This window comes from Quercus robur, chromosome 5, assembly GCF_932294415.1.
Source record: "Quercus robur chromosome 5, dhQueRobu3.1, whole genome shotgun sequence".
Classification (NCBI taxonomy): domain Eukaryota; kingdom Viridiplantae; phylum Streptophyta; class Magnoliopsida; order Fagales; family Fagaceae; genus Quercus; species Quercus robur.
The window spans coordinates 53,365,426-53,437,514 of NC_065538.1; the positions used below are offsets into that span (position 1 = coordinate 53,365,426).

The 72,089-nt window shown below is 34.1% G+C and overlaps 1 protein-coding gene, 5 long non-coding RNA genes and 1 pseudogene across 14 annotated transcripts; 1 reads left to right on the top strand and 6 right to left on the bottom strand.

Annotated features, from left to right (window-relative positions):
* Positions 1 to 550: 550 nt before the first annotated feature.
* LOC126728359 (probable LRR receptor-like serine/threonine-protein kinase At1g07650) lies at positions 551 to 9,879 on the bottom strand (annotated as a pseudogene).
* Positions 9,880 to 11,753: 1,874 nt separating this feature from the next.
* LOC126726335 (uncharacterized) lies at positions 11,754 to 14,024 on the top strand. The gene is made up of 3 exons (XR_007655817.1): positions 11,754 to 12,380; positions 12,907 to 13,015; positions 13,782 to 14,024. It is a non-coding gene; the product is annotated as an uncharacterized LOC126726335 (long non-coding RNA).
* Positions 14,025 to 19,595: 5,571 nt separating this feature from the next.
* On the bottom strand, positions 19,596 to 22,067 carry LOC126726336 (uncharacterized). The gene is made up of 2 exons (XR_007655818.1): positions 21,659 to 22,067; positions 19,596 to 19,926 (listed from the first exon to the last, which is right to left on the bottom strand). It is a non-coding gene; the product is annotated as an uncharacterized LOC126726336 (long non-coding RNA).
* Positions 22,068 to 24,968: 2,901 nt separating this feature from the next.
* LOC126726333 (uncharacterized) lies at positions 24,969 to 25,866 on the bottom strand. Its single transcript, XR_007655813.1, has 2 exons — positions 25,658 to 25,866; positions 24,969 to 25,263 (listed from the first exon to the last, which is right to left on the bottom strand). It is a non-coding gene; the product is annotated as an uncharacterized LOC126726333 (long non-coding RNA).
* Positions 25,867 to 26,962: 1,096 nt separating this feature from the next.
* Positions 26,963 to 33,398, bottom strand: LOC126726331 (uncharacterized). Of its 8 annotated transcripts, none has more exons than XR_007655809.1 (9): positions 33,035 to 33,398; positions 32,478 to 32,611; positions 32,355 to 32,397; positions 31,724 to 31,832; positions 30,871 to 30,951; positions 29,388 to 29,734; positions 27,774 to 27,997; positions 27,478 to 27,631; positions 26,963 to 27,347 (listed from the first exon to the last, which is right to left on the bottom strand). It is a non-coding gene; the product is annotated as an uncharacterized LOC126726331 (long non-coding RNA). The 8 variants fall into 8 exon arrangements; XR_007655804.1 differs by having other exon boundaries at positions 29,388 to 29,446; positions 29,523 to 29,734; positions 32,387 to 32,611; XR_007655805.1 differs by lacking the exon at positions 32,355 to 32,397.
* Positions 33,399 to 35,462: 2,064 nt separating this feature from the next.
* LOC126726330 (uncharacterized) lies at positions 35,463 to 40,012 on the bottom strand. Its single transcript, XM_050431563.1, has 4 exons — positions 39,270 to 40,012; positions 36,254 to 36,384; positions 36,041 to 36,178; positions 35,463 to 35,780 (listed from the first exon to the last, which is right to left on the bottom strand). Exons 1-4 carry the CDS (start codon positions 39,518 to 39,520, stop codon positions 35,767 to 35,769), a joined length of 534 nt encoding a protein of 177 aa, XP_050287520.1. The 5' UTR covers positions 39,521 to 40,012; the 3' UTR covers positions 35,463 to 35,766.
* Positions 40,013 to 42,586: 2,574 nt separating this feature from the next.
* Positions 42,587 to 53,227, bottom strand: LOC126726334 (uncharacterized). 2 transcript variants are annotated; one of them, XR_007655814.1, is made up of 7 exons: positions 53,178 to 53,227; positions 50,720 to 51,512; positions 49,698 to 50,620; positions 49,171 to 49,606; positions 48,907 to 49,079; positions 47,680 to 47,921; positions 42,587 to 43,863 (listed from the first exon to the last, which is right to left on the bottom strand). It is a non-coding gene; the product is annotated as an uncharacterized LOC126726334 (long non-coding RNA). The 2 variants fall into 2 exon arrangements; XR_007655815.1 differs by lacking the exons at positions 50,720 to 51,512; positions 53,178 to 53,227 and having other exon boundaries at positions 49,698 to 49,769; positions 50,525 to 50,704.
* Positions 53,228 to 72,089: the final 18,862 nt, after the last annotated feature.

Consider the following 72,089-nt stretch of genomic DNA (forward strand, 5'->3'; position numbering starts at 1 on the left):
CTCCCCGCCCCCATCCCCACCCTCCGGTTTATCGTAACATTTTTTTTATTGGTTAGACATCCTAATATTACCATCCAAGCCCCTCTTCTCCCTGTACCCCCACAAGAACTTGTGTGCATGGGAGGTACCAATCTACCTAAGAGGCAATTGGTGTTTATTGTAAAAAATTGAATATTAAAAAAGAAATGTAACAGATACTAAATGAATATTTGTAATTACATATTGGGTTCATTTTAATTCTTTTATTTGGTTTTAATTCCAAGTAGGCAAATCAACAATTTCCAAAGGCCTTACAGGTTTTTGTCATCTTTATGATCCAAGGAAATGAAACTATGAAAGATATCACGAATCTGAACAATTATGACACTATCCATTTCTTTACCTACATGAAATCAGAAGATATTTAAACCATAAATCTAGTAACTCATTAAAGGGAGGGAAGTAACAAAATAGGAAGAAGTTGTCATGATGGAATTAAAATCACACTTCTCATTCTTTTAAATTTTTTAATCATTAACCATAGCTGGAGATAAGTAGCATTCTCTTCATATTACTGAGAGTTGAGATTAATCGAATAGAAATCATGGGCAAATGTAGAAGAAGAGCCAATCCATGTTGCATTTGATGACTTAAGGAGGCTCTGACTATCGCTTGAGCTAGCTCGTAGGGTCTGACATTGGCCTCTAAAGGATTCAAACCTCACATCATTAGCATAAATACTTGCTTCCATGGTCAATTCTTGAACAACTATTCGTCCTTCAAGCATGCTCACTACGGTAGTCATGGGAGGCCTAAGTGTTGGTAATGGATTTATGCATAATAAAGCTACTTTAATAATTATAGTTGCCTCTTCTTTACTGAACTCAAACCCCAATTCTGGATCCACCAACTCCATAAAATTCCCTTTTTGATGTAAAACCATGGCCGGAAGTGAAAAAATAAGAGTTTTAGAAGTGAATGAGAACCAAAAAGAAGAAAAAAAATAATAATTCCCTTTAGTATATTAATGATGTTTCTCAAGTGAGCACTAAGCATACAGTAGGCTACCAATTTAAATGATGAAAAAAAATTAATAAAATAACAAATTTTTTTTTTTAAATTGAAATATTGATAATGCAATTCATTAACAACATTTTCTGCAGTTTCATCTTTTTCACATATTTACCAAAAGTAATTCTTTTCCAGTGGTGAAAATCATTTTAACAAGACATTAAGATATTATCCGCATATCACTTTAATTTCAATGAAGACATATTAGTTATGCAACTTGAACGTTTAACATGCAAGCAAAAATATACTACTTATTTGGCCAAACTCTTGCCTCCCATAGTCAAACAATTTTCAATTGAAATATGTTTTCATGAGGCTTGAGCCTAGGATGACATAAAGTAGGTTGACCTAGTCAAATGGAGAGTTCCAAAAGAAGCAAACTTTACCTAGGTTCTATAATGTGCTTTAGCCACAGGTTTCAAAAGAACATGAGAAGGATGTAACTTACCCAATCTAGAAGACACACAGTTCTCGTTAGGTCTATATTTCATGTTGTTCTTCCCAGTAATAATTTACAATGCAACAACTCCAAAACTGTAAACATATGCTTTATAGGTTTAAATCTCCCATAATGCATATTCTGGTGCCATATAGCCTCTGCAAAACATATGTTAAGTTAAGCTATGATAATTGGTTCGCTAGTATGATCCTATGAACTTCTAAATCAACAAGTGCAATATTTGTCAAGTTTCCAAGCACAAGTTTATCCAATTTATGGTTATGCATGCAATCATGCAATTAACAAAGCCACCGTAATTGAGTTTAACTTCATTGTACTACAAATTATGACAAGACAGTAAAAGCAACAATAACAAATAAATTAAAATAAAAAAATTATGTTTTCTAAACTTGGTAAAGTAGATCAAAGTGCTTGAGTTACATGGACCAGGAGCCATGCAATTGAGAAAACAACAAAGATTTTATATTTGAGTATGCAATAGAAAGGTTGTATCTGGTGCACAAAGTTCCCACTTTTGTGAGGTTTGGGAGAGATGGTTGATAGGGAGCCTTACTCCCCATTTTGGAAAATGATTTCCAGAAAAGAGTATACAATAAATAGTCTAATTTAGAAAAAAAAAAAAATCAAGACTTTTCCTAATCATTTATTATGTTGATATAGGTCGTTTTTTGATAATTGGGAAGATTCCCCAAAAAAAATGTACTTTGTTAAGATTTGAGCTTACTCAAGGAATGTTGTAACTGGGCTAGCATGTTTAAAAAAAAAAAAAGGAATGTTGTAAAATTGTTTTTCTTGCATATGGAGGCAGAGCAGGAGCGACGTTTAGGGGGTAACTTTATATATTTTCTTCATGCTTCATTGCAACCTGAAAATTTTCTCTTCTACAAGAAACTTGACACGAATTTGTATTGCATGAGTAATGTGGTATAAAAAATATTCAACACTATAAATTAAAGGGTGTCACTTTGTCTTATAGATAAAAAAGCATGAACCCTATCTAATCAATGTGAAACCATGCTGCAAAGAGTTTCTATGAGCATGGTTATGTATCACATGTGGATACCAAGCATATACAAATTAAAGTGTCAAATGTACTCTGGCCAATACTTATCTCGTAGTACTTTACATACTTTTCTATGTGCGAAGACTTCATTGAAAAAATTACTATCATATTCTATGCAGCAACGCAGCACTAGAGACCATAAGATCAATATCTATTCACATGTTCATAATCAAGATCTATAGAGGTGATGAAATAGAAAAGAATAGGAAAAAAAAACACAAAAGATAATAAATAAATAGAAAAATAAAGGAAGGTATCTCACATGGTTCCAACAATTTTGGTGCTGATGTGGGTATTCTTCCCTTCATAAAGCTTGGCCAAACCAAAGTCAAAGATCTTAGGGTTAAGGTCACCATCAAGTAATATATTAGTAGATTTGATGTCTCTATGAACAATTTTGAGTGTTGATTCCTCATGTAAGAAAGTTAGACCTCTTGCTATGCCAGCACATATTTTCTACCTTGTAGGCCAGTCCAATTTTAATCGGCCACTTGTAGGACCTGAAATTGATGTTTAGAACCCAATCAATAAAATTCATCAAAAGCATTTCTCCACATTCTTCTATTATGAACATAAAATGCATTGTAGGTATAAAACATTAGCTTACCAAACAAGGCACGTGCAAGGCTATTGTTTTCCATATACTCATACACCAACAATAATTGTTCTCTTTCAATACAACATCCAAACAATTTAACAAGATTCGGATGTTGTAAACTAGATACCATGCCTATTTCAGTCACAAATTCACAACTTCCTTGCTTTGATTTTGAAGAAAGTTGCTTAACTGCAATTGTAGCACCATCTAATAGAATACCTTGCATTGAGAATTGAGAAATATATATTTGCAGGTATGTATTTCATAATATATGTCTCCAAATCTCAAGGATCTAGAGGAGAACAAAAGGCAAAAGATGAAACACACACACACACACACATTCTATAATAGATAAATAGCTGTCAAATACCTTGTAAATTGATCCAAAACCACCTTACCCGATCTTATTTGCAGCATTGAAGTTATTAGTGGTAGGTTTTATTTTTCTATATGTAAAAAAACCAGTTTGCAGCTCTAATCCTCTTAACTCTATCAAAGGCATCAGGCTAGACATCAAGCTACATCTTACAGTATAACAAGACAAATTTTTGACCAGATAGATGCATGCCTCTTGAGTAGTTAGGTATCTTCTTAAAGAATGAGAAGACAAGCAAAAGCCTTTAGAAGGCATGATGCAGTTGATCACACAGAAGCTTTAAGAGAGAGAGAGAGAGAGAGAGAGAGAGAGAGAGAGAGAGAGAGAGAGAGAGAGAGAGAGAGAGGGTGTTCAAATATATGAAATGGAACTCAAACCCAAGTTGTCACAACATCTTTTCTTTTGTTTCTTTTCATATTTCTTCACAAAAAGTTTATTAGGAATGAAAAAAATAAATAAATAGCCAAGATATTTTGTAGATAATTAGACATTCACTCAACTAGAGTTAGCTCAAGCCATCCATTTTATGCAGATTTTACAAAATAGCAACGATATGAGTTTTTTGCATGGTTACATAAGCTCAATTATCACCATTATTAGAACTAAATCACTCCAATCATCATGCATCATCCCAAGATAAGTCATAGGCTCATGATCCAGCAATCATTCAGTTACTTTGCATGGTGTACTTTAGCATGCTGATCCATCTATGGAAGTAGATAGAAAAATAAAATAAAATATTGAATTGCAACAATTTATGAGCCCTTGGAAAATTTTTCTTCACATTGTTCCAACTTCCCACCATAGTTGGAGAAAATGAATATTGTCCTTTATAATTTATATATCAAGATTTCACAATTGATTACCTTTTTCCCTTGATATCCTCCCTCCCATACAGCCCTTCCACCAAAGAATGCCAAAAATCATAAAAATGAGGAGTAGCACCGAACCTACAGCTCCAACCACAATCTTGCCATCAACAGGGGGACTAAAATCTACAGAAAAAGAAAAATAGCTAAAAACAGTGATTAAAATTCTGCATTTTGAAATATATGTAGCAAAATACATAAAATAAAAGGCAAGATTGCAATATATGGTTCCAAGACAAACTAGTGGGGAATGGTTGTGAAAAGAAGATGATAAAATCTTTGGATGTCTTCCATCTAAATGCACTATAAGCTTGTTTTTAGTCTTTCTTTTTCAATTTTAACTATAGATAAATATGTGGCTCTGCTTCCACCAAATTGCTATGATTACATTGTATGTCAATCAAATCCAAGCATGAAAGAAGCTGGACAACAAAAGATTATAAAACCCCAATACATTTACCAGATTCCGCAGAGATAGCTGACACAAGCGGACCATAGATCCCTCTGTTTGGGGTAGCTGTTGTCCCTTTCCTAGCCCAATGAAACCGAATCATCAGAACTTTATTTGTAACAACAGCTGCAAAATTCTTAATGACTGCTTTATCAATCCCTTCTGCTTCATTTTCAATATTAAAATCTTTCAATGCTAGTTTTTCCTGTAGCAAATTAATTCAATTAAATCCTCTACTATAACCTATAGAGAAAAAAATAATGTGACGAATTACCTAGATATACACATCAAATATCTGCCTCCCAACACTGTAAGAAGATATAGTGCTTCTGAATACTATCTCTGCAAAGTGAAGTTTCACGGTATAATTTCCATTCGCTAGGCAGCGGGCATAATACATGATTGAAAGAGGAGATAGTCGTGCACTTGTGTATAGTTGGGAATTTTCCATTGTAAGTATGGATACATTATTTGCTAAATAGTCATTTGGGGTAATTTTAATATCCCAAAAATGACCAGTGTTACTGAATCCCCAATTAGGTTTCATATGAAAATATTTAGTCAGACCAGCTGTGTCTTCATCCCCATCATATTTTATGTGTCCAACGGTGGTTTCTTTCCCGCCACAATTTATATGCAATGAATACCAATTTACATAGAAGCAACACCACATTAATGACAATCAAATACAGGCAAACACAATAGAACAAAAATAAAATTGCCATTGTCTTGTGAATTCATTTATGTAGCTGTCTTGGGCAAGATGAATTATCTAACCAAGTTCTTTTTTTCATTTAAAAATAAAGTACCAAAAGAGAAGGCCCCAACAAGATAACTGGAGCATATACCTCATAATTTGATTTATATACATATATATATATATATATATATATAAATAATTACCTTGTGAACATGGAGATTTACCCAAGCACTCAAGAAGTTCTCTTAATTAGTGCAGTAGATAAATTGTGTCAGTTATCCAAAATCAAAGTGATAAAGGAAAAAAATAAAATAAAACTTTCTCCTTAAAATTTCGTAAGTTTGAAGCTTACAAGTTGTCTCTACCAGAAGAACTTTTGAACAAATTTCTGACGCATTAGAAAAAAAAAAAAAACACTTAGTTTTGGAAAACTGGAAAGGTTATAAAGATAGCAAGTGTATAACACTCAAGAAGGCAGATACTTACAGATCATCTCGACAAAGTGATGCAGGAGCAGAACTCTCTGAAAAATTATTGTAAGAAATATCTATTTTGCTGTAAGTAAAACATAATTATTATAGCTCAACATAAATATGAACAAGTACAAGATGTAATTTTTAAGAGCATTTTGATCAATTTTTTTTATACTAGAAACAATTTATTATGGACAGAGAATTGTTAAAAGAAATCATTACAAAATTCTAGAAACAACAACATTGAAAACATGGCCTTTTTACAATTTAATTAATTTACTGTCATTCAATGCCATCGTTCAAGTCTTTCTTCGCTAGTGGTATAATTGAATGCATGAAACATGCAGTCTGAATCAGCATTCTAAGCTATCTTCCATATTGCATTATTCCTAAAACAACACAACTGGTTTGTCAATTTTAATCCAGCGTAAATTCAAGCTCTTTCCTCCGAGCTTCTCTGGCCAGCTCAAAATCAGTGTCCAAAGTAATGTATATAACATCATGTTAAAACAATTTTAAAAACTATGTTCTCCACACTACGCAAAATTCATCAAGAATTAAGGAGGAAAACCCATACTAGGTACTACCCTTGATCCACTCTGGAACACTCCCAGTGAGCAAGTTGCTTGTCAAAAACCTATTTAGCAAACGAGACAATATCATTAGTTAAGTACCTAAAGCATAAAGAGAGAGAGAGAGAGATATATATATATATATATATATATATATATATTTGGATGAATCAAAATAAGAATTTATATTAGTAAAAACAAAGAATTGTACAATGCGAACACAATAGGCTTAAGGTCAATCTTGTACAATAAGGGCATTCTTCCTTAAAGAGAGATCTTGTTTTCTACCTTCCTATCTTATCAACTTTATATGGGTTCTTACCCTAAAATATAGCTGAATGTTCCTCTTATAATTTGAGGAATATGGCTAAGTACAAAGACAAATGTTAAGTCATCATTTCTTTATTTTGGACCTTTCCATAGCTGTGATATGGAAAATTGACTAGAGGATAGAGATTGCACCAATGTGGCACTGAGACCTGTGGGTAGGTGACTTTGCCACTGCTTGGGAAACAAGTCCTGGACATTAAAAGGGACATTAGGAGTACTGTGAATGATACACGTGTCTCTAAGGTAGTCTAACATGCATTCAACCAATAAGGGGTGTCCCCATAGTTGTTGACCTTAGAAAGTCACTATCTCCTTTTTTGTGAGTACTTGAGTATCATATAAGGTGCATATCTTACTTCCTTCTCAAAGTAGTCATACATTTGGCACGGACCAAGAACAGGATCTTTTAGCCAATGCTTCCTCTTACTTTGCTCACAGTCATTCCAAGTGTAGGGTCCAAATCCAACCACATATGCATTCTCCCATGCCTTAGTGGTGTAATGTTTATTTAGGAAGAGGGAAAAAAAATAAAAATTATATAATATATATTTTTTAATTTAAAAATATATTAAATATAGGTGGGTCGGGTTAGGTTAGGCAGGTTTGTAAATCTTATGACCCAAACCTAACCTGACTCACTGTTAAAAAAAAAAAAAAAAATCATGACCCAACCCAACCCACCATCTCCTACAAATTGACCTATCCCAGTGGGTTGAATCAGGTTAGGTTGGTTTTGGTGGGTTGGAGGGTTCGCTACACACGCCTACCCTTAGTACCTAAAAAATGACCAAAATGACCTCGAAAACCTTAGAAAGGACCGAAATTCCTTCAAAATCTAAAAAATGACCAAAACTCCTTCAATTCCCTCTAACATTTAAAAAAAAAAAATACCATTACAACCTACAAAATGATCAAAATACCATTAGAACATATAAAATGACTATAATGCCCCTGAAATCTAAAAATGACTCTCTCCCTCATTTCTTGTAAATTCACCTCCTCTGACCAACAATTCTTTCCTTTCCCTCTTTTCAGTTTTCACCTCTCTCTCTCTCTGTGATTTTTTTTTTTTCATATTTTATTGTGTTTGTTTTGTAATAAAATATTTAGTTAAAAGTAAAATATTTATAGTCAATCAAATCAATCTAGGCACCACCAGCAAGCTTCAAACACTTGATGGCTTGCACTTTTCATGTGATTTATCCTTCTAAATACTTGAAAATATTTTATAATAAAATTTTTTATATGTAAAATATTTTACATTTGAAAATATTTTATATCCAAAGAAAGAATAAAATTTTATATTGAAATTCCCGCGAAGAAAACGTAGGCTGTATTTCAAAATTTTCGCAAGCCATCAATCCCACAAACCCACGCAACTCTAAGAATCCCACAAGCCCACGGAGCTCTAAAGTGTTGTCTGTTCCACAGTTTTCTCAGTTCGATAGCAACATATCTTTTTCCCTTTGATGTTAATGATAAAAGATACAGTTTCCTCTATCTCTCTCTGCATCTCTCTTTGTTCGCGAAATCTGCCGTCTATCACCTCTAAATTTCGGTACATCCCTTTTTTTCATTCCTTTTTCCATCTAGTTTTTATTTTTTATTATATATATTTAAAATTTTCGTTTGGTCCCTTTATTGCTTGATTGGTTTTAATTTTTGGTTCCCTTTTGGTTTCGCAAGTTTGCTAGGAACACAACCCAGCAGGTTTTAATTCTTCTATTACTCCTTTTGGTCACTAGTAGGTGAGAAAACTATGATGATTGTATATACTTAAACCATGAAACTTCTTTCCTTCTTTTTTTTTTTTTTTTGGGTAAAAAGACGATTTCATAAAACTCAACAAATTACATCTAGATCAGTACATAATCTGTTAAAGAAAACACCAGCAGAATCATCCTCCAAGGTTTTAGCTAAGTCCACAGGTGGACTTGAAAACAAAATGTATTCTTGCTCTTGGTTAGCTCCTAGTCTAGCCATCAAATCAGCGTAACGGTTAGCTTAGCGGTAGCAATGCTTCAACTGAACTTGCCTGCAGTCGTCCAAAATGGGAGATATAATCTGATTTACATAAGCAGAATTCTTCATGATATCCACAATCACGTTGGCATCTATCTTAACAATGATATTAAATATTCTACACCGCAAAAGACCATCCCTCAGTCCCCACAATTCAGCAGCAAAAATATTAGTTGCTCCTATATGCCTAGTGAAACCAGCAACCCAATTCCCATGCTCATCCCTCACTACCCCTCCACAGCCCGCCTTCTCCATACACCCAATAATCGAGCCATCAGTGTTCAATTTTTTCCATCCTATGGGCGGCTTCTCCCACTTGATTCTCTTGCTAACTCTTCGGCCTGGGTTGTGTGGAGATGAGACACAAAACATAAACTCTTCTGCTTGATTGGAAATCTCCCTATACAAGTTCGGATTTGGGCTCTTCCTATTGAAAACAAAAGAATTCCTGCTCTTCCAAATGCACCACACAGCAAAGTTAAACAAGATTTTCCAAGGTGGCTTCCCTTGAATAAGACTACATCTCACTTTCCCATTGTTATGCAGCCACATATGCAGATTACTCCTCCAAAATTCACTATTATTTCCCTTCACACCCAGCTGACTCCATATTTGGTTTACCCTAGGACAATCTCTAAGGGCATGTAATATGGTTTCCGGCTCTCTTTGGCACACAGGACACCCTTCATCCTCCACAAAACCTCTTCTAACAAGGCAAGTTTTAACCCCTATGCTATTATGAAGGCATCTCCAAAGGAAAGTCTTAATTCTAGGGAGAGTATCTAACTTCCATATCCAACCAGCATCTATACTTCCCACATCCTCCACATCAACCACCTCCCTAGCAAAGGAATAGGCACTCTTGAGGTCAAAACAACCCCTAGCATTACCTCTGCAACCTAACCTGTAAACCATGAAACTTCTATGATTATCTATGTTGCAATGTTGGTTGATTATGTAAGGCAAATTTAGACAGTAGTCAATTTTTTTCCTAAATTATAAATAAGTAAGTTTGTTCATTTGTAAAAACATAGTGTTGATCTATTGTTTATTTATTTATTTTGGGTCAGATGTGAGTGAAGATAAAGAATTTTAATTTATACATGGGCTTGTTATGAGTATCACTTGTAGTACATTCTTGGATGTTAGTAGCTGGTCATAATTTTTATTCTATTTTGAGTCTACCCTGCACTAGATTATTTTTCATGAAAATGATTGATGTGAATTCAATTAAATTTCAAAATGAGAGTAATAAGTTGGAACTTAATGGACCTCATCAATCATGTACAACATGTGATGATAAATCCTTACCTTTTTTCCTGCTTTTTTTTTTCTAAGAAAAAAAATTGTTAGTGACAGTGAAAAAAGAGTCAGGAGATTCTTGAGCACATCAAAACAATATACTTCTTTATTCTCAATTACTAAGGAAATTTGACTTTCAAGAAGTTGGAAATTTATTTGGCCTGGGGGTCCATTTGCTTTTCACGTATTCAAGGATTCTATGTATAAGTTATAACGACCCAAGGAAAAGCGCTAGCCACATCTGCGCTATACCTCAAAATGACTAGCCACAAAAGGAGATGGACTTGTTGTTGTCAGACACAACAGGTCAATTTCCTTTGACTTAGACTTCAAGAATTACCCTTATCAGCTTGTGATCACTGCTTCATGTATTATAGTATATATACAACAAAGCTTTAATCTCAACTACTTTGGGTTGGCTAACTCAATCCATATATGCTATTCTGAATGCTTACTCCATATTTTCCTCAAAACCTTGGCAGTGATGGCTTCTTGCACGGCCTCTACCTATGTCCTTTTGGCTCTCCTCTTGTTTTCCTTCATTTCCTTTTTCCATTTTCATGACCTCTCTTTTTTACATTAAAAGCTTTCTTTTTGCTATTTGCATTTAAAACTTGATTGACCTTTTCTGGAATTTGTTTATTTATGTATTTATTTTCTGTATAATAGCCTAAGCTAGTGACAGTTTCGATCCAATTTTTATTTTCTTTTAATAATTGAATCTCATACATGACATAACAAGAGTAGGTCTGCTTATTTTGTGCATAGACTATCAACACAGCACAAGTATTTATTCTGCCTGTTTTGCTTTGTGCTGTAAACTTATTCATTTACCTTGAAGCTTTTGTTCCACTAGTTTTCTAGCACCTTCTTCTAATCTTTTTTTTTTCTTGAACTAATAACATGTGATACTTATTCTAATGTTACCTTAGGTTACTGCTTTTACATTAAGAAGCTTACAATTTCAAGGAGATAACATGGTTTTGAATTGATACTCAGATGACTGTGACATGGACAAGTGGATATGGGATCAATGAAGCAGGAGCTTTTGTTGAGTGGGGTCCAAAAGGAGGCGACCAAGTGCATTCTCCAGCTGGGACACTGACTTTCGATCGTAACAGTATGTGTGGTGTGTAAAATTCTTACGTTTGAATTTTTTTTATTAAAAACTATCCGGGAATGTTGCCGCTTTAAACATCAGGACTCACCAGCATGCATAAAGGAAAAAAAAAATATATATATATATATATATATATTATCCCTAGAATTGGGACAGATTATGTTCAGAAGGTTGACACATTTGCAAAAGAATTGTATGATGGTTCATTTTTCTTTTCAATATTGTTGAAATATCACCCAAAACCTGTTCTTGAGTTCTCTCCCATTGGTCCATAACTCATCTTATTGCTATATATGAGCAGATGCACCGGCAAGGACATTGGTACCAGTACAATCTCCCCATATATATGTGGCCTACAATAGACTTAATTTCTAGATGTGCAAGAAACTGGTGTAAACAATATTATTTTCATTTTCCAGGTACTCCACCGATTATGGCATGTTCCACTTCTGCATAGCTGACACTGAACATGACTGGAGGGAAGGAACCGAGCAGTACAAGTTTATTGAGCATTGCTTGGCATCAGTCGATAGGCAAAAGCAACCATGGCTAATTTTTCTTGCACATCGAGTACTTGGTTATTCATCTAGTATCAGTTATGCAGTTGAAGGATCATTCGAGGAAAAAATGGGGAGGGAGAGCCTGCAAAACTATCAAAATTGGTGATTTTCTTGGAACTGAAGAAGAAGTACTTGTGGTGAGGACTTTTGCCTCAGAATACAGCAGTCTTAGAAAGGATGGTTATATCTTGGTCTAAAGAATCTCAGTGCAAGGTCAAAAGAAAAAGGCAGTTAATGATCATCTACTAACACTTCCGAAAGGGTCACTGAATGATCACTGGGTATCAGTGACTTCTGGAAGTGAGGGGTATTGTCTTAAACATATGCGTAGAAATCAGTATGAAGAAAGTCTATTCAGATGTGAAGATGATAGGTAAAAGACTTGATAGAAGCCTTCATTAGTTGGAATTTGACACCAGAAGAGCTGCAAAAAAGTAAGTTTTCAGTCTAAAACTTTTGAGCATGCTTTTTCCATCATGATTTCTTAATCCAAAACTTCATAAAGTTCATATAATCTCTGTTATCGTCGTAACCTTTTTATTTTGTTGTATAGGGAGTGGGTAAGCGTTTTTTGGTAATAACCGATTTATCTTGTAATCAGCTTCTGTTGCTGGATAAGGAAACCAACTTTCATTGGAATCAACTTTGGTATCTGAATCTCTAGCATTTATTAACAACCACAAAAGAAAATGAATTGGGTAGATGTTTGTAAGTGCTTTGTTTGTGTACAACATTAAATTAATGGATTAGTTAAATGTCAAATCCATAGAAACGTTCCTTATACCTTGTGTACAAGTTATTCACTTTCTGAGTTTGATGGGGTAACTTAGACCATTTCGCATTTTTCTCAGTGATATGGTGAATGACTGACCTGGCTCTGGCTACTCCCGTGGCATGTAGTCTTGTGAGCCAGGAGTGATTGTCAGTGTTACTTATCTTTGTGATATTATGAAATTCCAGCTGTTGCAAAGGCGGTAGGTGGTGTCAGCAAACTGGAGAAGGTTTTAGGCATTTCGCATGCTGGGACTCTGTTTTATACCCTGTCCACTTGGGGACTTGCTCTAGCAGGGTGAGTTTAATTTTTTTTAAGTATACAGTAAGGATGCTTTGGTGAATGTTATTTTTGATCCTATTCCAACATGCAGATATGGTATTACACTTCATATATGCTGTAGTTACATAATTTAAAATATTTTACAACAGATGCATCTTATGCATCACATTCATGGAAGATCAAAACACAAGACTAGTATTGGCAAGCAAAAAAAAAATATATGCTAAAATCATCTGTCCTTCCCTCTTCCCCAATAACCTCACCAACCCAACTTCCTAAGTACCTATAGGTATGCAATCAGTTTCTTGCAAGACCTTTTCGTATAGCTGTACAATCCATCAACCAATTGAGCAAGAGATCACTTTCATCTTTTGTTACATGTTTGAATGCATTACAATGTGTAGACAGTAATTATGATTTTTATGGCATCTTTACATTTAATCATTTAAATTTTAATGAATAGACCCTTTTAAAGCCAATGAGCTATAGCTCAACTGGCACTTCATCCTCCTATACTGGGTGCGTGTATAACTTGGGAACTTGCATGATCTGAACTCCAAGTTGTGGTTAGGAGGCAAAGTTTATTATTAGTACCGCAGGTTAAATATCTGTATTTATAGGAATGGTGTTTGATAAGTTGCCAGGTTTTGTGTATGTGTCCTACTAACAATAGCTTTCAGCTGTGTTCTAATAGAATTCTTAACCTTTGACTCAGCAAAAAGGACTTGAGTATGTGTTGTCTTTGTGACATCTCTTCATTGACAAGGGATTTGTGTTGCAGGTTATATAGGACTCGTGATGTGTTCAAACTTGCTGCACTGGGCATTCACACAACCAGCAAAGTGGTTATGAGGGCTCTCTAAATATGGCTATTCCATAGCTGTGAACCATATGATTGCAATTGGACATATTAATGCTGGCCTCTTTGCGTGTGTACAGAAAAATCAACTTTATGATTCAACACTTCCTGTCAACTGTGGTTATTTTGTTTGTACATAATTGTGAATAGCATTTGCCTTTGAAACCGGTGTACTCCTTCGATGACTTGCTGTTTCAATTGATCTCTAGCCCAACACCACCCCCCCCCCCCCCCCTCCCCACAAAAAAACAAATGCCATCAAGGTATTGGCATCCATAAAGATTCATTATGTCTGTTATTTATTTCTTTCTAGCAACACATTGCAACGTGCCAAGAGTTATTCTAACTAGTCGCGGACCCGTGCGTTGTGCGTGATAATTTTTTTTATGATAATGATATATATATTGCAGGATTCATGGTGATTGGAGGTTTTGGTCTTTGAATTAATTTTGTATTATTAAAGATTAGTATTCGGAATAGAATGAGGAAATTTTATTGTTGATTTTATTTTTGAAACATAATTTCTACCATACTCGGTTGGCTAATTTGCATATTTCCAAGTCAATTGAGAGCACATTTTGCATGTTACATGTAATTCTTCGTTTTAAGGGTAAGGGCATTCACGATCCCAATGACCCACTCCATTTTTCTTGCATGCTTGGTTATTTGGGATGCAAAATGTGTTTGTTCCAAAAGTTGTATGTTGAAGGATTTGTTGATAGTTTTGCAACAATAGTTTTCCATCTGGTTGGTTTAGAATTGATAACAGTAATTGTATTCCCTCATCATTTGATTCGCATAACAGTGCAATTGCCAATCCGTATTTTGCATTTGTGTCTCCTTCTATGTTGGCTTGAAAAAAGATTTCTTTTTCTGCTTTAGTTTGATCTTATACAAAATATTTGTGAGCTCCAACCCAAAATAGTGCTTGCTTGTTTCCAACCCTAAAGCATTGATGAATGAGTTTTCCTTCCTCCTTTCGAAGGAATAAAGAATTTCGGAGCGTCTAGTTAGATTGATGTCATGAAGAACCTTTTTTTTTTTTTGGTTAGCCAATTGAATAGCTTGCAGCTGTTTTCTGAAAACATAAACACATTAAGAAACTGATGTGCTTAAAAAAAAAATCAACTGGTGACAACATTTCAATTATCATATACTAAGGATGACACATGAACATTGTTGTCATCACAATTGCAATATTGGATCTATGAAGTCAATTTTTTTTTAAAAAATATATATATAACAATGACTCTAAAACTGTGCATGACTTCATTGTATAAAGTTAATAAAAAGAGAAAATATAAGACTACAATATTTTGTGCCACAATTTTGTTGTAGATTGTGATTAGTAGAGAAAAAGTGGAAAGTTGATGTTGCCTTAAAATTTTGGCTATTGTCTTTCCACATTGGATAATATTTTGACCAATAATTCTGTAGGTAATTCATGTTACATGCTCATTTTTGTGATTGTGTAAAGAGTATTTTTGATATTTTTGGTTTGTATTTTTGAAGTTGTTTAGGATTGTAATTTATAGTATTTTTCTAGCTTTATGATGAGTGAACTGTTTTAATTATTTTATTCATAATTTTCGTCGTTTGGATATAAATATGTAAATTAAAGCATAAGAATACGTAAATGCAAAGTTAAACATAAATTTATAACCATCCATGATAAATATATATAGACAATTTTTGTTTTTTTTGATTGTTGCATAAATTATTATTTAATTGTCTAGTTATAAATATCTAAATTAAGTAGATGAACTTTTTCAAAAAAAAAAAAAAGAATTTAATAGATGAATATGTAAAATCCTATCACACGTTATTCTTACAACCAAAGAAGGTGCCATTTCACTCATTTGTTTACTGCATGACTGATGATCTTGGTATGTGGCATAAGAGATCCTTCCTTCCCCTTTTAATTTATATTTGAGATGGTAGCAATATATATATATATATATATATATATATAAGTGCCTAATGTTTTGTCTAATAATAAAGAGTCCTCATAGGAACACAAAAAGTCTCAATAATTTCACAACATTATTAAATTACTTTATTACCTCATTTTTTAGACCAACTTCTTTTTTTAATCTCCCTCTGTTTTTGCTTTTTACAATTGATCACATGGTTCTAAAGAGTTTGGATTTTTTTTATTATTATTAAATTTCCCCATTTTTTCAACTTTGTTTGGGTTCTATATTCTTTTGTATGAATGCCAAGATTGAAGAACTGATTGATCTAAGCAGTAATTAATAATAAAAATATACTTGGTACATATGATAGCTATGTCAAAAACAAACAAACCCCATTTCCAAAAATCAAGAACCCATTAATCTCAATAGTAACAAAAACCAAAACTTAGAAAATAATTATAATACCTATGACAAAAACAATCAAATCCCATTTCCAGAAACCAATATTTTGATCAAAGAATCATAGATCAACCATTTCAACCAGCTAACATATAAATGAGAGATCCAAATCCACATCTCAGTCTTTCTAATTAATATATACATATAAAAGGCAAAAAAAAAAAAAAAAAAAAAAACCATCATAGCAAAGTCTAATACATACCAAAAGCAAAGCCTCTTTGGAACATAGGGATCCTAATGTATGAGGCAGCCCTTGAAGCTATGTTTGAATGAATAATAAATTGGTAGAAACCAAAAGATAATATAAAAATATAAAAATATTTTAACATAGCCTTTTCATTTTATTTATAATTGAGAGTTTGACATACTTGAAGAAACAATCCAGCTTTTGAACTTGCAATTTAATAGATAGTTCGTACTCAATTTGTAAAAAATATGAACAACCTACACAACCAAAAGATAATATAAAAAATATTATAGTAAGTTCACACAAGTAACATGAAGAGCATTTTTCTAAAACTATTTGGAGATTCTTGCCTTTATGCAGTTCCATTAATAATGAAAACATCATAGGGTAAGACCCAACCCAAATACTTAATCCAACCTCGTTTTTTAGACCAACCTCTTTTTTTTTTTTTTTTTTTTTTTTTTTATCTCCCTCTATTTTTACTCTTTCACTGTGTTAAAAGCTTCCATTGCCTATTTTAGCACTGTCCTGAATTCTCACCTACATGCTATATATGCCTTCTTTTTTGTTTTTCTTTTTTGATTTTTTATTTTTTACAGTTCATAATTTATGAACCCAACAAAGACAACTGAAGGACCCTTATTCCCCTTAACTTTTATTCTCTCCTAAGCTATCCATTTCATTGATCAATGACATATATTCAACCTCATAGAAATTCAAGCTCTGATTGGTGTCTTTGAAACAATTCCAGTAGTAGCAACATCTCTTCATCGAATGTTTTGGCTTAATTATCATTTTTCAGTCAAATTATAGAAAGCACTTTGATTACACCCACCTAAAAATCAATTTCTAACTAATATTTAGAGATACTTGACTATATATACCAGCTTTTGAACTTGCAATTTAATAGATAATCCATATTAAATTGGTAGCAAATATGAACAACCTATACAACCAAAAGATAATATAAAAAAATCTTAGCATAGCATGTTCATTTTATTTATGATTGAGAGTTGGACACATTTGAAGAAACAATCCAGCTCTATTTACAATGGGATTTCCCAGCAAAGCAGCTCATTCAACAATGTCCTATTTCTTTTGGTTACATAAATTGTTCAGGCAACAATGGAATTTCCCAAAAGGCATATGATACATGGTGTGTGTTTGGTTTCCACTTAAAGCTGCGTTGCGTTTGGGTTGCTGCGTTTTGCTCTTTTTTTTTTTTTTTTTTTTTTTTACGCGTTTTGAGTATTGCGGTTACTGTTCAATGAACAGTAACCGCAAAAGTTGACTTTCTGCCGTGAACAGTGCACATATGCACTGTTCACGGACCCACAAATTTCATTTTTTATCAATTTTTTCATTAAAAATGGGTCCCACAGTACTATTAACATATTTAAAAATTATTTTGCTACAGTGTTTTCAGTTTTCAGTTTTCAGTTTCAGCAAAATAAGTTTTATCCAAACACACCCATGGTTGATGCACTTCGGTTATTTATTGTGAGCTACAAAAGAGAATTTGTAAAATCACATCCCAAAAGGCATATGCAATACTATGGAAGGACTCTAATGTTGCTCCTACATCATAGCTTATGGCAAGATACACTGGTTTGAATGAAAGTTTACAGGTATAAATGCAGTATTGGGAAATTTTCTTCAGACAATCTTGAAAATTTTGAGCAATTGTGCTATGTATTTCATTTAACTTTACATCAATTTGGGGTAATCTTATAGATCTACTAACTATCTCAAATTTGATGGCCTATGATATTATTTTGTTGAGTTTCACATATATGGAAAATGATGCAAACGTTTTGACTCCAGATATTTATAGCCATTTAAGCATATATTTTTGTGAATACATCTCTAAAGTGGACTCAGTTAAAGTCAAGTTTAAGGTAAGTACTCGATTTCCTTCAAAGGCAATATACTAATATAGGGAAAGTAACCTATCATAGAAACCACACTCTCACAGTTCTCCAAAATCCAAATATGATCAGAAACTTGATGTATTAAACCATGCTTTGTAACAAAACCTGTATTTAGAAAGTTGTTCAATGCATATAATAAAAAAAACATCCAATAGGAAAAAAAGAAACCTGAACATTTCAAGCAAAGAGTAACATGGCAATCAGTACATATTTCATCAAAATACATGCTTAAATATAGCTCAATTGACACTTCTTTCTCCTATAATAATTAGTTGAAATGTGAGGTCAAGAGTTTTAAACCTGCTAGGTACGTCTGTAACTTACCAATAAAACAAAATGGACTAGGTGAAATGTATTGGTTGTAAATTGTAATATGTGATTCCCGTATTTATTGGGATGCCTTGTGAGGATATTTTGTGTTCTTAATGTTTCTTAGATTTGTTTCAATGAATTACCTGCCTGAAAAAGAAAAATGAATAAGTAAAAAAATATGCAGATAGTAGAAGTGTTTAGGATGGGGCCATGAAGGTATCAATTCTGCATATAGTAGGATCACTACATATTAAGAGGCATATTTTCTACTTACCAGATTCTATAGTCATATTGATTGTCCATGGTTTAAAGTTGTCCTCTTGGTGGAGGAGATTTAATCCAAGACATTGGAATACCTTTCAGAAGATCCAGCAATTAACAATTATGCAAATCCCTAATTTCTATGGAGTTGCTTATATGAGAATTCTTTGTATTTTTTGCATTACAAATATGAAATTTGCTCCCACACCTACACAATAACATGTTCCATATGACTATGGCTTTGCAATTACATAACCTATACATCAGGCTGAACAATAACATCCATATTAGATTAAGTTCCTTAGCTGGAAAGCAAAATATATTTCCCACTCACATAGATATTTTGTAACATATTGTAAATTTGAAGAATCTTATATTTTTTTTCTTTATTGAAATTTCAACATAGATAGAAAAAGAAAAATATATGAGCAGATGGTGGCCAAAAAATAAAAAGAAGAGCTAAGAGGATTTCAGAAATATCTTCAGTAACATCATAGCCTATGATTCATAGGAAAGAGAAATAGGATTCAGATTCTTTTCTTTTAAATTAATTATTATAGTGGAGTACAAAAGGACGAATTTGAAGGGTTCAAACAGTCAGTTGTTTAAGGTGGCACATAAATATTGGAGAACCATCCAAATTAGTGGAAAAAATTCACAAGGGATCTCATAAAAAAGAAAACACAAACTCTTTACTAATTTAATGGCCACCATTTCATACAGCCATGAGCTATACAATTAAAGCACACAGCATCCCTCGTGTCTTTCATTAAGAGAACATTCTCTTCGATATTCCTTCCCATGACAAGTGTGGTTTGGTGCTGACCAATCAATATACTTAAGCCAAGGCTTAAATCCTATTGGCCCAGACTGTAGTAATGCATTTATAGATTATGTTACAACATAGATAGGTCTACAATCACCCATTTTAGATGGCTTGGGAACCTTAGTAATTCATGAGAAGATGGTGGCGTTTACCTCCTTAATAATTAGTACCTGACCTGAAAAACAATTGAATGGCACTTGTAACATCTTGCACAATACTCTACGCCTATTTAAAAAGGGGACTGAGAAACCATATGGAGTTATACCAGACGGTTTTATCTCCATCCATGCAAATGTCAAACCTTTTAAAAGGTCTAACTCACAAGGAAAATGTAAAAACAGGTCTAGTCCAATTCACACATGGCCAAAATCAAGTTAGAATCCTAAAGACTCTTCGCCTCAAATTGGATTATTTGAATCCTGGGGTAAGTTTTCTCTTTAAATAATAGAATCAATAGAAAGAAAGAATTTATAAAATTTTAAACCTTTTTTTACATCGATAGTTGGGGTTGGGGCATTTGAATTCTAAAATTAAAATTTTCTCCTTGACCCCAATTAAATTTGTAATCAATTTCTTAATCCAATTTATTTATTTTGGGTATCACAAGATAAGGCATTGTTTGATAGTTAACCTGGTGCATTGGTGTAAAATTCATTTTCAATGAAGTCCTCACTCTTTTCTTAAGCCACCGCTTGGTTAGTCAGAAACTTTTTCTGGAACCTTTTTAGTGAAGAAAAAGTAAGTACTTCACCATTCTTGAAATAAGATGTCAAGGGAGTTCTATAATATATATTGAAAAGAAATCCTACAAAGTAAAGGTGGAGGAAGCGGGATTGGTCTTTATGATGAGGATTATTGAAAGAAGTGATGATTTTCTACGATCAGTTTGTTCTGGGAAAAGGTACAAGAGGGTTATTAGCATCTATGGAGGATTTAGCCAAAGCAGAACCATCACAGTTTTTCTTAAGGAAGATTGATGTGCAGTAAGATAGCAAGTGAGACATGAAATGGATCATATCTGAGATGCAATATTGTCAGGCTATGAAATTGCAGTACTGTCAGGCTATGAAACAATCTTTCTTTCATGGGACAACTATCAAAGATGATTAGATGATGGTGATTTGAAACTCCAAATTTTGATTACCAAGTGTGAACAACTTTTGACATGATACTTGTACTAAATGCCAAAAGTTTCAACAAAAATAATAAAACACAACAATTAAGATAATGTAATCCTCTCATCCAGGTTCATCTCACCATGTAGAAGAAAGTTGAGTTGAATTGACATTCATAATAGGGGGAACCATGTTTTACTTTGTTGGAGGAATCATTCAGAGTGTGGTAAAGAAAAAGAGAGAGACAGAGAAGAATCCAAAAAAATGTATTTCTGAAATTAGCATATGCAGGTTTCTACTCTATCTGTATTGAAGAATCCACAAAAAAAAGTATCTCAAGTACTGAAGAATATTAAAATAGATATATACAACATGATTCTTTTAGGGGTCACAACTCACACAAGGGAAAGCTACTAAAATATTGACATTCCAAGTCGCTTGGTATTATAATATGACTGCACATTCTCTCGCATGATTAAAAATCCTGGATGTGACTCAAGAGGTTTCAAAAAAACCCGCACCAATTGTTTGGCCAATTCTAGTAAAAGATGACAGATTTAATATATATATAGATTCAATATAGCTAGAAAATCATAATGAACAAACCCAAAAGAAGCAGTGCTCCAATTAAATATCCCAGCAGTAACAAATTCAACACCCTAGGCAGAAACAAACATAGAAAAAAAAAAAAAAAAACCATCAAGCAAAAGAATAGAGCACACTACGAAATAGTAAAAGGTGACAAATTTAATATATAGATTCAATATAGCTAGAAAATCAAAATGGACATACCCAAAAGAAGCAGTGCTCCAATTAAATAACCCAGCATAAACAAATTCAACACCCTAGCCAGAAACAAACATAGAAAGGGAAAAAAAATCATCAAGCAAAAGAATAGAGCACAAAAGAAATTGGGATGTAGGGATACCTCAATTGAACCACCCGCTTACGTCAGTATTTATATAGATGTGAGGAGAGGAAGGAAGGAAGGAAAGAAGAAAGAGAGGCTGACGTTAGAAGCCGAAACCGTAGAACAAGAATATGAAACTGTGAGTGAAACAGTGCAACAGAAGCTGAAACCGTGAGAATCAAAAGGTGGGGAAGGGGAAGGGACTAAGCCTGAAACAATGAATCAAAACGTGGGGGACAGGAATTTGAATTGCGTAAAAAAAGGAAAGGGAATAGTAATCATGAAAAAACATCAGGTTTGAGTCGTTTGACAAAGGGATGTAGTTGAAAAGGTTTTGGGTGTGGGCTTGGGCTCTAGAGTATAAAAATTGGACTTTAAAGCAAAGAATGGGCTGGAAATAATTTTAGTTTTATCAGTATTTTCAAATTGGTAAAATTTATTTTAAAATTAAATTAAAAATTCAAAAAAGATGATCGGAATGACATGACTATTGATGTGACTCAATGTGAGCATAGTAACATTAAATGCTACGCTTCAGCTTTTAGTAATATATAGATATAAATGTAATTTCTTGTATTTGTGAAGTCAAGTTTGCTCAACCCCTCCACTTCCGATGTTTTTCCTAAATAATTGTAAAGGCTAGATAAAAGCCATGCGACCATCTCTCAATTTCTCATTCTCTTTATTATTTTTTTGCTTTTCCTTTTGATTGACATGAATACGCAAAAGTCATTCCCAGGGGAAAAAAAAAAAAAAAAAAGTCGCTCCTACAAACTTGATACTAACATTTCCTTAACTATAAATTGCATCCCACGATAATGACATTAACTAAGTATAAATATTGCGTTATTGATAAGGTTCGGAAAAACCCATTGAAAAAAAGATGTAGAATTCATACAAATGTTCATATGCGGCAACATACTTGCCAAGATTAAAATAAAAGACAAGTGCAACATTGTCAAAAACCTAAGATTAAAATAAAAGACAAGGTGCAACATTGTCAATTACCTTTTGGTACAACCGCTAGCTTTTAGCACAATTTGTTGAATGCAAAATTAACCATTGCTACATCTCAAAACAAAAGTCTGATATGCTCTACTAGCTATAGGGGCCAAAATTGTGATGTATACAGTAAACCTAAATTGTCTCAGCAAATATTTTCTGGTTCCCAAACAGCTCAATTGAAAAAAACCAATTGCTAGGAAATTCAAACCAGACATACCAGTTCAACAACACAAATAATTGAACTGTAATATATGGAAGAGCATCAAAAACAGATCATTTTACTTCTGATGAATCACCTAAAATGAATAATTAAAAATGCATCTGCTTGTAGAAGAGTAAGATTATGTTTCTAGAGTCTTTCTCTTAAGATTGGAAGCTGAGGCAACATCTGACTGGGCCTGACCAAATACTGACCTGCATGATGTCCAAAGCCACAACTATAATCAAGAGAGGCAAATCAATGATAGAACTAACCTCTCAGAAATGCAGAGCAATTATTATTTGTTTTTCCCAAAATAACTATTTGGCAAATTATTGATGTCCAAGGCAGAAGTAATTTGATTCATCTAGAGAACTATTTTTTTGACACCAAAGATCAAGAGTAGCAATCTACAGTGACTGTTTTCTCTTTTCTTTCTTTTTATTTTTGGCTAAGTTTGCACCAAAAACCCAACCACTGATTCATTTTAACTTACCTTCAGGTTGTAAAGCATTTCTTCCTGCAATGAAGTCATGGTATTTTTTCCATTCATGTTGTTGTCAACCTTAATCACTTTATCATGCAGTTCCACAGTGGCCTAACTAAATAATATACTAACAAATTCTCTTGTCCCCGTCTCAAACTCCTGAAAAAAGCTCAACGTAGAAATTCATCACAAACTGTAATAGGCTTCACCATCCAGCTACTGGCAACCCCCATATCCTATCTGGAGAGCAGAAAAGATTTCTCACTCCCTTGAACCCTCAAGTCTGATGATTCAAGACCATATCTCAGGCTTAATCAGAAAGATAGCCTTTTGCGATAGTATTAAGGATATCCTCATAGCAAAAAATTCTTTTAGTTTCTTTGTGATTTTATACTTAGTCTAGTAAACTATCACTTGTCCGAAAAGTTTAGATTGTTAGGAAATGGTAAATTTAATTACTTAACCATTATTCTAACAACTACCAATAGGTTTAGTTTGATTATAAGCGGTGACACTATTGTAAGCAGCATGTCATAAACATCATAATACAACTTAAAAGATGATATATCTACTCACCCACAGGTTGAACATTTCTTGTGATCCTTACTGAACATGGACAAGCATACAGAACATATGTAGCCCATGTCTATCATCTTTTTATGGCAAAAGCACCTGCAAGTTTCATAGTCTCAACAAGGTGCAAGGAATTCAAAAGGTGGGTGTGTGAGTGTGCATGTATGCTAAATTATTGCTAATACATATTACATATGGGGAAACAAATTAAGATTTTTACTGCTTCAAAGTGATTGCAAATGAGATTGAAGGCTTTGCTTTGATTAAGAAAACAGACTATCCTGACTGATATTAGTAACCCAAGGGTTGTTTCATCACTTCCTATGGTCTTATGGAAGATGTCAACAAAACTACATATTGTGACATTCTAGTACGTTAGCTGTATCCACTATTATTAGACACCCAAACAAACTGTATATAGCCAACAGGCATCAGATTTCCCACCAAGATCCAAACACTAATCTGCAGAAAATACAACCAAATCACTTATACTTATTACTCAAGACACAATCTTTAATAAAATATACCTGAAGATGAAGTGCAACTCCAGCACTTGTTATTCAAGACACAATCTTCAATATAATATATATTTTGCTTCTAAGCAAAAAGAGACTGCCAAAATAGTCAAGAGTACTTTCTTTACCACATTAAAATTGAAAACTATAATTTATCACATTGTACTCAATATCTGGTAAAAAGGCCACAAACCTTCTCAAGTACCTCTAAAAAACACTAAAAATAGCCAAAACTCAAGATGGGTCTAAAAAGATACTCAAAAACATCAATTACTATGATATGACCTTTACACAAACCAAAAAATCTGTTCAATGCTTCAGATGAAGAGAGTGGGGATATGTCAGAAGCTCTTTAAACCAAGCAGCTGAAATCAAAACAGTTTGTGCACACAACACAAACGTACGCGATAACAAAAAATAAAAATTCAGCCTCACATTCATTAGAAAAATAAAAAACAATTTACTAAATTGCTATATGAAAGATAAAAATTCAATCTCCCATTCATTAAAAAAAAAAAAAAATTCACTAAATCACTAACTCATAAACAGTATCCTATTCATTCTTTTATACTAATCTTTGAGTGGCCGAAAATATTCCAGTAGTGGAATGTTTCTAGCAATTTCAACAATTCTCGAACGTTGATCATTATTCTTTGAAAGCACTAGACTTGCTGCCAACTTGTACCGTAAACGTTCCGATCAGCTCTCCTACAAATAATTAGGCATGTAATTAAGAAGTAGTTTAAACAAATTATGTGAAAATTTGTATTTAATTCAAAGAAATTTATTACCAAAAGGGGTAAATGCCTGCTGGAATTATTTGTAAACATGCGTTTTATAACATACATCCCGCAATCATGGGTATTGAAATTTTGTTTCTCAAATAGGAGGAAATTCCATATCAACTTTCGAAATAAAGTAAACAAAAACAACACCCAAATCTCCTATCAAAATAATAAAAATAAAAACCCAAATCAATTAATAGCATTAGGGATTACTAACAATGAATAAAACTAAAGACAAAAATCATGCGTTGATAGCCAAAGAAACTTTAACAATCTGTATAAAATCAACTTCGTCTGAGAGAAAGAGAAAGACAAACGTATTTCAAATATCGTCGCCGAGCAGAGAACGGCCGATACTGTTTCTTCTTTGGGTTTTGTTTAGCTGCCCTGGGTTCTAGTGGTTGATTAATAAGAGAAGAAGCTAATACAGAAGAAGCCGAATTCTAGGTTCTTTAGATAAACCAAATCGGAAGCATGATAGGGAGAATTTTGTTTTTGAGAAAGAGAAGCGCATAGTGATTCTTTATTGCTTTTTTACTTATAAATGTAACTTGTTTAACCGGTAGTCAGTATTTACTCCAAATTAAATGAATGGTCCGGATCAAATTTTTATTCATTTAATGGTTTAGGTTTAGGTGGGTAACATACCTAAAATTTTTATTCATTTAATAATGACCTGAGATTGCATAATTTAGCATTATTGGTAACTCTAAATATCAAATTAAAAAAAATTAGAATAACCAAAAAAAAAAAAAATGCGGGCTTTTAAAAGTGTGTGCACATTAGAAAATTTTAACAAAACTTACACTTTTTATATATATTTATATATATATATATATATATATTATTGATTCCCTTATAGTTCATTTTTAATCAACTTTTAGCATTAATTTAGAATTAGTTTGATTTCTAATTTCAAGTTCAGAATTGCTCGTATCTAACACTTGAATTAATGCAAGTTGGTTGTTCATTTACACTCCAATTAGTTTTTATTTTAGCTACTTGTGTTTGAATAATTTATTTTGCGAAAGTTCTCTTAATTGAGACAGTACCATACCCACTCGAACTCAAAAAATTTTGAGAATTTTCCAAGTAATATATATTCAGATTCTACTGGTTTGATATAAAAGGTTGCTTATAAAGGGTAATAGAGACATAAATTTTGTCGGGGTGTAGTACCATGATTGGAAAAAGAATACCTTGATCACTTAAAAAATTTCATTGGTGTAGTAAATAATGTAACTCAGAAAATTACATTTATTCCCCCTCAAAAAAAGAAATTATATTTATTACAATTTTTACCCCCCCCCCCCCCCAAAAAAAAAAAATATATATATATATATATATATATATATATATATATAGAACACAAGAAAAATTGTAAAAAATAATCCCCACATATTCTCTCTCTAACCTAAGAAAACATTTATACAGAAATCATCATTACATTATATTAGTTGCATGCATCCCCACTTTAATCTTTTCCCCCATGATTTATCATACCAAATCATATCCATGTGTATAGTTGAAGCTTCAGTAATAGCCACAGGGAGTCAGGGACATTGTTAAAGAATAAACAATATATATGCTCAATGAGGAACTAATCGCAATGCTCATCACTCTAAACAGGAATAGATTCTGGACTGATTTCAAAATAATCTTGGATAGATATATATAGTGGGAGAGGAGAATGTATGGACTTTTGTTGAATTTTGGGTTTGGTTTCTACTCAAATTCTGATTTTCCCTTTGTCGACGAAGGTCTCTCGTAGCCTTAAACCTTAGATCATCACTATAGGTACTTGGTTCAGGAATCATGTCTGGAACAATCATTCGCCCCTCTTACGACTTCAGACATGATACATGATAGGCCTTCGTGATGGGGTTGCATTTGTCCACAGAAGAGCCACTTTAACCAAAATTTCAGCTTCTTTTATATGTTGACCTCAGACCCCAAGCTCTCATCAATTAGCTTCATCAAGTTCCCCCTTTGTTGCAAATGGCAAGACTGAAATATATAAATTATCCTATTACTATCATGCAAATATTGCTAGTAGCTACACAATTAGTAAGTAATAATTGAAGCATTAACGATATATGTGTAATGAATCAAACAGGGATAGGAAGTTAGAAAGTACCAGATCTAAAAGGCAAACACAAATGTCACTTGGCATAAAATTATTGTTGCTCTCTCCACTGAGAACTTCTAAGGCCACACAACTCCAAAACTTATAAACATCTATTTTGTAGGTCAAATAACCCCATAATACATATTCTGGTGCCATATATCCACTGCAAATCAAAATCTCAATGTCTTATGATTCAACTCCAAAAGTTAGAATATTTTGCTAACCTCAAATATAATTATTAAAATTATAACATATATAACTAGAAGGTTCATTAATAAGATGGGAACTGACATAGTTCCAGCTACCTTGGTGCTAATGTCAGTCTTCTCCTCTTAATCAAGTTTAGCCAATCCAAAGTCAGATATTTTAGGATTTAAGTCTCCATCTAGCAACACATTAGTAGCTTTGATGTCTCTGTGAACAATCTTGAGTCTTGATTCTTCATGGTAAAAAGCTAAGGCCCTTGCTATCCCAATACATATCTTAAGCCTTGTAGGCCAGTCTAGTTTAAGCTGATTGATTTCTAGACCTACCAAAGAAGAAAATACTGCTGACTCAACTCAATTACTCAAATAAGAAGAAACCAGTAACCAGAAAACTCAAATCTGAATCCCATAGAGCTGACCATCCAGAAAATCAAGAAAAGAATCCAAGGATGGTCTGGAAGCCAGATAAGCTCACCTGACTTAATTTTTTGCTACATATAATTAAATTCAAATCATGGAAAAAATTTCATCTCATATTTTTTTTCATAATAGCTCAGTGCTAAGCAAGATTACATAATACTCACCAAATAATACATGGGCTAAGTTATTATTTTCCATGTACTCATAGACTAACAATAATTGCTCCCCTTCAATACAACATCCATAAAGCTTCACCAGATTTGGGTGTTGCAAACAAGAAATCATGCCTATTTCATTTAAAAATTCACGATTTCCTTGCTTTGATTTAGATGAGAGTTGCTTAACTGCTATGACAGTACCATCAGGTAGTTCACCCTGCCCCAAACCTTATCGGATAAGCAGGAAAATCAATACTCAATGGGATCAGCCATGTAAGAGTAATACCTTTTTTTTTTTTTTTTGCTAAACATTTGCTAAACGAGTAATACCTTGTACACAGGACCAAAATCACCTTATCAAATTTTGTTGGCAGAATAGAAATCATTAGTGGCTGCTTTTATTTTTTTTGAAGGTAAAAGTTCTTGTCTGCAAATTTAGTCCTGTAATATCTGTTCAAGGAGGCATATATGAAGCCATATGATAAGTTAGTTTTCTTTGTAATTACTTTCATGATTCACACTTAAGGAAAGATGATATGCTCATATGAAAATTATATGCTCAAGTGCATAAAAATTGTAAATTTTCATTGTAACTGCGCAGAAACTTATCATTACTTGAATAAGAAATTGAGAATTCAATTCAGTAAAAAAGAAATCAACCCTAACAATTTAACACAACAAAATTTTGAAGAAAAAAAAAAAAACTTCTAAGTAACTCATATACTTCTGATAAATTACAGATTGTCCCAAAAACTTAAATTATTTGGAAATGGTGAATTAATCACTTAACCATAAATCCAACAATCGCTCTCATATAGACCCAAAATGCCCCTTAATAAGTGTGGTCCAACACATGGGATATTTAACATTTTAAATAGGAGCTGGTTCTCACAGTTTCTGCATACAAACCCCAAGTAGAAACTACAGACTCAGATTAAAGAAAAGCCAAGCTGCTACGAAATGTGTCATCAGTGCTCTTTTCTTTCTTTCTTGTTAGTGCCAACACTATCTACCACTTTCTTTAAGCACAATATTTTGCTTTTTCCTTTTTACACTCGCCCTACTTTCTTTTCTCAATAATTTCCCCTAGAAAGTAGGATGGTACTCGTTCAATTTTAAGAGCATTAATACTCACCCTTTATACTTGCCACACTCCAGCTTTCTTGTTGTTGTTGCCCCAATATATGTAACTAGCTGAAAGGAAAATGACAAAGAATGGCAAGTAAAATATAAGAAACTATTTATTGGATAAAACTGGTTTTAGTTTTACCTTGTAGAGTTCAACTAACACATTGCCAAGAGATTCCTAAGAATCAAAAGGGCAGAGATGACAAAAAGATTTGATAGCCTCAATTGCCTCGTCAAATCGATCCAATTGTTTCATCACAACTGCCATGTCTTTCAAGGCACTATCAACCTGGTCCCCAGCATTTATGGCAGACCATAACAAGGAAATTGCCTTTCTTGGATCCGATCTATCAACTGCAGTTGGAGAAACAAACATTTAATAATATATATAATCAATACAGAATGGAAAATAACAAAAATTCCAGATGGGTAATCTTCAAACATGAAAACTATCAAATTTTTATGGAAGAAAGGTCGGTCTCTAAAATCCGTATGTTCAGCACAGTTCAGATACATTCTCTTTGGCTATTCTTAAAATTTTTTTATAAATGTTTCCTTGATTACTACTTCTCTTTTCTCACAATATTTTTAAGATAAGCTTCGTAACAAGAACCAAATCAATAACATTCAAGAACCAGGAAATTCCAAAAAGCAAAGGGAACTTGCAATTCAATTCAATCAATCAGAATCCAGAAAAAAACCCATTAGTCTAACCATATGAAAGCACAAAAAAATCTCAGGGATAGCATCATCGGCCTCAACTTCCGTGCCAGCGGTGGCATGGAAAACCCCATCTTGTTGTTGCTCCACATAGCCTTTTCTTAAAATTCAAATCTGGCAGTCACTTTCCTGAGAAAATCTTCAAACCCTTTTCTTGAATTTCCAAGAAAAGTGTTTTTTTTTTTCTTTCAGTTGTTGGAGAACCACTTTCTATTTAAGGATAACTTAGAGCATTCAGGAAGAGAGAGAGAGAGGATCAGATTTTCTGGGGAAAAACATACCCCTGGCACAGAAAGGTACCAGGCCACTGACTGCATATGAGGAAGAAAAGATTATGTATTCAATATATTACAAGACTACATAGGCAATCCCAGAAAATTCTCAAGTACCTACCCTAGATAAGACCCTAATTGAACCACAAACAATCAGCCTCAATTACCTACCCTAGATAAGACCCTAATTGAACCACAAACAATCAGCCTCAGTTCCCTAACCTATCAATGTCTAAATTCAAACTCCACTAAAAAAATATGCTCTATCAACTATTTGTGCATCTATAAAGAGCAAACTAAGAACAAAGTTTTCATTTTTCAACAAATAGATTACACTGTCCATATTGGGAAAGTAGAGAACATCCCAGCAATGCAGAATTATCAAAATAAGGGAGTAGAAAACTGAAATGTCCAAAGTCAACCATTAAAAAAAGGTAGTAATAATAATAATCATAAATAGAAAATTTAAACTTAATGAAATTACAAGCAGTTGCATACCAACAAACCTTGCTGATCTGGAAAGGCAGCAACACATCTTGTCTGGTACTTTAGAGGTGAAGTGATTCTCTTGAACTCAGTCTGTTGGCATTTGGACCATGATTAGACTTGAAAATTTAAAGCAAAATAAAGGGAAGATAAGACAATGAGCACTATCAATGAATCAAACACAATTTACGTTTGAAATTTCACGGTATCTCAACCATGTGCTCATTATTATGTACACATATACTTTCTAATAACAATACAAGTACAAAACAAGGATATTTGTAAATCCCATGAAGAAGGCAATTGTAAAATTCAACTCCTTTTATACTGAAGCTTGGAGTTCTACTTGTGCTTATTGAAACAACAAAGAAGTTACTCAACTCATATCACCATGATGCAAACCACAAAATACTCGTGTAGTTTAGTTTCTGGTATAAAGAGACAGTAAACTAATAGAAATGAGAAACAGCAAAGAAACCTATTCCATACCCAGTTCACAAAGCTTCCAACTAAATATTGATAAATACAAAGCTTCCATATATTTATCAAAGATGTAAACCAATATCAGGCATATATGTTTATGTCAACAAAATATACATATTTCCAGAATCACACTTGTTGAGTGATTAGATGATAAAGCCACCCATATGTTGAACCATACAAGCAAACAAAGAAACATGCCAACCAAAATAATGTATCATATTTTGTCTGTGGGACTCACAGGAGAATCCTTAGCAACAAGAAATGAGGAAGCACTTGTGAGTCGTGCTGCTAGCATCCGCAAATAATATGTAAGGAGTCATGTTCATAAGATTAAAATTCCGCATCCAACTTCTGGTGGTTATGAAAAAAAAAATGCTCTAACCTTTTAGAGTGTTGATACAAAAAGGTCTCTATACTGCATAGAAATCATTTCTCTTGCTCCAGCATTTGTAAACATCTCTCTTAGTAGCTACAGACCACTTGGGTTTTTCCTGTGTTTTCAACCCAAAATTTGCTTTCACAGCAGACTAAGGAATGCAGTAAAAGCTAAAGAAAGTACTGAATAATGACCATCATCACTGCCTCAAATTTGTTCGGAAAAAATAAATAAACGAACTAGTCAATCGCAAAAAAAGGTTTTGCTAACAATAGCAAAAAGTTAATGTCACATACAGTGAATCGATTAGCAGCTGATAAATTTATAATAAAAAGTTGGAAATACAAATTTGAAGCCAGGACCCTCCACCCTATCTTGTTTTCTATCAAGTCCAAACACATGCACACAGAATCAATTATTCATTGGGGAACGGGGTGTGGAGAAGAATCAATGATTCACTGGAACACTTAAAAGCAATAGTAAATTAAATTTTAAGGATCAGAAAAGGCCAATAATAAGATTATCCAATAAGCTAAAGCTAGAAGTTGATATCCCCTAATACTGTGCAGACATACCCTTACATGATCACATTCTAGAAGCCTAGATCTACATATCAAAAGTGAAAAAAGTTCTCAACCTTTAAGTGCGAAACATTACTGCCAGACTTACAAAGTGTTGTTCTGTAATAATGAAGCATCTGATTGTCAAAGAAAGATGCAAGAAATCATTATTGGTTCATTTTATTAGATGAGAATGTCACCAGAGGGTTCTGCAAGTTGAAAACTATCAGATTGCAATCTGCAGTGTCAACAACCATCAGGGGATGCCGCATTGTAAAAGAATAAAAGCGGTTAGGGAGTATGCACTGGATTTGACTGCCTTGTATCCCAGTACCTAATAATTGGAAGGAAACCAACAGAACAATTAGCAGTCAAGGGCACAAAAGCATCAAGTTGCAAACATAATAGATCAAGAGCATGCAAAATGATATATAGTGCAAAAGAACCATAATTATGTCATAAGTAGTGAGTGCCAAAATATGTTCAAGTATATAGAATAAATAAATCACAATTAGCAACAAAATCAGTAAAAACCACACCGATGAAAGTACAAAGAAAAGCCCGTTAGTCTAAACCATATGAAAGCAAAAAAAAAAACCCATTAGTCTATAAAATCCCTTCGCCGGGAAAAAGCTTGTTGTTGTACATGCCACAAATTTCAGAGGAGAAACATAGAAAATAAATGAAAAATCTTTTAAAACATCAGGAACATGAAAATTAATTCAAGTCCGTATACATTTGAAAGGATATTCCTCACCAGAGAAAATCTTCAGACCCTTTTCTTGATTTGAGAGATTGGAAACTTTGTACATAACTTCCTCATCACCGTCAGTAGTCTGCAAAAACAGAAGAAATTTTTTTTTAATTAAATTAAATTAAGAAATTAAGTATTTCAAAATTAAAAACCCATTTGAAGAGAGAGAATCAGATTTTCTGGGGAAAATCTTTGAACCCGTTTCTTGAATTGAATACGTCTGTTTTTGTGGTAAGGAAAACCACTTTCTTGAGGGAAAATTTTCTGCTGTTGAAGATGGGATGGATTGGGTTATCCGGGAAAGTGTGAGAAAAAAAGTGAGAATTTTTTCAGAGAGAAAAGTGGAGAAAGGGTGAGGGAAAGTGAGAGAGAGGAATTGAAAAGACTAGCCGTTTATAAATTATATATAGACTAGCCGTTGCACGTGCGACTTTCTTTCATATAGACCCAAAACAAAATGACGTCTCAAATGATATGCTGATTTTCAAATTTTTTTAAAAAAAAATACCAATTTTTAAATATTTTTTGATGAATAAAAAATCATTGTTCTTTTTTTCACCCCTTCTTCTTTGTGCTTTCAAAATACCAATTGATGGAATAACCATTTAAATTTTTTTTGGAAAGTAACGATAATAATTTATTAAAAAATCTTTGTTCTTATATTTTAAAAAAATTAAAGGGCAAATTACAACTTACCCACCTATAATTTGGTCGAAATTTAAGTTGTCTATTTGTGATTTAAATTTAGACACTTTACCCACTTAAGGTTAACTCAGTTAAACTACTGTAACTCATATCTGTTAAAAATATGGCTGGATATGTAATTTTGCTCCACTTTTATATCCCTCTCCTCAAAAAACACAAAAAAATATAAAAATACAAGATCAAAAAGAATCCAATGGAATACTTGCGCTATGAAATTTCAAACCACATATAAGTAACTTAAATTTCAGTCAAAACTCAGGTGGATAAAATGTCAAATTTCAAATCATAGGTAAGCAATTTAAATTTCGATCAAACCACAAGTAAATAAGTTGTAATTTGCCCAAAATTAAAGAGTTGGTTTATTTGTTTGTGTGGTTTTCCTCACATTGATATTATCATTAAGCCCAAAAAAAGAAAAAAAAAAATATTTTTGTATCTTAATATCTCATATTTTGTATTGGTGTTTTAAATTTTAATATTACTTTTTCTTTTTATATTTCCCTCTACTTTAAGTTGTACGAGAATAACTAGTAGCAAAACCATTTACGCTTAGGATTATAAATCTGTAACATATGACTTACTAATTTACAAATATAGAATCACTTAATTATAACTATAGTTACAAATATTGTGTTCAAGTACCTTTAAAAATCCTTTTTTAGCATTTTAGCAAGAGTAAGGCTTCCATACATTAATTTGAATTGTAATATCAATATGGATATGTTTAAACAAGGTCGCTTTTAGTTTTCGTAATAATTAGGTCTGACTCTGGGAACCAAATTCAAAATTTTATATTAAAATAACGATATAGAAAAATATCCACATTCAAAAGTTTATGAGCCAACATAAAAAAAAAAAAAAAAAAAAAAAAAAAACATGATTTGAACTTGTTTAGACCTAATTTAATCCTTGTTTCTTGTTAGGTTGATTTATCCAAAAAGTGAGCGACTTCTAATTAGTTTAAGTTACATAATTTATCGTTATTGGTAACTCTAAATATCAAATTTTTAAAAATTAAGAAAAAAAAAATTTTGGGGTCTTAAAACTTTGTGTCAAGATTAGAAAACAGTAACCAAATTTCCATTTTATATATATATATATATATATATATATATATTCCCTTATGGTTCATTTTTAATCTCCTTTTAGCATTTAGAATTAGTTTGATTTCTTTAGACTTCGGGCTCAGAATTGCTTGTATCTAACACTTGAATTAATGCAAGTTGTTGGCTCATTTACATTCGAACTAGTTTTTATTTTAGCTACTTGTGTTTGAATCATTAAGCGACCACTCAAAGCCCATAAATTAACCGATGATGGGCCTGACAGAGATTTTTTTTTTTTTTTTTTTTTTTTTTTTTTTTGCACAAGGCCTGACAGAGATGTTGTTACAACTGACAACTCGATGACTTAATTATATGCCAAATTTCTTGCTGCTATCATTTTTCAACTTTTATTATAATAATTGTCTAGTTCACTTGCTTCTATTTTTTAGATTACGAACAGATTAATAGATGCATGGCAGTATGGCACATTGAATGAAGCAAATAGCAATGCTTGCTTTCAAAAGATTAACTTATTTTACCTTATTTAAATTACAAAAAGTACTCTTTAAAATCAAGGTTGGTAAATGGCACCCACACCACACCACACCTTCAAAAAGTGCAAGGCATAATCAATAAAGAAATGTGTAATATCTAAAGAACGAATAAATAATAACCAAAGAACCAACTTCTTTTTTTTTTCATCATTTCTCTGTTGAAAACATGGGTAATTGTCTCACATTGCTATTGAACACAAAATTATATAATGCAACTATAGCTGCAATACTAATATTCCAACTAATAAATGGTCAAAGAGTGCTAATGTAGACAGTTTCAATCTGAATATCATGATAAAGACAGCTAATATGGACTGTCAAATATAATGGTCAAAGAGTGCTAATATAGACAGCTTCAATCTGAATATCGTGCTAATATAGACAGCTTCAATCTGAATATCTTCACCAGCTAAAACTTTACTTGGAGATTTCAAGACCGATCATCTGAAAACAGGCAAGGCACTCAGATTCAATACTCAAAAGGAAAATGAAAAGAATTAGCATGATGGAAATGAAAAGCTAATTACTGAATTTGACTCTAAATTAGATAAAGAGAAATAGTTGAAAATAATATGAAAGCAATTGAGTTGTTAATTCACAAATGAAAACATAGAACATATATCGAAATTATGGCAAATTTTTAGCAAATTTTTCCCATGAATATGAAAATAGAAGAAAACAAATGTCATTGCTTTCACAAATACCTCGACACCGCCTCTCTAATTCTTGAATTTTTTCCTTTGCAACCTCCAATTGTTCACTAGCTAGCTTCTTTTGATTCTCGCTATTTATAGTCAGCGTATTCTTATCTTCAATACATTGTTTTTGAAGAACATTCTTTTCTGCAAAATCAAATTTTAATCAATTGTACAAGTAACAACTAATAACAAAGAATTTTTATTGTCTAAAAGGCTCACCACTCTCTAGTATTGAGAGGTTTTTTTCTAAGTCAATCTTCTGTCGCCATTGTTTTTGGTAGCTCTCTTCAGACTTAAAATATCTTTCTTTCCACTTCAAATCGTAGCGGCATACGTCTGCTCGCCTGGACCTAAAATTCATTTTTGAGACAATTATAAATTTTATGCAAAGAAAAGAAAGAATACAAAGCCAAAAGAATGGCCACAGCAAAATAGAGCGGAAAAAAACAAAGCAGGAAAAATAGCAACAAGTATAACAGAGAGCAACATTTACTAACAAGTAGCAATAGATGCGGATAACAGTCTCAGCTTAAAACATAGAGCAATAAGTTTCTCAAAAAAAATAAAATAAAACATAGAGCAATATAATAACAATAAAGAGCAATATCAGCTCACACCAGATCAAAAAAATATATTGAAACATGGGAATTGAAAAAGTAAAACTTCTAATCAAGCCAATGGTCTGACATATGAAAGAGGTGGAGGCAATGATGAGGAGGATGGGCTTTCATGAGAGTTGGATTTCTCTCATTATGATGTGTGTGACCACAATGGAGTACTCAGTTCTAATTAACGGGGAAGCAAAAGGAAAAATAAACCCAACTAGAGGCTTGAGACAAGGGGACCCTATATCCCCTTACCTTTTCCAACTTTGTACTGAAGGGTTCTCTGCTATGCTTAAGAAAGAAGAGAGGGATGGGCAGATTAAAGGAGTGGCTGTATGCAGAGGTGCTCCGCGCGTATCCCACTTGCTCTTTGCTGATGACAGCATAGTTTTTTGTAGAGCATCAGTGGAAGAATGTGATAGGCTTATCAAAGTTTTGGAGGAGTATGAAGGTGACTCGGGGCAGAAGCTTAACAAGGAGAAAACCTCCCTCTTTTTCAGGAAGAACACTCCTAGAGAAACCCAAGAGTATGTACAGCGAAGATTTGGGGCTCAAATTGTCCACCACCATGAGAAATACCTAGGACTGCCACCATTAATTGGTAGAGGGAAACGTAAAACTTTTAACCGAATCAAGGATCAAGTGGGGAGACATTTAGCTGGGTGGAAATGAAAGTTGCTGTCAAATGCAAGTAGGGGAGATCCTCATCAAGGCGGTGGCCCAAGCCACACCCACGTACAGGATGAGTTGCTTCAAAATCCCAAACTCTTTGTGCAACGAGCTAAACTCCATGATTAGTAACTTTTGGTGGGGACAGAAGGATAGGGAAAGGAAGATGGCATGGGTCTCATGGAAAAAATTGTGCACTCCAAAGGAAAGGGGAGGTATGGGGTTTAGGGATTTAAAAGCTTTTAACTTGGCCCTACTCGCTAAGCAAGGCTGGCGAATGCAGAATAATCAGACCTCTTTGATTTATAGGGCCTTCAAGGCGAAATACTTCACACAATGCTCCTTTATGGAAGCCCAGTTGGGAAGGAGGCCATCCTATGTATGGCAAAGCATCATGGCAGCTAGGGAGATAGTAGAAAGGGGGTCAAAGTGGTCTATTGGGAATGGGGAACAGGTTCGTATTTGGAAAGATCGTTGGCTCCCAACCCCGAGTTCATTCAAAGTTGTAAGCCAAAGACCTCCTCATGCTGATTCTGAGCTGGTGGCAAGCCTCATTGATATGGAAAGGAGAGGGTGGGATGTACCCAAAGTGAGAAATACCTTCATACCCCAAGAAGCCCAAGCAATCCTAGGCATCCCCATCAGTCATAGACTACCTCAGGACTCGCTGTTATGGGCTTGGACTCCAAGTGGTAAATTTACTGTCAATAGTGCATACAAAGTGGCCCAGTTGCTGTTGAGAGAGGCAGACCAAAAGCTGGAATGGGGGGAGAAGTCAAACAATTCAGGTATGCAAAGCTTGTGGAAGCTGATTTGGAATTTGAACTGCCCTCACAAGATAAAACACTTTATGTGGAGAGCATGCCTGAACATACTCCCAACAAAATACCAGCTAAGACGCAGGGGAATTGGGCGAGATGATAACTGCGAGTTCTGTGTGGCTGCTGTGAAACGACGGGACATGCTTTGTGGGGGTGTAAATTGGCAGGGGAAGTATGGGGAAATATAAGACTGAAGTTGCTTTTCTTTTGAGACTACGCCCAGGGATTTCATAGATGTTGTGTGGGAAACTAAGCTCAAGAAGCCTGAAATAGACTGGGAATTATACAAACACAGTCACTGTGACTAAGATTGGTCATATACTCACCTAACAAGAAAAGGAAATGCATGGGCTATTTATATAAAATCAGAGAATCCAGCTGCATGCAATTCAATTATACAAACACAGTCTCATTCCTTTTTTTTTGGTTAGAGGATATTGACAGAATGACAAGTCCCATTATTCATTAATTATATGGTATGTGATTTATGCAATTGCAAGACTCAAGGATTATGAGAAGAAGAATATAAGAAAATACTTAAGTATTCTTGGAGTATGGTGAAATGATGCTCTCTCTTTTCACATTTATGATGGACTTGTTATGAATTTAATGAGCGGATTTTACCATAAATGTGAGATGAGAACACATTATTCACCGTGCTTCTAAGGTACCTAAGAATTACTCGAGAATATATATACGCATGTATTAGATAATTATTAATTGTTAATTGAGAATTTACTTTAGATGCAAAGTTTCAGGAAGTAAACAGTGAACAAAGGCCACTATTAGAGGAATATACAATGCACGCTCCAAAATTGTTGAGTGGAATGAAAAATCAGACTTATTATGCGTTATTTGAATTGAATGAGATTTATTTTGGTCAATTTATACAGTTGTACCTTAAAAAAAAATGTGAAACAGGACCATAATTAACTTAATGATGAGAATTCTTTGCGGTCATTATGGTCGGCCAACGTGAATAAGATACATTAAAACAAAAAGAAACATGATAATATTAATAACGCACCAATGACATCAGTGATCAGAAGATAGATGAAAGCAAAGCAAAAGGGTATCGAAAAGCAATCACATGGATAATGCAAAGAATAAACAACAAAGATTTTGTTTATTTTTACGTACCGGGGGTGAATCAAGGCGCGGTTGTCGAAAGATAAGTAGAAGGCGGCGCAGAGAACGACGACAATCACCCACCGCAACCAAATACACCTCGGAAATGTGGTGAGGAAGAGGAAGCGTAGGGCAGTCACGAATACACCCATCAAAGCCACGGGTATAGCTACATCCAGAACTCTATCCCTCACCCTTTCTATGAAATACTCAAAGACGATGAAGACAACGATCACAGAGAGGATGATGAGGCACTCCTTCATTCTGTAAGAGTTTGGATTTTCAATCGGTAAGGGTTTTGATAGGGTTTTAGGTTCGAAAAAGTTATATAGTAGTAGGACAGAGTTAAATCGGATGGTCTGTACTTATTGGATTTTGAATCGAATGGTCCATATGGGTTTTGATAGGGTTTAAGCTGACAGAGTGCGTGTTTGTGTTTGTGTTTGTGTGAGTGTTTGTGTTTGTTATTTTGGTCCGGATAAAAACCACCTAGGTCCATGTCCGAATCCAAGTCCAATTTCAGTTCAGTGTTTTTTTTTTTTTTGGGGGTGGGGGGGTGTTGTGTGCGGGGGTGGGTTGATAGAGTAGAGACAACAAAAAAAATTGAAACCATGAATGAATAGGATTGAGATGCAGTGAAGTGAAGTGAAGTGAGAAAATAGTGGGAAAAAAAAAATATGTGAAGAAAGAAGAAGAAGATGAAGAAGATGAAGTTGAAGAAGAAGGTGAGCAGTAGATGGAGAGATCTGTGGGTCCGTGGCTTGACCCGATTTTGAAGGATATAAACAAATACATTAATTCAAGCCACGTGGCTTGACCCGATTTTGAAGGATATAAACAAATACATTAATTCAAGCCACGTGGCAACGAACCAGGATATTTTTAATAATATTAACCAAAAAAATATAGAAGCTAATTACTTAATGCTACCCAAAAAGAGGAACTAATTACTTAATTAATGCCATTATTAAACACCGGTTGTCAGTTAAAGTAATCACATCCCAATAAAACTCTTTTTCTATTTCTCCTTCGTGTTATTCCATAACTAAAATTTTTATGCTGTAATTTTTGCTTCAATTTTAATGTGTCAGTCGCTTTGAATAAACTCGTCATAATTTTGACTGCTTAAGTGAGCTTATAAATTCATCTTTTTACTTTTATTCAAATTAACGTGTGTAACAATTGTTGTCTATTTTAATATTAGAAATTTTTTTTAAAGCATTTTTCCATATACAAACCATTTTTCTAAAGCACCGACCCCAGATTATGTATTCTAAACTATATTTTATTAAAATATCATATTTTTATTACAGTATATTTTAATGTCTTTTTTTTTTTCCTCTCTCTCTCTCTCCCATATTCTCCCTTGCCTTCTACCAAACTACATCAACAAATTAAATAACGCCAACAAATAAATCCAACTAGAACAACCAAATCAACAATGTGCATTTGATAATCAGGACAACCATGTCCAATTCTTTTTTCTTTTTCTTTTTCTTTTTTGATTAGACATGTCCAATTCTTTACAATCTCCAATATCAACCCCATTTGTTTAGCTAACAAAACAAAATTTTCACAACAATAATCAATCAAAAGTGGGGTTACTGAAATTAAAAATTAGACTCAGAGTTGTACAAATCTATCAATGTTGCCTAGTAGCGACACAAAGTTGAGAAGGACAGCACCTTGAGAAGAAGATCGGTGCCACCCAGTAGATACACAAACCTAAAAGCAAAAACCAAACTGCTCATCAAAGATCTAACCTAGTTGGTGCTGCCAAGAAAAAATCAAACTAAGTTCCTAATTGGAGGACAATCTAATTGTTGTAATGGAGAAGATTGACCGGCAAAGGAAGTTGAAGGAGACAGAGAGGATGAGTAGCAAGAGAGAATGAGAAGTAAAAGGGGAGAGAGAGTATCAATGTGAGGGAGACAAAAATGAAAAGTGAAAATAATATTTAAAAAATATGAAAATTAATTAAGAAAATAATATGATACAAAGCTACACTAACTGTGTAAGAGCATTCACAATAAGTGTACACAAAAAATTCGTAAATGATAAATCACACGGTCACAAAATAGTGTAACAAATTATCAATTTATATTGATTTGTATATATTTGAGTATAATCCTCTGTATGACCTTTTACAATGAAAAAATATAATAAAATTCTCCTGATTCGATCTCCAGGAAACTTTACATTCTGAAGGGTTATGAAGCTTGATATTGAATTGTACTTTGATGTCTCCAAGTTGGATTTGTGATTGGATGTATTTGAGTTTTGATTTGAAGTTGAGGGTCGTTGGTTTGATCTCAAACTAAAATGAAGGAAAATCCCTATTTTGATTTGAAGAAGTAAAAATGAGCCTTGATTTTAAGGGAGCAAGGGTGCTCTTTTGGACTTAAAGATGACTCTTTATTTTTGTAGAGTATCAGTAGGGTTTTTCTCTCTCCCTTTTCTCATATGACAAGCATCTATTTATATGTAACTCAATAGCATTTGATTTAAAATTTTCTCTCAGCATTTATTGAGAATTAATTATAAATTTAATTTGGTCTTTCGCTTAATAAGAACTTTCTATATGAGTCTTTTCTTCTGATGTTGCCACATGGATTTCTTCATTTGATGTTGTCACGTGACTTGATTTCATTTGCTGATTGTCCACATCATTAATAAGAGATTAATTTGATCACAAATATTTGATCATGAACAATCGGACGATTGTAAATACATCATAAAATTTTGATGCCTACCAATGGTTGTATCACTATGCACTATTTCCTAAGTTTGGACTTTAAACAAATCAATCAATAAACAAAAATAAGCTTAGTACATACAATTCAAGGACGCGGTATACACCATCAATGTAGTTGCAATTGTAGATGAGAGTTTTGTTGTCATAGAGTGGCCTAGAATTCACTTGTGTTGTCATCTAGCTTTGGCCTTTACCACCGCATGGGTCCACATTGAAACTCTAGTCTTTCTTTCCCAATTGTTTAGCTATTTCAACAAGAGCATTCACTACACAAATTATTTGTCATAAAGTAGTGTAGTACACTAGTACGTCAAAAAATTTAATCAACAAGAGTGGGATTGGAATTGAGGGGGTTCATGGTGCTGTCGTCGCAGCCGATCACCGCCCTCCTTCCTTGAGCAATTGAATCCAATAGTGGGCTTTTTAATTGGGCCGACTGGTATTTAGCCAACCCAATATTGGTCAGATTAACGACATATTTAAATAAATAAAAAATAAAATAAACACACACACACACAAGGGATTGGAACAGGCTTTAACACCATAATCTTAGTTTTTTATTACGATTTATCAATAATTTAAATTATTAATCTTATTTCCATATATATGTAAGAATATTTAGTTTTTTAAGGAAGGAAGGTAGCTCATATGGTTCCACCAATCCGGTGCTAATGCAGGTGTTCTCTTCATAAAGCATGGCCAAACCAGAATAGAGATCTTAGGGTTAAGGTCACCAACAAGTAATACATTAGTAGATTTGAAGTCTCTATGAACAATTTTTAGTGTTGATTCCTCATGTAAGAAAGCTAGACCTCTTGCTATGCCAACACATATTTTCTGCCATGCAGGCCAGTCCAATTTTAATCGGCCACCAACAGGACCTAAATTAGACCAAATGTAACGAATAATTTCATGGGAGGTGGGGACATTATGGTCTACACATAGAATTAGACCTATAATGATAGTTGATTTTTTTGGACTCGATTGATCGTGATTGGTGTTGATGGCAGTTTCAAGGAGGCTAAAGTGTGTAGTGTTATTTTGAATGGCGAATGGCAACAGAGACCACCTAGAAGTGATTCTGTAAGAGCTGTCTAGTTAGGATGCTTGCTGGATTAGTTGCATGACGAAGATAAGGTGAGGTGGACTCTTACCATAAGTTGTGTTTTTTCCTGCCATTATGCTTGGGAAGCCATTAGAGTAAGGAGTAGTGATGTGGATTGGTGGAAATTGGTGTTGGATGCTGCTGTCATCCTTAAGTAGGGCTTTATCTTGTAGTTGGCTATTAAAAACAGGCTATCTACTTGAGATAGGATGACTTCATGGGGTTGGCATGGTAGTTTACTTAGTATTTTCTGCAGGAGCAGGGCAGAATGCAGGGACCATTTCTTTCAAAGTGTTTGGAAGCAGGTGAATTGGTTCTGTCTTGGCAGAAGTGTCGCCTGTGACTGGTTGGAGTTGATGCAATGGGGGTGTTCTCAACTGGTTAGCAAGAAATTTGCAGTAAGAGTGGGTAAACTTGTTGTGCAGCCACGGTATATCACATTTGGAGGTTTAGAAATCAGATACCACATTAGGGCCCTTGATTTCGGAGTCACATCGTGAAGAATATCTTGAATGATGTGAGATAGAGCCTGGGGCTTTTCTTCCTTCTAAACTTTCAGTCAGTGATCAAGCTCTCTGCTCTAAGATGAGAATTCAGCTGTGAATGAGCTCTGTTATGTGCTGCCAGATTTTCTTCCCTGCTTTTGTTGTTTGTAGTAGGCTGCTGGCAGGGGTTGTCATTGTGTCTGGGGTTTGGGAGGTTCATCTGTTGTCCCATGGTGCTTATGGAGGACCTGAAATCGATTTCTAGAACCAATCAATGAAATTCTTGATTAGTGTTTTTCCTCATTCTGCTATTATCAACATAAATTGCATGGTAAGGTATAAAACATTAACTTACCAAACAAAGCATTGTTTTCCATGTACTCATATTCCAACAATAATTGTTTCCCTAAATACAACATCCATAGAGTCTAACAAGATTTGGATGTTGTAAACCAGATATCATGCCTATTTTATTCACAAATTCACGGCTTCCTTGCCTTGATTTTGATGAGAGTTGCTTAACCGCAATTACATTACTATCAGATAGTATTCCCAGCATCAATATACATTTTCAGGCATGTATTTCATCGTTTATCTCTTCAAATTTCCAAGATTAATAAGGAAATAAAAATAAAAGGATGAAACAAAAAATCATTCTAGAATAGAAAAAGAGTTGTCAGATACCATATAAACTAATCCAAAACCACACTCCCCCAGTGTTTGCAGCATTGAAGTTATTAGTGGCAGCTTTTATTTGTCTATATGTAAAAAAAAATTAAAAAAAAATTAAAAAAATGCAGTTTGCAGGTCTATATGCATAACAAGACCAATTTTTTAACCAACTTACTAAATGCAAGCCTCTTGATTAGTTAGATGAATCTTAAAGAAGAGAAGAAAATTAAATGCCTTTGTAAGGCACCATATTGTAGTTGCGCACACAGAAGCTGTAAAGGGTGGGTGGGTGTGGAGAAAGATATATGAAGTACAAAAAACCCCAAGTTTTTAGATTTTGTCTTTTGCTTCTTTCTCAATCACAAGTACTTTATAGGGAATATAAAAAACTAAATGAAAAGGTGAATATTCCATTCATTTATCATAGAATGAGATGTGCTTGACAATTGTCACAAGACCATTTGAAATAAGAACATAAAACAGACAAACCAATTTCATGTGACTTTGTGGACAAGCTGAAAGTGAATTCTTTCAAAATTTATAATCTTCTCTATATCAGAAGCTTGGCTTATGCAAATCTTTATACATCACTCAACTACAGTGAAATTAAGCTAACCATGCAATATTCATTTGAAAAAAATTATTTTATTTTAAAAAAAGAAGCTATGATAATAGTTTTTTTTTGTTGTTGCATGATTCCCTGGGCTCATTATGATCAAAATTGGAACTAAATGACATGATTCATCATGCATCATCCCAAAGAAAAGTTCTATGCTCTGAGCCCTGCAATCATGCAGTTTCTTTTGAGGTGTACTTTGGAACGCTGATCATCTAGGGAAAGATAAAAGAAAAAGAAAAATTTTCATTTTCTATACATTGTTCCAACTTCCTGGCATAGTAGGAGACAATGAATACTGTCTTTTCCAATTTCCACATAAGATTCGCAAATATTACCATTTTCCTGTGATAACTCCCTCCCAAACAGCCTTTCCACCAAAGAATGCCCAAGATCATTAAAATGAGTAGCCCCATAACTACAGCTCCAACCATGAGATGAAGCACTATCCAAAGTGAAGTATAAAATTTACCGAAAAATATAATTACACTCCCTATTGCACACTCTAAACACTGTCTTTTGGAATTGTGTTTTTAAAACACAATTTTTGTTAAAATTGTGAAATCATGTTTTAAAAACAATTTCAATCATGTCACAATGTGTGTACGATGAATGTGTAATAAGCAGAGTATAACAATCATTATTCATAATATTATGGTAGTAACTTTAAAAATCTGTTTCTTTATACTCACAAGTCAATGCAAAATTGAAGTAGAATTTAAGATGTAAACCCTTACTGATTAGAATCTTTGCCCTTGATCCATTCCGGAATAGGCCCAACAAGCAAGTCACTTATCAGACACCTATTTATTAAACAAACAAAAATATCACTGGTTGAACACTTAATAGCATGACCATTAGTGAGTTTGGCAGTATTTTCTGGTAGCTGATTTGTTGAAAGGTGAGACCAAATATATATATATATATATATATAAACACACACGGAAGCTTATTTTAATTTTTTTTTTTTTTTTAAAGCTAGTTCATTAGTTGCTAAAAATGGATTTAATAAAATATTCTTGCTATAATAATAAGAGGATGTCAATCAGACACTATATTAAAAGGTCCAACTCTATTTTCTCTAGTAAAGACCTAGTTATTTAAGGTCATTTTAGGATTATTATAAAGGAAAATCTTAATTCCTCAAGTAAATGCTTAATCCACATAAGCTCATATGATGTGTGTGCCATGGCTCTATACTCAACCTCTACACTAGACTTGGCAATAACAGCTTGTTTCTTACTTCTCCAAGTAATCAGATTTCCTCCCAGAAAAGTGCAATACCCAACAGTGGATTTTCTATCTGATGGTGATCCAACCCAATCAGCATCAGTGTAGGCTTCTACCCGTAGGTGACCATTAGCTTTATACAAAAGACCACAGCTTGGATGTGCTTTAAGATACCTCACAATCCAAATAAAAACCCCCACTTGAAATCCATACCAACACCAAAAAAAAAAAGCCCAATCCACCACTAAACATCAATCAACAAAGTCTAGTCCAACAAATCAACCCAAGGCTGCCTGAACAGATAATCAGAGAACGTATTGAAGAAGAGATGAAAATCAGACCATGGTTGAAACCCCCAGTTGAAAAACTCCGGCAACGGTGATAGGGTACAGGAGCGGCAGCGCGAGAACCCGTGAGTGGGCTAGGATGGGTCACCGGAGGAGGGTGAGCCCTGCCTCTCTTGCGGTCAGGTGATGTCGATCTGATGTCGCAAGACCTGAGAGAGGGTCACCGGCGCTGGACAACTCCTTCATCCACTAAATTGAGATCGTCAAAGGTCTCTGTTAGGGTCATCGCAGCTAGCAAGGTGCTGTTATGGTTGCTGGTGACAACAGTATCAGTGGGTGGTGGTCGTAGGATTAACAGCAGCAGTGGGTTGGTGGCTCTAACACCATGTTGTTTATGGTAAAGGTGTTTAGGGTTTGATAAGTCAACCCTAACACAAAATATTATTTATATATAAAGTACATGATATTACTGTTTTGCCCCTATTCCTCATAACAATAGTAATATGCATACAACAATATAGGCTGGCCTTGCCTTTGTCACTCCTACCATTTTACTAGACGCTAAAACTTACACATGTTATTAGGAGTAGAACATTTTTCTGGACTATATATTTCAGCAAGGTCTTATTATGGGTAAACTTAAATGAAATAAGACCTTTATATCAAAGTTCCCATCACTACTGCAACAAGATCTAGTAATTAATCCCTAAACCTTTTTAGTTGATACAAGCATTTCACCCAACTAACCTTTTCTACAGTGATGAAATATTTGTAACTAGCTAAACGGCAAATGACAAAGAATGGCAAGTAAAATATAAGAAACTATTTATTGGATAAAACTGGTTTTAGTTTTACCTTGTAGAGTTCAACTAACACATTGCTAAGAGATTCCTGAGAATCATAAGGGCAGAGATGACAAAAAGATATTGCCTCATCAGATCAATCCAATTGTTTCATCACAATTTCCTTGTCTATCAACCCGTATACATTTGAAAGGATATTCCAAGAATAGAAAACCAACGGGATACAGCTAAGACTACCAAGAAAGGCATTTGAAATTCTACAAAATTTAAAGGTCTAATTAATAAAAATCAATAACATTCAAGAACCAGGAAATTCCAAAAAGCAAGAGAGCAAAGAAAATCCAAAAAGAAGTTTTTCATTACAAACAAGAACCAAATCAATAGGAACTCACAATTCAATTCAAACAAATCAGAATCCAGAAAAAACCCATTAGTCCAAACCATATGAAAGCACAAAAAAATCTCTGACCTGAACATGTTTAGCCCTGACATAGGGAGAATCACCAGCAGGCATTGGAAGGAGTATGGCATGGGTGGTAGGCATCAACTCAGGGGGGTGCATATATGGAATCCTTGTGTTGGAAATGTTCACCGGAAGGAGGCCCACTGCTGATATGTTTAAAGATTGTCTCAATCTTCATAACTTTGTTAAGATGGCATTACCAAAAAGACTCATTCAGGTCGTTAACCCAATGCTTTTGCCTAGAAAACCTGAAAAAATGAGAGCAATAACTACAGCAATAGTGGAAACAGAAGAAGATGGCAATGGCAGTGAAGTTGAACAAACAGAAGAAAATAATAAAATTGAGTACTTAAGGCAGATGGACGTTGACATGCAAACATGCCTACTCTCAATTCTTAACATTGGACTCATGTTCAATGAAATCCCCAAAAGATAGAATGAGTAAGAAGGAAGTCATTAAGGAACTAAAATTGATAAAAAATACTTTTGTTGATTTGAGGATCCACAGAGGTAGATTAAATCAACCCCAACTAAGTGGTAAATATATTTTATATTATAGGACTATCATAGTCATGAACTTTCTTTCTTTTTTCTTTCAATTCCTAAATTCTTTTAAATTATATAACCAAGAAAGATATTGCATTTATCTTTTATCACTTCCAGTATATCCTAACTAATTTCATAATTAGATTTTCAGTTCTCATTCACAATCAAAATGTTGGACTAAAATTTTCAACTTATTTAAATGCACAGCCTTCCTATAATAATACTTGTCCATTTTCTTTTTCCATTTATCGCATGCAATAGCTATTACTGTTGACACTATCAAGGTATACAATGGTGAGCTAATGAACTTTTTATTAAATGCAGGAGCGTGAAACTACTGAAAGAGACAATCTCTTTAACAATTCCTTGATGAAGTATGCAATTTGGGATTTCTAAGTGTGTTATAAATCTCGTACAAGTTTAGTCTCACCTGTTGAAATGTTTAATGGGAGATTTTATTTCTCCTTTGCTTTAGGAATCGCCTTCATGTACTGTACTTGATTCTCTACTACTGTAATTTGAGTTTACGTGCTTGTAGTAATTAATAATCAACGCAATTTCTGAAAGCCACTATGTGAAGGGAATGTATGGTGTCAAAGATGTCAACTTCGTTATAATTTTGAACGTGTTTATGCAGCACTATTATAGGGTTCAAATAAGAGTAGACATCCCAACATTCCGTATTACCCAACCCACATCAGGAGGCCTCCACCTTGGAGCTGTCCCCACAGATTGCAAGGGGTCAAAGTGATCTGCATCCAAGAATCCCAACACATACTAGGTAGCTCAATTGAAGATGATTTCAGGAGTTTTCTTGAGCTCTTTGCGCCTATAAATTGATATTGCAGCTCCTCAACAACCTTAAATTTATACAAAATTCATGTAAGGAAAACTGATCTGAGCAATGTATCATTCTAATTTATACCATCTTACAACAAAATAATGACTTACAATTTGCTCATGTTTGTCACACCACGCAAGGACAGAAATTTTGAACCTTCTCCAAATAAATCACTAATTTGTCTAAATAGAGTTGCATCATCAATTACTGTCAGGAACTTCAAAAATAAATACAATAAATTTAAAACCACATGAATGTATCTTAGAGGTTAAGAAGCTATAGAACTATTAACTTAGAAGGCAGAAATGCTAGGAGGAATGGGCCCCTAAAGACTTGGATCTCTCTGTTAACAACACAGCTCAAAAGGATTGAGATCAGATCTGACTCCCTTACTTTACCTTGGAGCTGTCCCCACAGATTGCAAGGGGTCAAAGTGATCTGCATCCAAGAATCCCAACACATACTAGGTAGCTCAATTGAAGATGATTTCAGGAGTTTTCTTGAGCTCTTTGCGCCTATAAATTGATATTGCAGCTCCTCAACAACCTTAAATTTATACAAAATTCATGTAAGGAAAACTGATCTGAGCAATGTATCATTCTAATTTATACCATCTTACAACAAAATAATGACTTACAATTTGCTCATGTTTGTCACACCACGCAAGGACAGAAATTTTGAACCTTCTCCAAATAAATCACTAATTTGTCTAAATAGAGTTGCATCATCAATTACTGTCAGGAACTTCAAAAATAAATACAATAAATTTAAAACCACATGAATGTATCTTAGAGGTTAAGAAGCTATAGAACTATTAACTTAGAAGGCAGAAATGCTAGGAGGAATGGGCCCCTAAAGACTTGGATCTCTCTGTTAACAACACAGCTCAAAAGGATTGAGATCAGATCTGACTCCCTTACTTTAAAAAGATAAAAGATACTTGGAAAACAATGTAGAAGAAAAGCCCATACAATTTCTTTAGTTGTTTCCAAGTTTGAAAAAAGTTAGGCATCCTTCCAGTGAAGTTGTTACTACTAATTCTATTACACATGGCCCAAAATGGAAAGAAGATTGAACAAAATACAAACCCCAAAGATTGCCCTTCAATGAAAATACTAAAATTACTGTTAGAACACCTATGGCATCAAAACCACCAACTTAACAATAGTTTTAATTTGGTTAGATTAGTAGGAGTGCCTGGCAACTCTCCTATGAGATTGTTAGCACTAAGAATGCTGCAGTCACCAAAAGGAAAGTTCAGACCATTCAATTGTTAAGTGATTAAGAAGATCAGTGAGAATTTAAAAATTACCAATAAAAGAAAAAATGACATAATTTTACTGTCTAAATGATCGGTGAGAAAGAAAGATACAACAAGAGCATACATTATTTTAAGAGAGGTAATATTTCCCAAGTAGGTTGGAATTCATTTAAATCAGTAAGAATGAGCAATTATTGACTAACTTGGACTTGAACTCAGGAGTCACTTAGAGATATTCCAACTGCATAGAACCCCATTCATGTGGTATGTTACCACTAAGGTAGTTAGCATTGAGATCACTACAATCAAGAGGAAATTAGTCAAAGAAACTTAAATTGATTTTCAGTTGCTAATAAGTAAAAAATAATAATAATAATAATAATGGCAACTCTTCTTACATGGTGTTTAGTTTGGGTAGCTTCACTAGAGCTGGTGGAAGTATACCAGCAAGACCCTGCCCTATAAGAAATCTTTATGACAAGGATTTTTACTGATGAAAAAAATTTAATAAAAAATGAGTAGGATTTTTCCCTACTCATTTACAAGTTAAACAAGACATTTGGCCAGAAATTACCCTGATTTTTTTAGATTTCATTTTAAACAAAAAAAATTCAAATGTTGGTCTCAAAAGCACTAAAATTATATTTACTAAATGCATATTTTTTTTATGACTTATAGCTACATTAGTCATATAATTATCAAATTATATGAGCAATTATATAATTATGAAGTCAGTTTCACCCTTCACTTCTTAGCCAAGCTGAGATTAAAGGTATAGTTCTTAAATACTACTTTGTTTCTGTGCTTAACTGCATAAGTTGGGCTTATGCCTAGATTCTTATCAGAGAAGCCCAATGAGCCAAGTTCTAAGAATGGACAAACTTACTTGTAATGTTCATCGGCAGAACTATATTTGTTTTGCTGCAAGCAAGCCCAGGTCAATTCTCAAGCATTCCGCAATGATAAGAGTATCAAAATCATGCAAGCGCTTTGGAATATATAACAAGTATGAAAGCAGAAAAAGAAAAGATGCAACATCCACCTGGAAATTTCCTGTTCGACAGTTATTTGAACCTTTTTCCCTAGAGATCTAGCTGTCTTTGCCCTCCTTCCACTGAAAGCTATACCTTCTTCAATATGCTTCAGCTTGAGCTGAAGCATTTCAATCTCTTCTTCAACCCTTCCAGATCTCTGTTAAATATAAGAATTGCTTACACACAAATACATGCATGTAATATCCATAAATGCTCAGCAGAAAAACAATACATGACTTAAACAGCCTCATAGCAACTATTTGATACAAAGATATGTAACCAAAATCCTTCAACATAAATAGGAGTATAGAAGCAAATACATTATTATGCATGACATGCTTTTTAGTCCCATAAAGTTCCTAGCATCTTGCTGTGCATATACAAAACTAATTTGATGCATACTAAGTTAAATTCTTGAGATTATCCCAGATATCAAAGGCAATGAAAAGCTAACAAATAAAATAAAATTCTTCCAAATGCTACATAGAACATGATAATATGCATACACCAATATAGGCTAGCCTTGCCTCTGTCACTCCTAACATTTTACTAGATACTAAAACTTACGCATATTATTAGGAGTAAAACATTTTTCTTAACTACATATTTCAGCAAGGTCTTATTAGGGGTAAACAAAATGAAATAAGACCTTTGTATCAAAGTTCCCATCTCCACTGCAACAAGATCTAGTAACTTATCCCTAAACCTTTATAGTTGATACAAGCATTTTACCCAATTAACCTTTTCTAAGGTGATGATATATATGTAACTAGCTAAACGGCATCACAATATAAGAGATATAAGAAACTATTTTCTAGCAGAAGGCAAGGCATCAAAAGTGCCTTTCCTTCTACCAGAAAGCAAAGGCAGAAAGAAAATATGGAGCAGGCCATGAAGAAGGTCCATATACCGTACAGAATACAAGAGATGTATCAAAAATAATCAAATTACTTCAAAGGTGGACAGTTCAAAAGGAACGAGTCACAAGCAGGAAGAGAATTGGAGCACTCAGTGATGCAGGAAGCACAAGCAAAGATTTATTTTAATTTAGTCTTATTCAATTTTATAAGTCAATTGTATTTTATTCTAGACCCTAGTGGTTAATTGGGTTTATTAGTATTTTATTTAAAGTCAAGGGTATTTTTGTAATTCAATAATGGAGATTTCCCAAGTTATGTAGTATTAGAATTTCCTACTTCAATTAAAATTAGGGTTCAGTAGTCTTATAAGCAAAGTATTGTAATCCTTTGGTGGAGGGGATTATTTTGATTAATAAAATTTCTATTGAAAATGTCCCAATGGTCTGGAGCCCACTCAAACAAATCCTAAATTGCTAACTCCTAGAGGTTTTCTCTAGCTTTGTGCTGACTCAAGGCAAACCTAAGTGTTGACTCCAAGCTTATCTATCCATTGTTTTCCTGTTATTCTATTTTTGTGACGCAATGTTATGGTTTGTCCAATGTCGCTCGAATATTATGATAAAGTGGAAACACAAGGATGTACATTAGTTAGTAGTAGCATCATAAAGTTATCTGATTTTCAGGATATATAAAATTAGCTATTTCAGAATGAGAAAAAGGTTATCTTTCAAATTCTTATAAGAATAACAGGGAGGCCAAGAATGTAGCTAATGACAATTAACCAGCAGAATAGCATATGATTCCCTAAAAAAAGATATGAAAAACAAATCCATATTCATAACCAAAAGGAAAGTTCAGACCATTTCAATTGTTAAGTGATTAAGAAGATCAGTGAGAATTTAAAAATTACCAATCAAATGTGATTTGAAAAAGTAAATAAAAGAAAAGAAAGAGACACTGACAGATACTCCAAGTTAAGCAAATTTCCAAGCTCAGGGGGAACAATTCCAGATTGATTGCTCTCTATGCTCCTGAATATAATCTTAAAGATTATAGTTAAAGCAATTCAAAAATGACATACTTTTACTTTCTAAATGATTGGTGAGAAAGAAAGATACAACAAGAGCATACATTATTTTAAGAGAGGTAATATTTCCCAAGTAGGTTGGAATTGGTCCTGATAAGTTGTTCATAGAGATGGACCGGCAGTGAATTTATTTAAATCAGTTGGAATGAGCAATTATTGCCTAACTTGGACTTGAACTCAGAAGTCACTTATAGATATTCCAACTGCATAGAACCCCATTCATGGGGTATATTACCACTAAGGTAATAAGTAAAAAAATAAATAATGGCTACTCTTCTTACATAGATTTCAGTTTGGGTAGCTTCGCTAGAGCCGGTGGAAGTGTACCAGCAAGACCTTGCCCTCTAAGAAATCTGTATGACAAGGATTTTTACCGGAGAAAAAAATTTAATGCAATTTGAATAACTTCATGCCACAAATTTCAGAGGAGAAACATAGAAAATAAATGAAAAATCTTTTAAAACAACAGGAACATGAAAATTAATTCAAGTCCGTACACATTTGGAAGGATATTCCACACCAATTAGAATAAAAAACCAACGGGGTACAGCTTAGACTACCAAGAAAGGCATTCAAAATTATACAAAATTTAAAAGTCTAGTTAAAAAAAATCAATAACATTCAAGAACCAGGAAATTCCAAAAAGCAAGAGACCAAATAAAATCCAAAAAGAAGTTTTTCATTACAAACAAGAACCAAATCAACAGGAACTTGCAATTCAATTCAAACAAATCAGAATCCAAAAAAAAAACCCATTAGTCTAAACCATATGAAAGCACAAAAAAATCTCTGACCTGAACATGTTTAGCCCTGACATAGGGAGAATCACCAGCAGGCACTTTATGTATTAAGTGATTTTTGTGTCGCAATGTTATGGTTTCTCCTATGTCGCTCGAATATTATGATAAAGTGGAAACACAAGGATTTACATTAGTTAGTAGTAGCATCATAAAATGAATTGATTTTCCGGATATATAAAATTAGCTATTACAAAATGAGGAAAATGATATCTTTCAAATTCTTACAAGAATAACAGGAAGGCCAAAAATGTAGCTAATGGCTATTAGCCAGAAGAATAGCATATTATTCCCTAAATAAAGATATGAAAAACAAATCCAGATTCATAACCACAAGAAAGTAATGTCAGTGTTTGTTGGCTTTGTAAGTCCACACTCTCTAAATGACAGTTAACATATTAACACTAACTTCAAAAGTGTAAATGTGAGTGGTCTGACAAAAGCAGCCATATCAAAAATATAAAACTACATGGGTAAAAGGTGGTAACCCATCTTCTTTTTTAATAAGTTTTGTCCCCAAAGGGGGGGGACGACCAGTAATATAGACATCTCAAAGCAAGTATAGTTAGACCCACATTGCAAAATTAAGTGTTTCACTACTTTCCCTCCACTATAGTTAATCTGTTAATGTGCTTGTCAAACATGTGATAGTAGACATGTCTTGACACAATGACAAAAGTCCGACATGCACTCCATATAGGCATGTCTTGATACTAGTTCATGTTATCAAATAAATGGAATCAAATAAATGCAGTAATAAATTCATAAATGAAAACAACAGAATCAGTTCCAAAAACTTTTCTCTTTTGTGGAGGAACAAAAGTAAATGATGCAAGGCTCAGACTCAGAATTTATACAAACCATGGTTTCTGGGAATAACAAAACACTGAGGTCCATCATATTGCTTCAGTTCAGACACCCCAAAAGGTACCTCAGGCTTGTTTACAGCTAGAGCATACTCAAAAGGACGGAAGAAGCGCCTTTCATATGTGAATGCTGATGGATTAGGGTACCTATAATAGAACCAGACAAAATGATATTCAGCTTTTTTTTTTATATATATAATTAGAACTCACACAAGAATATGGAATGAACATGCCCTACAGAGCAGGAGATGCCATTTACATAATTGAGTGTGTATGTAAATAGTTTAGCATATGATAATTAATTCATCTCCTACCCTTGCCATAGAATATTTTTTCCCTTCTTTTTTTCAAACTCAACTGTTAACAATTAAACACTCAGCATCAATACAAATTAGAGTGCTCTTAAGCAACAAATATTCAATTTGAAGCATTATCAACCAGGTCCCCAGCATTTATGGCAGACCAGAACAGGGAAATTGCCTTGCTTGGATTCTTGTCTATCAACTGCAGTTGGAGAAACAAACATTTAATAATACATAATCAATACAGAATGGAAAATAACAAAAATTCAACCATGAAAACTATTAAATTTTGATAGGAGAAAGGTTTTGATCTCTGAAATCTATACGATCATCACAATTCAGATACAGTTTCTTTGGCTATTCTTAAATTTTTTTGATAAATATTTTTAAGATAAGCTTCCATAACAGAAACATGAAAATTAATTCAAGTCCGTATACATTTGAAAGGATATTTCACACCAATTAGAATAAAAAACCAAATGGGTACAGCTAAGACTTCCAAGAAAGGCATTCAAAATTATACAAAATTTAAGAGTCTAGTAAATAAAAATCAATAACATACAAGAACCAGGAAATTCCAAAAAGCAAGAGACCAAAAAGAAAATCCAAAAACAGCTTTTTCATTACAAACAAGAACCAAATCAACAGGAACTTGCAAACAAATCAGAATGCCCCCCCCCCCCCCAAAAAAAAAAAAAAAAACCATTAGTCTAAACCATTTGAAAGCACAAAAAATCCCATTAGTCTTCGGTCTTCCTCTCTGACATAGGCGTCATCGGCCTCGACTTCCAAGAAAACCATTACCCTTTCTATTTAAGGAGATCTTAGAGCATTTGAGAAGATTGGAAACTTTCTAGATAACTTTTTCATCACCGTAGTCTGCAGAAACAGAAAAATTAAATTCATTAAGAATTTCAAAATTAAAAACCCGTTTGAAGAGAGAGGATCAGATTTTCTGGGGAAAATCTTTGAACCCGTTTCTTGAATTGAATCTGTCTGTCTTTGTGGTAAGGAAAACCACTTTCTTGAGGGAAAATTTTCTGCTTTTGAAGATGGGTTGAGTTATCTGGGAAAGTGTGAGAAAGTGGGAGAATTTTTTCAGAGAGAAAAGTGAAGAGAGAGAAATTGAAAAGACTAGCCGTTTTTATATATGAGTATGTGTGCGTTTGTTTCAGCTTTATATTTACTAGCCGTTGCACGTGCGACTTTCTTCGATACAAACCCAAAATAAAATGCTGATTTTCAAATATTTTTTGGCAAATAAAAAATTAGTGTTCTTTTCTTCATCCCCTTCTTCTTTGTGCTCTCAAAATACCAATCTGATGGAAGAACTATTTAAAATTTCTTTTAGAAAGTAATGAAAATAATTCATTAAAGAATCTTTGTTCTTATGTTTTAAAAAATTAAAATGGTTTATTTGTTTATATAGTTTTTCTCTCAATAATATTATCATTTAGTCCAAAACAAAAATCATTTTATTTTTGTGTCTTAATATCTCATATTTTGTATTGATATTTTAAATTTTAATACTACTTTTTCTTTTTAAATTTATAATATTCAATATTTATTATGAAATTAATTCATTTCAAATAAATAATATTCATGATGAACAAACTCACTTAATGCTAAGAAGTAAAAAATTACTATAACTTTTTTAAGCTTTGATTCATTTATAAGTTGTAAATAACACACATTCAATTAAAAATTTTCACATGCCAAGTAATTCTTGTAAGTGAAATTGTTATTGCATGGAACTCATGTGCAAGTCAGCAAGTGATTAGGACAAGAAAAAAATATTGATTTTTCTTTCTAAAAAAATACTAATTTTCAAATATATTTTTGGTGAATAAAAAATTTTTGTTCTTTTTTTCACCCCTTTTTTTTTGTGCTTTCAAAATACCAATTGATGGAAGAACCATTTAAAAGAATTTTTGTTTTTATGTTATAAAAAATTAAAATGGTTGGTTTATCTGTTTGTGTGGTTTTCCTCTCAATGATATTATCATGTAGCCCAAAAAGAGAAAAAAAACCATCTATATATTTTTGTCTCAATATCTCATGTTTTTGAACCAAGGTCTTCATCTGCATGTTTTTGTGTCAGAATATGCTGATGGATTGTTGCTCCTATCACCCTTGCCTAAGGATGTAAGTTAATTCTTTCTATGCCTATTTTCAGAAGTTGGTTTCCTTCAAATTCATGCAACGCCTCTGCTATATGACTGTATTGAGGGTGGCCACTTTTTTTTTTTCTTTTTTTTCATATTTTAGTAATTTTGATAGTGAATTCATTTGACATGATGAATTATAAACAATTTATTTATTTATTATTACATATTTATAGATAAATCTACAACTACCATCCGATTTGTAGATGCATCTGCTCATAATCCCATTGTTATGGTTTTGTATTATCATGAACCTTAATAGTTCCTTTTCTGTTTTACTTTTTAGAAACTATGCCACAACATTTTCACAACAAATCATAAGTGGCACGTCGTTACAGGTTGTTATTGGTGGGCAAAAAAACAATTTAAGTGATAGGTTTAAATTTCAACCAATAACAACTTACTACTTATGATTTGTTGTAAAAATGTTGTAAATGTAACACTTCTCTTTACTTTTTGGTTTTTTTAAAATGACTTCTCTTAATTCTTGGGATTTTACTACAAGCAGGAAGGTCAGGATTTCGCTACAAAGGTAATAAGAAGAAGAAGAGCAAGGGGGATAATGCACTTCTAGCCCTGTTTCAATGTCCCATGATTTATTTATTTATTTATTATTATTTTTTTCTATTGATGTCCCATGAAATTTAGTTGGTTTGATCTGTTTTGTACATAATATGAGCAGAATTCATAATTATAAACATGATGGTCCAAGACTGGCGTCCATCGTCTTATATTACAAAAAGAACGGAAAACCAATGACAGCGCATTTCGTAAATTCTTTTAATTTGATGCTATCTCATTATTTATAGTGTCTACAATTTTTTTTGGATGATCCAATATAAGTTGATGAAATAGTACCTTCGGGGAAAAAAATTACAAATGCATCAATTTAAATTTTCATACCCTTGATAATTTTTCTTTTCCCATTTTTTTTTCTTTGGTGTCTGGATATGCATAAGAATTTTACGAAGTTATGCCAGACTTGTTAAAAAACTTGTTTGATTTGTTCACTAGGGACTGGGAGTATCCAACAAATTGAAGCGAGGAACTGACTCAGCTTTTAAGGTTGTGTGGGACTGGGAAAAAGAGAGCGTGACATGGGAAAGCCTGGGAAGTTATGGAAAGATGGTCCATCAAGTTGCAGGCCATTGATCACAGTTGTAGTGACAAAATGGATTTTTTGTAATAAATAGTAAGGATTGTCTTCTAATTTTTATGGTGCCTCTTAGAGCTTCATTAAACTGAACTCAATATCTTGGATGTCTTCACCTGCATTATTGCTAATTCAGCATGTCCTCTTTCACCATTTTATTAGGCACCAAACCTCAGAAAAATTGTTTTGTGTGTGAATGTGTCTAAAGTGTTGTGATAACTATGCTCTCATATGGCTACTGTCAAATCCGGTCTTATTTGGAAGGGCTTCTAGGCTTTTGCAATAGTTTCATGTTGATAATTACTGACATCAAGGGATGGCAATTTTTATCCATATCCATGAACCCACCCATTACCCATCTTATTTGGATAAGTCTTAACCCAACCCATTTGAATATTTGGGTTAAATGGTAAAGACCCATTTAGTTATTTAATTAGATGGGTCTAAATAGATAATCCCACTAATACCCACTAAACCCATCTAAAATTTAAATAAACAACATAAAATCTAAATTTCTAGAAAATGACTAAAATACCCCTAAAACTTAAAAAATGACCAAAATGACCAAAATACTTAAAAAATGACCAAAATACCCCCAAAACCTGAAAATTACCAAAATACCCCCAAAACAAAAAAAAAGACCAAAATACCCCTGAAACTCCAAAAAATGACCAAAATACCCCCAAAACCCAACAAATGACCAAAATACCCCCGAAACCTAAAAATTACCAAAATACCCCCAAAATCCAAAAAATGACCAAAATACCTCTGAAACCCATAAAATAACCAAAATACCCCTAAGACCTAAAAATCACTAAAATACCACCAAAACCCAAAATTTACCAAAATACCCCCGAAATCTAAAAATGACCAAAATATTTCCAAAACCCAAAAAATAACCAAAATACCCTTGAAACCCAAAAAAATGACCAAAATACTCCCAAAACCCAAAAAATGACCAAAATACCTCTGAAACCCAAAAAATGACCAAAATACCACCAAAACCCAAAAACTGACCAAAATACCCCCGAAATCTAAAAATGACCAAAATACTTCCAAAACTATTGCAAAAGCCTTATTCCAAGTATTTTTTTAGTGGTGATCAAATTTTTTACTAAGTACCGTTGGTATATGATTGATGTAAAATCATATTCCATAACGATGATCATTTTTAAATATATGATAACAAATGTAATAATCCTAAAACCACAGCACGTGTTATTATATAAAATCACGGTTCATTGTATCCATGGTATTTTTATAGTGTTCTGATGATGTTCCTGTCAAACTCAAATTGTAAGCTTAATAACAATTTGAGATTGGACTAAAAGTATGACCACTGAAGAGGTCGGTGGATGTGTATTTTGGTGTGTGTGTGCGTGTATAGTCATATAGACTATAGAGCATGTGAGGTCGTGAACTAAAAGGAGCGGAAGATTCTAATGATGAGCCTTTCGGCATTGTGCAACACAAGACCCAAGTCGTTCGTAACTTAAAATGGTGGTATGAACTACGAAGGAGGGGATGAATCTTAAAAATTTATGCTACATGGAGGTCAAATCACTAGTAGAGAAGGAATAAAGCTATATGAGGATGCTCAAGATTAGGTAGTGTTACGTAGCACTGAAATCACTAATATGAAAGGGCAATGCTAAAAAGAGGACGTCAGAGTTGGATAAAGAAAATATGGTTTACTAATTCTAAACCTCAAGTTCTAAACCTCAACTCTAATATACTAGTAGAGTTATCTAGTATATTAGAATTGTCTAATTTTCGGTCAACTCTACTCTATTCCCCCTCAATCCTAACTAGTGGTCTTAGGATACATTTTTTCTTAAATACAAAAAAAGTATTGTATCTTAGGATTCTTTCATATAAAGATAATTACTATTTTACACTTCCAGATGTATAATATTTCACACAATATCCACACTTTTATATCAGGTGTCCATATTTTACATATATGATAGAAAGAGTGTTGACATTGTTGGATGTGAAACAACCAAAGCCCTTGTATAAATTTGTTGACAGCTGCCTCTCAAGTAAATTTAATGATGAATAAAACTCCATTAGAAATATCTATTGATGACTTGAAAATTAAATAATTAAAGTATAACAATGCCCAATTGTAGAGTATTTTATCATCTAATATATAGAGAAGTATATTCTTCCAACATTGTTAGCAACAATTTTTAGAACGATTATAAGTTGAATAGAGATGGAGATGGTAGTTGAAAGAGAAGATTTCTTTATGTAATTTACACTAGATGAGATCCAACCAAACTAAATTTCATAAGATTAAGGTTCTTATAATTGGTGCCCTAAAAATTAAAAGATGAGGAATCAAATAATGAGGGAATTAGTCTAGGCTTCAAAGGAATGGATAGACAAAGATGATAGTGCACATGATAAGGTCAAATGAGAGAAAATAATTAAGGTGATGTATTACATTGGGCTATGCATGGTAATATGGATGCATAGAGGCACTTTAAGTGAAAAAGGTTGTGAATTCAAAATTCTTTTATGTGCAATCTTTACATTGATGAGGATAGAATCCAAACTATATATGTGTGTAAATTATTAAAATGAGATGGGGGTTTGTATAGCCATTTAAGGTTGGAAAAACCAACACAATTGTGCATGTAAATCCAAGTAGTTGATCTTCTACTTAATTTTGTTAGGTAAAAGGGAAATAAGAAGGGGGAGATAGAGAAAAAGCAAGAGAGTTGCGTGTGTGTGTGAGAGAGAGATGATAGGGCAGCCAAAGCACCATTACAATTTAATAAAAATCCCTCATGAAAGTATGATTGTAGACAAACAATCAATGAAATACACCAATAATTGGAAACCTTATTCTAAGGCAAATACTTAGAGTCTGTTTGGTTAGAGAGTTCAAAAAATATCTTTTAGTGTTTAAATATTGAAAACTGTGAGCTCTAAAACAAAATGTTTGGTAGGAGAGTTTAACAAAGAATATTTGAGTTACAATTCTTAATTTAGAGTGCTTAAAGACTGTATTTTGAGAACACTTCAAGAGGTGCTTTCAATTTTCAAGTAACAATTTTGAATGATATTGTTGTGAACTTTTTTTTTTTATTTAATTGTGGGACCTAGATGATGTAGACAATAGATAAAACACACATTTTTTTGAAAAGCAAACACGTAATCATACTAAACACTCAATTGTATTTTTTCACTTTTGAAAATATGTTATTAGAAACATGGTACCATACACATTTTTTGCATTAAGAGTACTTCAAACACTAATTTTTATAACACTTTTTAAACCACAATTTTCACATTATTTTAAAAACTAATACCTAAACTCTCTTAACAAACGAACCCTTAAGGACTTTGATACGGCACCCAAAGCATCGTCATAACTTATTACATATCTTTGAGTTTGACTGTAGTCAAATAATCAAATGAAATACACAAAAAATTGGCAACCTTTTTTTTTGAGAATAAATGGTAGAAATTTATTCAAAGAAAAAATAAGTTTATACAACCATGCCAGCTAAACCTGGACTAGCTAATAGCTTTCTCTTCACCAACAAAACAGCAACTATAAACAAATAAGTTACAGCAAGGGATGTCAAAGAAAAAAACAAGACTATCTAACTATTCCTCAAGACAAAGCTTCATAATTAGCTTCCAAATATTCTAAAGCATGGGCTAGAACAGACATGGCTAGAAAATGGGGATCAAGTCGTGGAGTACCAAAGCGAGCCTCATTCCGCTTATTCCAAATCATCCAGCTAATTGTGAAAAATATTGCAATCTTTGGGTCATTTTTTCTTTGCATTATTTGATCAACCACATCCACAAATGAGAAATTTGTGCAATGAGTCATGATCTCCCTCAAGCATGAAGACATCCAAACCTTGTCAGAATATGTACATCTTACAAGGACATGGTCTATTGACTCCACCCCATCCTCACAATATTCACATCCAGCATCAAACAAAATTTTCCTTCTAGTTAGGTTAGCTTTAGTAGGCAGTATATCTCTACAAGCTCTCCAAATGAAAGTTTTGATTTTATTACATACCTTGACCACCCATATCGCTTTCCAAATTTTATTGCTCTGTGAGTGATTGGATGATTGGCCATGAGAAGATCTCACTTGTTGAGTTTGGATCATCTTATATGCACTTTTTACCGAATATTCACCCGTGTTTTGTTATGCCCAAATTTGGATGTCTTGCCCCACTCTATTGCTCAATGGGATGGATTTAATAACCTCAGCTTCATGTGGGAGGAATACATGATCAATCATGGATACTCGCCACGATCTTATAGATGGATCAATGAGGTTATCCACAGTGGCTATTGTTGACATTGTGGAGCATGGGGTTACCACCTTGAATGATGGTGGGGTTGGAAGCCATCAGTCTTGCCAAATTTGAATTTTATTTCCAATTCCTACTCGCCATCTCAATCCACTGTCCAAGATAGATCTGGCTGCTACTATACTTTTCCATGCAAAACTCCCTGAATTTGGTGATGGGGCATCTAAAAAGGATGTATTGGGAAAGTACTTTGATTTGTAGACATGATAGAACAAGGAGTGTGTGTTTTTCAGAAGCCTCCATCCTTGTTTTGCTAACATGGCTAGGTTGAAAGAATGAAGATCCCGAAACCCAATTCCTCCCATCGACTTGGGCATACAAAGTTTAGACCAACTCAGCCAGTGTACTTTCCTTTCTTGTGTCTTTTGACCCCACCAAAATCTGCTCATCATCCCTTCAAGATCTTTAAGCAAGCCTTTCGGTAGCAAAAAGCATTCCATGGCATATGTTGGGATAGCTTGTGCCACGGCTTTAATCAAAATTTCTCTTCCAGCTTGAGACATCATCTTTTCCTTCCATCCCTTTAGTTTACTCCAGGCCCTTCCAATGATTGGAGCAAAGGCTGATTTTTTGTTATGCCCTACTATACTAGGCAGCCCTAAATACTTCTCATATTCTAAGACTATCTTTGCACCCAATGCCTGTTTAATTGATTCTTGGGTCTCTAATCCAGTATTGCTGCTAAAGAAAAGAGAAGTTTTGTCAGTATTAATCTTTTGTCCTGAAGCAGCCTCATATAAATTAAGCAAGAAATTGACTTGTTGGCACTCCTCTACTAAGGCATGACAAAATAATAAGCTATCATCAGCAAATAGGAGATGAGAAATACAAGAACCACCTCTGCTAGCTACCACTCCTCTTATAATTCCATTTGTTTCTGCCTTTCTGAGCAGAGTGGTAAGCCCCTCAACACAAAACAGAAAGAGATAAGGTGACAGTGGATCACCTTGTCTCAATCTTCTAAAAGGCAGAATATAACCTATAGGATTGCCATTAACTAAAATAGAAAAATGAGCAGTTGTTAAGCATGCCATTATCAATTGCACCCATTTTGCATGAAACCCACCCTTTGTAGATAACCCCATTCAACCCGGTCATAAGCTTTGCTCATGTCCAATTTAATAGCTACCTGGCCTATCTCACCCCACCTTTTCTTTTTCATGTTATGCAAAGTTTCATATGCAACTAAAATGTTGTCTATAATTAATCTTCATGGGACAAAAGCGCTCTGAGTATCCGAAATTAAATTTGGGAGGATGACCTTCAGCCGGTTGACTAACATTTTAGATATGATTTTGTAAAGCACATTACATAGGCTAATAGGGTGATATTTTGTGATTGATTCAGGGACTTTAGTTTTGAGTATTAGAGCTATGTGGGTATTATTTATATTTCGAAGTATAATTCCATAATTTAGACATGATAGCACAACATTAGTTACATATGCACCCACTATATGCCAAAACTTTTGAAAAAAGAGAGCAATCATACCATCAGGGCCTGGAGCCTTTGAAGGATGCATCTGAAATAAGGCGAATCGAACCTCCTCTGGATGAAAATCTCTCACAAGCCAATCATTCATCTCTTCCATAACTACTCTAGGGATATGGGCCACCACCTCTTCAATGGCATTCAGATTTGAAGATCGGAAGAGAGTTGAGAAATGTTGAATTATCACCCTTTCTATATCGCTTTGTTGCTCTATCATCGTACCATCCATCTCCTTTAGCGAGACAATTAAGTTTTTTTTCCTCCTTGTAGACGCCTTCGCATGAAAAAATTTTGTATTACTATTACCTTCACGCAACCAGCTGATACGGGATCTTTGTTTCCAATAAATTTCTTCTTTCTCAATTAAAATATTAATCTCATGCCTAAGAGCTTCACACTCAGCCCATGATGAATCCCTGTTGTTTTGCTCTAACACCTGTAGCCTACTTCGCTTTTCCTCAATCTTTTTGCCTAGGAACACAGTGAATTTTTACTCCAAGCTAACAACCGCTTCCTACATTCTTTTATCTTATTACACACCTAGAACAAAGGACTTCCATTGAAGGAAACAGACCAAACATTTGCAATTGTGTCCCCGTAGCCTTCATCTTTCACCCATGCTTCCTCAAAACGAAATCGTTTTTTATACATCCCAAATTGAAATTGGATTGCCTTCTTAGTCGCACCCCAATGGCCATGTGATCAGAATTTGCAAAGCTTAAATGATGAACTTCAAAGTGAGGAAAAAGATCATACCATTCTTGGTTAGCTACCCCACAGTCAAGTCTAACATATACCCGATCCTGTTCATCTCTCTGATTACACCATGTGAAGCGAGCACCTTTAAAGCCCATGTCCCTTAATTTGCAATCGTCCAACATTTCTCGAAAATTCGCCATTTGCCACTCACTTCTTGGTTCGCCTCCTTGTTTTTCATTCACTGAAATTATCTCATTGAAGTCTCCTATGCATATCCATGGCAATGTGACTTGCTGAAGAAGTAGACGCATCAAATTCCATGTCTCAATATGCTTCAATTTTTCAGGGTGCCCATATATACCTGTCAATCTCCATGAAACCCCATCCTTCTCTTTCACAATAACATCCATATGGCTTTTCGACAAGGTTTTCAAATTCACATCCCATTTTGAACCCCATAACAAAGCCAAACCTCCATCCATTCCAATTCTATCTACACATACTACATTATCTATTTTTAATTCATCTCTCACTTCTTCTATGCCTTTCTTTTTAAGTTTAGTCTCCATCAAAAATACAATTCGGGGACATTGAACTTTAATTAGCTTAGAAAGCTCTCCAACAACACTTTTGTCCCTAAGTCCATGGCAATTAAGACTTAATATACTCATGGTTTAGCTTTCTTAATCACTTTACTTCATATATTCAATAATCCAACACAAAACTCCTATATCTGTGATGTTTTAAGAGACAACTTTACCTATAGCCAAGATAAGGTGCTGTTGAGATAATATGGAAGCTCTCTACTTTGTAGAAACCCAACCACCAAGAGTCTTTCATTGCTAAGAAGTAAGAACAATCAACCCCTTCACTTCAAGATATGGGACGGTCCACAAAGCTAAGAACTCCACAGTTGCTGACAATCCTTCAGAACTACAAAGAAGTTGATCGGCGTCTTGAGACTTGGAGGCGACACCCTTTATCAACTCCGTGAAACCCACTATCTGGGTAAGGGAAACCGACACAGGGAAGCCCACAAACTGTGTCAAAGTTTGGATGAGATGAGTGCAAAGATAAGAACAAGAAGAAGAAGACAAATGCAAGCAAGAAGAAGACAGATGCAAGCATTGAAGTGAAAAGTTAGTTCAGGCAGAGAGGCAGAGGAATGGAACGAAGTGTTGGAAGAATAGCTTGCTATACGACTGACCTGAGTTGATGAGTTCTAGTATACGACTTGTAGTTCAATTTTAAGTTAATTAGAAGATGTATATAAGGACACGTGTAATACTGGGATTAGTTGAATTGGGTGTTAGAGTAAGATCCGTATAATGTGGAGTTAGTTATTTTGCTTCCTGGTGTTAATTCTAGTATACATACATATTGTACAATCAGTTTTGACTCATTCAATAGAATTACAGAAATTCATCAATCAAACTTTTCTCTCTAGCTTATCTTCTCTACTCTCTAGCTCTCTGTTTTTCTTATATGGTATCAGAGCACTGTGTTTCTATCAATGGCTAACCAAGATCAGACTTCTCAAACTTCATCTTCTCCATCCACTGCTCATCGTGAGCTCTCTCCAATGGAGGATCCGAGGAGTCCATTCTTTCTGCACAATGGAGAGTCACCAAGTGCAATTCTTGTCACATAGCCCTTGACAGAAGACAATTATCCTAATTGGGCTAGGGCTATGTGTATGGCATTGGATGCGAAGAGTAAGCTAGGGTTTGTGGATGGCACTGTAACAGCTTCCATGGCCATTACACCTCTGGAAAAGATTGCTTGGTCAAAGAACAATTCTATGATTTCTTCATGGATATTGAATTCAGTCTCTCCTCACATCTCTGGAAGTGTGATTTACAAAAATACTGCAATGGAGGTTTGGAATTCATTAAAGAACCGTTTCTTGCAAGCAAATGGTCCACGAATTTCACAACTCCATAAGCAGATTTCAACAATCATGCAAGGAGAGGCAACAGTGACTTCTTTCTTCACTGATCTTCAAGCTTCTTGGGATCAGTTGCTTAATCTCAGGCCTTTACCATGCTGTTCCTGTGGTAAATAAGTTTGTGGTGTGAGTGACAAGATCACAATATTTCATCATCAAGACTCTTTAATGCAGTTTCTTAATGGCTTGAATGAAGTCTATTCACAAGTCCGAACGCAAATTTTGATGATGGAACCAAGTCCCTCAATTGACAAGGCTTTCTCTTTGGTAATACAAGATGAAAGACAGAGGGCTTTAGCCTTCAATGAAGGGCCTTCAGTTGATGCAACTGCTCTTGCAGTCAAGACTCAAGGATTTAATCAAGGTGGGAAGAACACAAAAGGAAAGGGTAGACCTATCTGCAGTCATTATGGCAGGGCTGGACATTTCATGGAGAAATGCTACAAGTTAATTGGCTTTCCACCAGGATATAAGCAAAAGGGAAAGGTGTCCATGGCTAATCAAGTGAGTCTCAATGGTGATTCTGGTCAATCTGAAGCTGCATCACAACCAGGGTCTTTTCCTTTCACATCTGAACAATGCCAACAGCTGCTATCCTTGTTGAGCTCTCATGCATCATCTTCTACCACTTCTGATGTCATTCACGCAGAAAATTCAGCACTATCAGGTATTTCTTGTGCCTCTTTCCAGGATTCAACATGTCTTAGTTTGAAGAATTCAATTTTTACTGAAAATCCTTCAAACAAAACAGCTTACAATGAAGAAACTTGGGTTCTTGACACAGCGGCTACTGACCACATTATTCATTCCATTTCTTTGCTTACTAAGATCACTAATTCAGTATCTTCTTTTGTGCATTTACCTAATGGTGAAAAAGTCCTTGCCACACACATAGGCACAGTCCAAGTTACTTCATCCTTAATTCTTGAGGATGTCATTTGTGTTCCAGCTTTTTCCTTCAATCTGATCTCAGTAAGTAAGTTAACCAAATCCTTATCATGTTGTTTGGTTTTCCTTTCAAATTATTGCTTCATACAGGACCTTACTTGTTGGAAAATGATTGGATTGGGTAAGCTTCATGGTAATCTGTACCTACTGCTAGATTCAGTCAATTGCAAATCCATTTCAAAAGCTTCTACTATCCTAGAGTCAGTTTTGAAGTTTTTTGTTAACTCTGTCTCTCACGTTCCCATTGTAACTCAGTCTTACTTGTGGCATCTTAGATTAGGACATGCTTCTGATGATAAACTTCAACATTGTGTATCTGATATGTCCTATTTTCATTCAAATAAAGACTGTATTGTTTGTCCAATTGCAAAGCATAAACGTTTACCTTTTCCCAACTCTAATCACTTATCTGATCATTCTTTTGATATGATTCACTATGATGTATGGGGACCTTTTGCTCAAGCAACTCATGATGATTTTAAATATTTTCTTACTATTGTAGATGATGCTACAAGATCTACATGGGTTTACCTAATGAAATCCAAATCAAAAACTAGGCCTTTGCTGATCTCATTTTATTAAATGATACATACTCAATTTCACATTGATATCAAAGTGTTTAGAACTGATAATGCTCAAGAATTTTTCCTTAAAGATTTTTATGCTCAACATGGGATTGTTCATCAACATTCCTGTATTGCTACTCCACAACAAAATTCAATTGTGGAAAGAAAGCATCAACATATCCTAAATATTGCAAGAGCATTGAAGTTTCAGTCTAACATACCACTTTGTTATTGGGGAGATTGTGTTTTAACAGCAGTTTACATCATAAATAGGCTGCCTAGTGTTGTTTTGGATCATAAAACCCCTTTTGAGAAGCTTTATGACAAGGTTCCTTCCTATCAGCACTTAAAGAGTTTTTGGCTGCCTTTATTTTGCTTCCACATTGGCTCACAATAGGTCTAAGTTCTCACCTAGGTCAATTCCTTGTGTTTTCCTTGGTTACCCTTTTGATGTTAAGGGTTACAAGTTGTTAAACTTGATCACAAAGATTTTCATTTCAAGGGATGTTTCTTTTCATGAAACTGTTTTCCCTTTCATTTCTTCAGTTTGTTCACCACATACTTCCATTTCACTTCCTCATATATGTCCTAATGTGACTACATGATCCCATGTTTTCTGAACCCCTTACATCTTCTTTAGATGTTCCTTCTTTTGATTCTGGTCCTATTTAGGCATCTAATCCAAGTTCAGATTCTGGTATATTAGATTCTGTCATACTAGAACCCATTCTACTTGCTTCTGGTTCTTTTGTTCCTATCTTACCAGATTCTACAGCACCTGGTCCTTTATCCCCTTCTCAATGACCAAATTTAGTTCAACTTGCCACTCTTCCTTCCTTGAGAAGGTCATCCAGGTCCATTAAACCACCTTCCTATTTGCAAGACTACAAATGTAGCAGCATCATATCTCCTGATCTTTCCCAATCCACTTCACACAGCAAGTCAAGTACTTCCTTAGTCTCTACCAAATATCTTATTTCAGATTATATTGACACTTCACAACTCTCTCCTTCATATGCCAATTTTTGTGCTGTCATTACCTCTATTCCTAAACCAAGATTCTATCATGAGGCTGTTAAGGATCCTAAATGGAAAGAAGCCATGAATGCTAAAATAGATACTTTGGTTTCCAACAATACCTGGTCTCTTACTCCCTTACCTCCCAATAAAAAGGCAATTGGTTGTAAATGGGTTTATAGGGTCAAATACAAGGCTGATGGCTTTGTGGAGAGATATAAGGCTAGACTAGTTGCTAAAGGTTTCACTCAACAAGAGGAGCTGGATTTTACTGATACTTTTTCTCCAGTTGCAAAGTTAACTATTGTTAAGACACTTCTTGCCATCTCTACTGTGAAAGGTTGGCATTTGGTGCAATTGGATGTCAACAATGCATTTTTGAATGGTGATCTTCATGAGGAGGTGTACATGCAACTCCCTCAAGGCTTTCACAGCAAAGGGGGAAGTGTTGTTTGCAAATTGAACAAGTCTTTATATGGGCTTAAACAGGCTTCAAGGCAGTGGAATGCAAAGTTTTATGTTGTCATTAAGCATCATGGTTTCAAACAGTCCAAAGCTAACTACTCTTTATTTACAAAGAAGTTCAATGATTCATTCATAGCTTTGGTAGTTTATGTTGATGATATACTCATAGCTAGCAACAATGTTCAAGCAGTTGAGGAGCTTAAGACTTCCTTAGATCAGCATTTCAAACTTAAGGATCTTGGGGGTTTAAAGTATTTTCTTGGACTTGAGATAGCTAGATCAGACAAGGGTATCACTTTGTGTCAACGAAATTATGCTTTAGAGGTATTGAAGGATGCTGGAATGTCAGCTTGTAAGCCTAGCAAGGTGCCAATGGAGCAAAATTTGAAGTTGAGCAAGTTTCAAGGAAAATTGCTGGCTAATCTTGGGGTGTATAGAAGGTTAATGGGAAGATTGCTTTATCTGACTATCACTAGGCCAGCTATTGCATATCCTGTTCACAAATTAAGTCAGTTCATGTCAAAACCTAGGAAGCCTGATCTAGATGCTGCATATAAAGTGCTGCAATACATCAAGAGTAGTCCTGGTCAAGGTGTTTTTCTATCAGCCACATCAGATTTCCATTTGAAGGCCTACACAGATGCTAATTGGGCCTCTTGCATTGATACCAGGAGGTCAACCACAGGATATTGCATCTTTTTTATTCTCTCATATCATGGAAGTCCAAGAAATGGTCCATAGTGTCTAGATCTTTTGCCGAAGCAGAATACAGGGCAATGGCTGTTACTGTGTGTGAAATGACTTGGCTCTTGGCATTATTAAAGGATTTAGAGATCATTCATCCTCAACCAGCTCTATTGTTTTGTGATAATCAAGCTGCCATTTACATTGGAGAAAATCCAGTGTTTCACGAAAGGACCAAACATATAGAGGTAGACTGCCATGTAGTAAGAGATAAGGTGCAAGAAAATGTTGTTAGGCTACTCTTTACTCCTACACATTCTCAGTTAGCTGATTTACTTACAAAAGCTCTTAGCAGTCAATAATTAAGACACTTATTAGGCAAGATGAGTGTGGTGAATATACATGGTTCAGCTTCTCATCTTGAGGGGGAATGTCAAAGTTTGGATGAGTGCTAAGATAAGAACAAGAAGAAGAAGGCAGATGCAAGCAAGAAGAAGACAGATGCAAGCATTGAAGTGAAGAGTTAGTTCCGGCAGAGAGGCAGAGGAATGGAACAGAGTGTTGGAAGATTAGCTTGCTATACGACTGACCTGAGTTGATGAGTTCTAGTATACGACTTGTTGTTCAGTTTTAAGTTAATTAGAAGATGTATATAGGGACACGTGGAATACTGGGATTAGTTGAATTGGGTGTTAGAGTAAGATCCGTATAATGTGGAGTTAGTTATTTTGCTTCCCGGTGTTAGTTCTAGTATATATACATATTGTACAATCAGTTTTGACTCATTCAATAGAATTACAGAAAATTATTAATCAATCTTTTCTCTCTAGCTTATCTTCTCTACTCTCTAGCTCTCTGTTTTTCTTATAAATTGGGCGAGGAAAGCCCGCAACTTGGGCAGCTGAAGATCTCACTAAGGAGAAACTATTATCATTTTGTATTTAGTTGAATATTTGGCTTGGTTTTGATCATTCACAAGCTCTGAAACTAATGTTGTTTTATAAAAAGTAAAACCTTCCTTCACTCTTTTATTTATTTATTTTTTGATTGGAGTAATCAATAGATGCATCCTCTATTTCTATTTACTTTTTTGTCTTTTTATTTTGGAGCTGTCAATATAAATTTCGACAAATCCCACGTGTAGATGACTTGGCTATGCCGTTCAAACGTGACTTTTTTGGAGTAGACAGCTTGATTTGCATATTTAACCACGGGATTTATTATTATTATTTTTTAGTCGGTGTCATGTCTTATTCAAAGCATGCCTCAAATCTTGAATGATTAAGAAATATGATCAACTTAGCCCAAAAAATATAATTATAGTAGGGAAAAAA

Coding starts and splice junctions, on each gene's coding strand:
- LOC126726330 (XM_050431563.1), bottom strand. CDS start 39,520: ATGAAGGAGTGCCTCATCATCCTCTCTGTGATCGTTGTCTTCATCGTC. Junction 36,385..39,269: donor CGCGCCTTGATTCACCCCCG/GTACGTAAAAAT, acceptor AATGAATTTTAG/GTCCAGGCGAGCAGACGTAT. Junction 36,179..36,253: donor CCTCTCAATACTAGAGAGTG/GTGAGCCTTTTA, acceptor TTGATTTTGCAG/AAAAGAATGTTCTTCAAAAA.